General features: G+C 39.4%; 2 protein-coding genes across 2 annotated transcripts; both read left to right on the top strand.

Annotated features, from left to right (window-relative positions):
- The first annotated feature begins 100 nt into the window (after positions 1-100).
- On the top strand, positions 101-26,252 carry LOC118803460. The gene is made up of 5 exons (XM_036563947.1): positions 101-191; positions 21,654-21,721; positions 21,934-22,233; positions 23,804-24,112; positions 24,240-26,252. The coding sequence occupies exons 2-5, from the start codon at positions 21,661-21,663 to the stop codon at positions 24,368-24,370; spliced, it is 801 nt and encodes a 266-aa protein (XP_036419840.1). The 5' UTR covers positions 101-191; positions 21,654-21,660; the 3' UTR covers positions 24,371-26,252.
- A 20,686-nt stretch (positions 26,253-46,938) lies between these two features.
- On the top strand, positions 46,939-53,759 carry LOC118803441. Its single transcript, XM_036563926.1, has 5 exons — positions 46,939-46,996; positions 52,397-52,464; positions 52,793-53,089; positions 53,277-53,573; positions 53,716-53,759. Exons 2-5 carry the CDS (start codon positions 52,404-52,406, stop codon positions 53,757-53,759), a joined length of 699 nt encoding a protein of 232 aa, XP_036419819.1. The 5' UTR covers positions 46,939-46,996; positions 52,397-52,403.
- Positions 53,760-65,000: the final 11,241 nt, after the last annotated feature.

The following is a 65,000-nucleotide window of genomic DNA, read 5'->3' on the forward strand; positions in this document are numbered from 1 at the left end:
CATAAACACACACATATATATATATATATATATATGTATATATATATATATATATCTGTAGCCGGAATGACGTGGAGGACACACAAGAGGCGGCACCTCCTCCTCGTCACACACCGCCATTCTGGCTACAGCAGGGCGGAGGAGCGGAGCGGAGTTCAGAGTCTAGAGTTTAGAAACAGTCTCCTCTATTGGTGAGTGTGATTGATACAGACTGTACTGATCAATTATTCTGACTGAAACAGAACTTTAAACTCTGTAGCTCCTCAGGACATTTATTTCACTGTGTTTCTGCTGTGTTTCCGCTGTGTTTGTGCGCACTGTGAGGCAGAGAAGCCGGAAGCAGGTAAAGGCTGGGAATCCACTCCCGTTAAGTGAACAAGACTTAAATTTAAATTAAAACCTTTAATATGAAAATACGCACCATATTTACCCTCTTCTGTCCTCTCTCTCTCTCTCTCTCTCTCTCTCTCTCTCTCTCTCTCTCTCTCTCTCTCTCTCTCTCTCTCTCAGTTTAATTTGGTAAGCTGTGTTACTGAGATCATATCCGGTAAAAGTATGGCCAAAGCAAAATCACCAAGAAGGAACAATAACAAAGCGGAACATGCTGGCCCAACTTTGGGCCAATGTTCAAAAAGACAAACACCTACAGAATTTTAACACTGGTTTTATATTGTTCACAACAGTTATTCTAATAGTAAACAAATAATGGGAGACAGATGTGTGTTTATGTGTTCAGTGATCAGTATTAACCACTGTGAATTGGTGCAGAATTTGTTTTTAAAGCACACTGTGGTCGTAGACAGACATTCTGTACGATTCTACACAATAGAAAAACCATAGAATGGAAAAAGGTTAGTTAAAAGGGCGACTTATACATAAACACAGTCTAAAATAAATAAATAAAAACTAGTGCCACGGATAAATTTCAAAACAACTAATTTCTCACCATAAAATGATCATGTGAATATAGAAGCAGGACAACTGAAGTACTAAAAGGTTTTAAAACTGTAGTGATGCTATCCTGCCTCCATTTACTGCATCTGACCTGCAGCTTTACAAACTACAGTGCTGTAGTTGTACCATGTCCGTTTTACTGCGTTTGTACTGAAACTGCACTATTATAGCAGCATTAATACTGTATACTGCACTATTTTAATACACCAGCAATACTGCATATTTATTAATAGGAACAACACCTCAAACATATATTTGAACATAATGATATCTAAACTCACGTTAGTCATTTTAACATATTTTAACATATTTTTTGCATAATTTGTTGAGCTGTAAAGAAAGTCACTCAGAGTGGTTTGGTGTGAAATGGTTGATTGTAGAGACCCAGATGTTCTTTACAGTGGTGTTTATAGGAACAAGGTATTAACATGACAACAACACAAATATGGTCATTTTATTTATTACCCAAAACCACCAGTGAACCTACATTTCTTCTGAGTTTTATATGGAATGTTGATGGTAAAATAAAAGAAATCTGGAAAAAAAAGGTTTTCTTTGCGGATTATTCTGCCTCACAGCACCCCGCCACCATTAAAAACATGTTTTAGACCAAAAGCTTCTCAAAACTATCATATATAATTCCTCAGACATCAGGCAGTGAATTCATAACCATTTCATGTAGGAACTTTCTGTGAGGGAGCTTTTAGAGGTGGACGTCTGGTTCCTATCACCACCACTGTGTGCAATTCTGACTCGGTAAGTTTCTCCAGAACAGAGTGTTTCACACCAAACCACTCTGAATGACTCTGTTTACACCATAACCACCAGTGGAATTCTCCTTTAATACACTGCATAAAAGCACTACTCTGTTTAACAACCAGTTTCCCAGACTAACAGGTTTCTACAATAATATTACGAGACAGCCTTTAAGTTTAAATACCACAGGATTCACTGAAAAACTGCAAAATATAAAAAATGTATATCACATGCATATCTTACACGCTTTAAATGTCAGTTTATCAACTACAGCTGTCCCAAGTAGTATCAAACTCTGTATGTGAAAGTGAATACACTTATGTACACCATTACTGTATACACTCTGTAACAATCCCATAGAGATGCAAGTGGAAATGAGCTTTATTGTAGCGATAATCAGTTAAACAAAGCCTACATGTAAGGCTGGTTTCCTGGACAGGGATTAAGCCTAGTCATGGACCGTTCTTTCCTTTTAATGTACAATCTCCATTTAAAACCCTGTGTTATGCATAATCCTTGTCCAAGAAGCTGACCAACAAAGTTTATATGCTACACACTGCTAATATAATGAAACAGCTTGCAGAAGTTCATGATCATATGGCAAAAAAATCCTTGTGATGTGGTAAGGCGAGGCCTTCCCCATCACCAATGAGCACCATACCGTGGATTATAAAATACATGTGTGTGTATGAAAGTACTTACCTGTGTCTGCCTGCGAAAGGGGAAATAGCAAAAGGGGGACAGCAGGGAGACCTACTTACCTTATCCTTATCAGGAGGATCAATCAGATCACCTCCTCTCCTTCCCTTTAAGAGATGTAAGAGCACTGACAGCAGCACTGTAATATTTTCCTAACAGGGTAAGATCACTGCTTTTCTGCAGAACAAATTTTTTATTTTAATATAAAAACTGCAGAGTCTATTATTTAAAGGCTTGAATTACCCATTACTTACATTAAACATATTTACATCTATAATAATTATGAAGAACAAATTATTGTTATTATTTTCATTATTATTTAGAAGAATAAATTAATAAAATAAAATGTAAATGAATAATTAAAACTTTTAATAAATAACAGTAGATAAACTAAAAACATATATTTTGAATAGCACTATAATTCATCAAGTAACCTAAAATTATCAAGAAACAAATGTTTTCAGCAAACAGCAGAGTTGAGTTTTAATCACTTACAGGGTTCAGTGATGTGTGTCGTGTGTGCAGCCCCAGCATCAGACAACACAGCACTTGGTGCACAGCTGCTCTGCTTGCCAATAGCGCAACGCACACAAAATGACTGAATTAAGGAGTGTCTGCAGGCTTTGTATGGGCTTCATATTCAGAATGTGCTCTGTGTTATTGAAGACCAGTTCAGACAGATTACCTTATGCTGGGATCAGACTACAGGAGTTCAGCTCAATATGACATGATTTTGTTGCAGTTGACAAATTTGCAGCAACGGGCCGAATATGAGCGTCAGATATGATGAACGTAACTTGTCATCATATCCGACACTTAAAGTGTGACATAATCAAAGAGCCATGTGGCGTCTGGGACTCCCCACAACACCCCGATGAAAAGTCCAGCATGTCGAAAATGTTTGTATTTTTCTGCTTAATTTGACATCACCTACAACACATTCCTTCACATTAACCAATAGGAGGTCAGAGTGCTGTCTGGCGCGCAGATGAAAACACCGCGAAGAGAAAGATGGGAGCTGCTGTTGCAGTTATCAGGCAGAACAACGAAACAGAGGAAACATTCGTTCAGCTGTGCCTTCTGCCCTTCTGAAGTTTCCTCCAGGGGGCGCTACAACGAGTAGTAAAGAAGTTCACGAGTCCAAAAAGATAAATGTTAGACACAAACTCGGCAGCATCACACACAGCGCATCTGACGGACAGCTCCTTGACCCGCCTCCCCAACGACCTATTGACTGGCGCAAGAACGTGAACGATGACTGGTTTGTGTCAAACTTGTAGTGTTGCCAGTTTCCTGACCAAGACACGGCACAAATTTATAACACTATGTTTGCCTAATCTGACACAGTGACCATCGTGAAAGACATTGTGTCGTCTGATCTCAGCATTATTCTCTCCTGAATACATGACTTCTGGAAAAAAAGTGATGACTACATCTGTCAAAATCTTCATCTTCATCTTCTACTTTCCACCTGTATCTTCCTTTTTGTCTCTGCAGTTAGTGATATGCTGGCGATATACAGTAAGATTGAACTTAGTATGGCACACAAAAGAGCCCCAGATCTGTTTCCACTGAGAATTTGCTTTAGTCTTGCCCTCTTTCTGCTTTCTCTCTCATAAATACGGCTCCCTGCTCACCTTTTTAGATTGTTGTAAGAATATTATAAAATTATTTAACATATTTGTAAGCATTTTGCTAAGTTTTTATTAAGGGAATTCTTACTTTGTATTGGAAGAAATTTTGTTCATTCTAAGAAATAATGCTGGAAATAATCAAGATGGTCTGTTACTATAGTGACAATTTAGTGCAGAGTAATGCAGAAGTAAAGTAGTAAGTAAAATAATCCCACTGCAATTTGAGAAAAGTAACTGGTAACTTGAATAATGAATTCCTTGTTTAGTAATGACCCCAACACTGCAGCTATACTAAAATGAACGCCAGCATTATGTACAGCCTGCTCAGCCTGTGCTGCAGGGCCATAACTAGGATAAAAGATTTAATGAGGCCTGTTTTGCTGAAAAGTAACCATCATACAGTGAATAACACCAACTACACCTACTGTCATATTCAGTTTTAGGGATTTTTTAAATTAAATCATTGCTCCTTGTTTACCCATCCATAATTGTTACGCACTAATACTATACTAATTTACCCTCCAGTTACCCTGTTTATGTTTATTTAATTAATCATTTAACTATTTATTTACATCTTTATTTTCAGCTTTAAATACATGCTGACATCACTAAATCAGGTGACAGTTTCAAAACGACTTTAGTTCATTCTACCATTCATCTCCCTCTCTCTGCTTTTCTGTCTCTCTCTTGCTCCTCGTTTCTCACTGATTGCTGAAAAAGCACACATTAAACATACGTTATAAAAGTCCGTCTCTACCAAACCCGGCCTACATGAAGCACAGGGCACTCATACAATTAGAAAGACGAACTACAGCCCAATGTACCTGCTGATTTTGAATCATGTTAAATGATACTTCACCATCAAAATGCTAGTTTACAGTGAACTCTCATGCTGGATGTAGGATGTTATGCGTAGATAACAACACAACTTAAGTTCATCTAATCGCTAATATAGCCAACTAAACACAGAGCCTGTAGCCTAAACTGAGCAGCTACTGGAACTGAAGCACCTAGCAATGTTATGAGTGGCCCAAATAACAGAAAACAAAATATGGAGTTTGCATTTACAAGCATAATCTGTTAATTACTCTCATAAACTCTCACATTTTTATTCTAGTGTTGTTGTTATGTGTGCTGCATACCTGAACATCTCAAAAGGCCAAAGTCAAAGAGTCACAGCTCATCAGATGTAAACATAATAATCTTCTCTCCCCCTTTAACTAGGTAGGCCTGTGATACTGCGTCTGAGCCTCTGAGTGTGCTAAGCTAGCTGCTACACCACTATCAGAACAGCGCTGCTTCCACGTTAAATCTCATGACTGGAGATGAGGACACTTTTTTTGTCCTTATAGGCAGCGATAGTTACAGCCATGCTGTGCAGCTCTGTGTTCTGTCTGAAACAAAGTTAGCTTTGGGAGTGCAAAGACTTTTCTTTTCCTCATATTTTTGCGTTTCTCTGCTGCACTTGGATGATTTTTCTTATTTTCCATCTTGACACCCAGAAAATCACATTGAAGAACCTTTTCTCCATAATGTAGATTTTCATAGTAGTCTGCCTTTATGTATTTGTGTCGTCACATGACAGCATGGAATAGTCCATTACAGCTATTACTGGGGGGGAAGGGGGGGTGCATTGGAATGAATAACATTGAGAATTAATACATATTTCAGAACAGGTTATTTAACATCAACACACCAAGCATATCTAATGTATATCTTCATGGGGATTTTGGCTCATGGGGGTCCTAGGTGACTGCCTACCTGCACAGACCACCAGTGCATACAAAGTGCTTGGAAACTTAAGTAGAGTCTGAGTGAGTCTAAATGGGACTGCATGGCCAAACAAGTCTAACATGGCTGACAATAAATTAAAGCAATTAAAGTTACTAGTTAGTCATGCTAACAGGAAATGCTGTACTAATACGTAAAGACGTATAACGTGGTCTGACAGCCTCCCGCGTAATCTGACCCACTGCCTCTAACTTCTAAATGACTAGCTTTACAGAGTGACTTGCAGACTTTAGCATGTTTTTTTCTCCTCAATCAGTAAAGAATTTTCTCTGTTAAAATTATGAAAACCACTGTATTTTCTTAGTTTAATGTCGTTTCAGTGTATTATGGTCCTTTTCTATATAACAAGCTAATAGTACGCTAACATCTCAGTAGCTAGCTAAGCTAACTTTGCCATTCCAACAGTTACATTATGGTGCCTCAGGAGTCGGAACTGCTGCACCATTTAAGGTGGAACAGGAAAATTCAAACAAGAAGTTGGTGAATATCTGACTTCAGCTTCACATCACTGAAGAATCAGGGGTGGGTGATAATAAATAATTAAAGGGGCTGAACTTTACCCTCCTCTGCTGTCACTGCAGGCTGGCAGGGTCACCTACAGAGCAGTGCTAGTAGCTGTTAATGAAGTGATGCTCTTTTTATTTGAGGGTCCCATTTCAGAGGGAAGATTTCACTACCCTGTAACTCAGTTCCAAGGGGCAACACTCGAAGACAAGGGGTGAAAATAAGAAATGGGATCTTACAGGCCAAAGAACATTTGCTGGCCAGTCTCTCTATAAGACCCATACCTTTTCCAAACTACTATTAATAATAAGAATAAAAATAACAATTTACAGACAGTGATGAAGCTTAACTGTAATACAAGAAATTATGAGTAATTTAAAATGACGCAGATGATATTCAGTTACATTGCCCTGTCACTCAAGCCTGCTTCTGAGCATATCTGTGAACATGCAGCCTAATAATCTGTTAATAATCCGAGTAATAGCTCAATCAGAATATAACACGTCCATGTAAACACCTCAATCTGAATAGTCTAGTCTGATTGAGGCCATTCGGAAAACAGTTTCTATCCTATTGATCGAGGTGGGTAATCCTGTAAATAATCCGTTAAATAGAAGAATAATATCCGTGTAAACGCCTGTATCTGATTACATTCCCTATCAGAAAATTTAAGTCCGTTCTGATCATGTTCGTCGTGTCATAGTGAGAGTTTATACTGTTCAACATGGCGGAGCAGAAACTGGTCTGCAGAGGAGACGAAGTTTATGCTCTGATCTTTAAAAGACGGCGGTGGGACGGACGTCCAGTTTATGTGTCTCAGAACACGACGTCTTCCTCTCGGCCTTCTTTAATAAGGACATGTGAAGGACGTTTTCCTGAGTCTGACATCATTTTAAAGCAGTTAAAAACACAAGCACTGCTCACTGCTGCTCATCTCACTCTGACTGGACTCACGTGATGCTGGTTGTCATGGTAACGTCTACACTAAGTGGTTCTCTACGCATGCACATAATCTCCGATCGAATTACTTGTAGTGAGCATGTAAACAGAGATTTTCATCAGCTTGAATAGACTGAGAATAAACACCTCAGTCTGGAACGAATTCAGTGAGATTGGCGAATCTTTGCATGTAAACACAGACACTGTCAGTACATTAAGGGGCTCTGACTGTTAAGACTCGTATGCCTTAAAATAGTGTCCAAAACTATCAAAACAAGAAACATAAACCAAACAGGAATGTTTTGTTTATTATAAAACGTGACAAATATGCAGAATTCCTCTATGATTAGGCCACCGTTGTCGCACTATAATGTCATGTGGTTGCAGTGGAGTCAGTCCTACGGAAAATGCCAGCGTGTTTTGTTTGGTTTATACAATATATTTGTATGGTTTTGTACATGTGCACCATATTGAGGCCTGTATGTCTGAACAGTCAGGGTCCCTTTAAAAACACTCAGTATGGCAGTGTTTAAAATGCTGAATTAGAGAAGTTATATTCATAGTTTCAGTAGAATTTTTTAATTGTGGTGCTGCTTTATCTGTGCTGACTTATCAGATATCAGAAAAAAATAAACATGGTGACACATTGTGTATCGTGTCTGTAGATCAGTCATGCAGTCCTGCAGTTCTGCTCTCTGTATCCTGATCTTACTGATCTCTAAATTCACTACTGGTAAGAACTGCACTGACACTCCTTTATCATCTTATTAAAGATTTGACTTTAATCTTTGTTTTGTAACTAGATTTTCTGGGTAAACTGGACTGGGCTGCACTGGGTCTGTGTGAATTTATACTTAAGTTCGTGTGTAAAGTCTTTACTGAGTCCTCAGTTAAACTAATTAGTTTCAAACTGTCCTTTTACTAAATCTGGTTGCGCCACAGATCAATAAGTCGTGTCTTAACATGACAATAACATGATCAGAACCTATCAGTCAACCTGCTGCCATGGAAACACAGCAGCCGCTGCTCTGACTTTTTCAGTGGTAAAAATATCCAGTGTAGAAGAGAACGATGTGTACGAGTTAAACTGAATAAAGCTGATGATCTACAGCTGCTGTCTGATTATTCTTTAATATTTCACTGATAAACCAATATGCAGCTTTTTAAACGCCGGTTTCTGGATAACCGACCCAGCAGCAGATCAGTTTAGCCGTTTGGGCTGCTGAGTCTCACTGAGCTGGAGCTGTGGGTGTTCAGCTTCATGAGTTTAAACCAGGCTGATGATTAGAGCTGAGAGGAAGATCAGTGTATAGTGTTTACAGCTTTTAGCTTAGTTAGCCAAAAAAGTCCTGTTTTGGGTTTCTGGTTTCTGATGGTTTCCCCAACACTTACACCTGCTGAGGGGGTGTAAATGTTCAGTAGCTACTGAGCTCAGCGTTAAACTAGTTTGTGGTGCAGCTCGTTTTTATTTAGTAAAGCACAAACCTGAACTTACTAAACACATTACAACTAGCCTACGTTTGAACTTACGCACAGCTGGTGCAGCCGCCACTGGTACTGGACCTTCAGGAGGGATTTTAATGTCCCTGAACACATTTATCAGTTTGGTAATTTCTCTTGCAGTAAATGAATCAGGTGATACAGTGAAGGTGAATCTTCATGACTCTGCTACTCTGTCCTGCTCTGAGAGATGTTCTGGTTTGGTCAGATGGACTGTGTTCCATAAACCCACTGAGGTTCTGGCTGAGTGTGATCAGACTTCATGTAGATCAAAGGAGGGATATCAGATGATCCATGATCAGTACCTGAAGGGAGATTTTTCCCTCATCATCACTGAAGCTGATTTCAGTAAGAGAGGCTGGTACACATGTGACTGTGATGGTAAAGACATCTGTGATGTGAATCTTCAGATTCAGCGTAAGTGTCCATCTGTTTTCTTCACTGATTGTTACTGATAGAAACTCCAGTAGTTCAGGTTCTGTGTTTTATATCTGATTTGCATTTGATAAAGTTCCTGATTGTTTTTCTCCTCAGCCTTGAACAGTACAGTTCAGATAAAACCTGGTGACTCTCTGGTGCTGAAGTTGGACATATCAGATCCAGTGGAGGTGATTTATAACAGCACAGGAGCAGCTGGACCATCCAGTGGTCAGATCTGTACAGTGGATGGACCTTCACTACAGTGTAGACCTGAATACACACAGAGAGCATCACTCACAGCTGGACTTGAGCTGAGAGCAGTGACTCCATCTGAGAGTGGAGTTTATACTGTAATGGACAAGAAGAATAAAGAGGTCATTCATATCTACACAGTGATAATCGAAGGTATGATTTAGTGTGATTTTTACAGCTTGGCCACTGTTTTACTGAGAGGGTTCTGCTGGTGCTGGTATAAGAGAGGCAGCAGTAGTTATTAGTTAGGTGGAACTAAATTTAGGAAAGTAATGTTTGTTTTTGTCAGTAATTTACATTTCCAATCAGAAATCACTGTTCAGGAAAACGCTGGTCAGTGTTTCCTCTACAGTTTGTTCAGGCTGGGTGGTTGAACCTTTGAAGCTGTCAGTGAAATGCATGTGCTTTACAGCTCATACTGGGCCTAAGAACAGTTCACATGTGTTTCTATAGATGTATAAAATTAGTGTTAATCGTTCTTTAAACGAGCACTAAACACTGTTTGGATGGTTAAGTCTATCAGAAAGCCCAGATAGATCTGCTCTTGATTAGTAGGGCTTGGAGATTGCTTTAGGAAGCTGTTTGTTATGTCTGCAAGAATCCAGAAGGGGGAGCTCTTGATGGTGTTAACAGTTGATCAAACAGTAACATGAAACACTGCGACTGAGTTTCTGATCTTTGATTATCGTCTGTTCAGGGGTGCAACATCATATTTCAACTGGAAATTGTTAGGTGGTTTCTATGGTAACATCTGTCGTGGTTGCTAGGGTTTTTCTCGGATGTTGCTGGGTGGTTGCTACAGTATGCCAGGTGGTTGCTATGCTGTACCCAGTTGTTGCTGTGGTACCCAGGCGGTTGCTAGGGTGTTGTCAGGTGGTTGCTATGGTGTTCCAGGGTGTTGCTAGGTGGTTGCAGTGGTATCCCAGATGGTTGCTAGGGTATATCTAACTGGTTGCTCTGGTAACTGATGGCCACGTGTTGCTAGGTGGTTGCTGTGGTGTGCCAAGTGTTTGCTATGGTGTTGCTAAGTGGTTGCTATGATATCTTAGGTGGTTGCTATGATGTCTCAGGTGGTTTCGAGGATGTTACTAAACAGTTGTTATGGTAACTCACATGGATGCTAGGATGTTGCTAGTGTACTTGTATCATAGTGACATAAGAGGAGTGCACAAACTTTTTTCACATTGTTCATCAATTCATTCAGATGGGAAAAATTAATAAATCAACAATAAATGAATGAAAACTGTTTGATCAAAAAGCACATCATTCCCCATCAGACCAGTCATTCTCAAAACTGCAGGATGGATTAGAAAATCTTGTAGAAAATTGAGTGAAAGAAAATGATGAATATACAGTTGGATATCAGTAGTTTTTGTTTAGGGATAAATAAATCCTGTGATTAAAGCCGACTGTGACTAGACGATAGAGGACTAGAGCCGAATGCTACTTCTCTGGTATCATCCTCACTGTATCACACACTGATCTTATAGCAGTGATTGGATCTGAATTTGGTGCAGTTACATTTGAAAATTGACTGAGAACTTTTTCCTCAACAGAAATGAGAGAATAACATAATGTCTGTATATATACCTCATGTCTGTTCATCATCCAAGCTGGATGGCTTGTGAGTTTGACCAGATCTTGTAGTATGTTAGATTCTCTATGTAGCTCAGCCTCTCCAGTGCTTCATATTCATTAAACCATTTAAAGCATATCAGTCATTACAATGACATCACAGTGCAGGACTCAGTTTCATTTAGTGAAATATAACTTCAATAATACTCTCCCCATCATTATTATTAGTGTTTCAAAATGGGCATAATTCACAATGTTGTTCATTATTGCTTCATAGAGGAGATGCTAATCTATCCAGAGGACGATTCCGCCTCAGTGCTGTATCTGGTACGCTTTACACTTCAGCCTATAGAGATCCTCCTGTACTGATTACACTGGGACTCAGAATGAGCTGCAGTAGAGCTGGATTATTACAGACTGTGAACTGTGTTTGTATCAGGAATCTGACAGTGTGTATAAAGTGATCTGACATGTTCTGTGTTTTTGTTTTGTAGATGACCAGCCCTGCAGAGACCAGAGAGCCGCTGTGCCAGTGTGGCTGTCTGTCCTCTCCCTCACTGTGTGTGGGGTATTATTGTTGGTGATTGTGTGGATGTGGAGAAAAATTCAGCATCTCCAGCAAAACAGATGATGAGCCTGTGAGCCCCAGTCTCTGTCTCTCTTTTGCTCGCTCCCTTTTTCTTCTTTGTTTTGTTTCTTTTTTTTAGTTTTTTAAGCATCTATGGCTACATAGCCAGTTCTGTCTGAACGATGTGAAAGGCAGGGTAGTAGCAGCTCTGTTTGGCCTCCCCTTTCTGTTCAATCCAAAACTGAACGCCTGGTATAAAGTCTCTGACGCTGTTGTTGCTCCTGTTCAGTTAAAAGACAGAACAGAATCGCAGTTACAGCAGGATGATGCATATCAGGCTGATACGTGTTGGCTGGCTACATAAACGATCAACCAACAGAAAAAGATGAGTTAGTTCAGTTTCAGTTCAGATCAGTTTAATCGAGTCTACTTAAGATGAGGATTTATTTAAATTTTATTTGAAATCCACAACTGATTGACGGGCAGGGTTGGGGTAGTTACTGAAAAATGAGTAGTTAGCTACTTTCACAAGATTTGTAGCTGCTTCAATTTAGCTACTTTTCCAGAAAAAGTAGTGGCTACTTTTTAGCTACTTTTTGAAAAGTAGTGTTCCAGAAAGAAACATACAACTGAAAAGCTGTAAATATACAAAAAAAATCACTAAAAAGTGAGTTTAAGTGTAACCAACAGTTAAACTTACACAACCAAAGGTGATCTCCAACACAATTTAGACTAAATAACTAAATTAACTACTACAGCTATTAGGTACAAAAATGTGTAGTTCCTTATAAAAAGTAGCGCAATACTTAGCTCCTCCCCCATCCCTGTTGACGGGTTCATTTGCATTCGGTGTTGTAGACAAACACACCCCTCAAAGGGCGAACAACTCGCGAAGCTGAAATCGAAGGAAGTGGGGGCGAATTCTGCATCCCATGACCTTATTACAAAAACTATTATTAATCTCCATCAGATTATTAATCTCTGTTAGATTATTGATCTCTGTTAGATTATTAATCTCTATCAGATTATTAATCTCCATTACATTATTAATCTCCTTATTTATTAGTTCATGACTGGTGAAAGTTGAGATGTTGTATGTTATTACTTTGTAATGCTGACTGAACTGAACTGTCCAGAGGATGATTAATCGACTGAACTGCTAAATTATCTGACACTGTGATACAGTTGTGGTGTTTCTATCAGGTGATGATTCTGAAGGACAGTCAGATTGATAAATCCTCTCAATTCCACCTACTGAAATGTCTTAAGCTACATATATAAACTCACCACCTCCCGGTGAAATTCACCTTTCACATGAATAGTTTAGATTTATAGGTCGTCTGCAGTTCAGCGCCAATCTTTACCGTATTTATTTATGTAGAACGGATGATTTCTGGCCCATTTCTGATCAGTTTGTTCCATTAATCAGTTACAGTTTTCTGCCCTTCCAGTCACTGAGCTCCACAATCCAGTCCAGGTCTTCTAATGTCTCCTTTTTGTAGTGGAGGGGATCCTAAACAGCCTCCCGACACGACTAACCACTTCAGCTCACCTTGCTTTGCTGTGTTCTGTGTTTGTTTGCTCTATTATTCTTATTCATATTCTGACTGACTTACTGGCTTATTGAGAACATCGCTCTGTGTTATGACCCTGAGATTTAGCCCAGTCCCTCTTAATCTGGTTGCTTCTTGGCCCAGTCCCATTTCTTCTTTTTACCCCTACCCCTTGTTTTTGAGTGTCACCCTAACCCCTTGGAACTGAGTTACAAGGGGTAGTGGTTGAAATCTTACCCAACGAAAAGAGAAAAGCTTTATTATTCATTACCAGCGCTGCTCTGTAGGCGACCCTGCCATCTGCAGTGACAGCAGAGGAGGGTAAAGTTCAGCTCCTCACTGCTGGGCTTTAGTTACGTTTAGGACACCATATGCCTTCAAAGAGGGGGGCAATTATTTATTATCACCCACCCCTAATTCTTCAGTGATATGAAGCTGAAGTCAGATATTCACCAGATTCTTTTTTCCATTCCACCTTAAATGGTGCAGCACTTACATTCTGGTGCTTCAGGTATCAGAACTGCTGGACTATTTAAGGTGGGACGGGAAAGTTAGCTAGCTACCGAGACATTATTTTTTTCTAATGCTTGATATGAAAAAAACGACCATAATACACAAACGACATTAAACTAAGATAATAAGATGGTTATCGTAATTTTTTAAGAGGGAAAATTCTCACATTTGTGGGTTTCTTTGGTCTCTTGTTCTCCATCTTACGGGTTTTTCTTTTTTTCTCATAACTCTCTGTTTGGAGTCTCTGAAAAACCTCCGTTTGGAAAGTCATGTAGCCCCAACACTTCACCCCACACCTAGACGAGAACACGCAAAACAGAGGGCTAAGGGCTGAGTGGTAGGGGTGAGGGGTGAAATGGGACTGGGCCCTTGTATATTATTGTACATATGTAAATTTAAACTGGAACGAGAAGCGGCTTAGAAGGTGTGTGTGTGTGTGTGTGTGTGTGTGTGTGTGTGTGTGAATTTAGAGTCATGAAGGTCATATATGTAAAGCTCTTATGGAGAGGAATTCAGCATAATGCTGCACAGGCGTATTTCAGTTTATCACTTTCTTTCTTTCTTTTTTATTTTTTTTTTTGCACTCTGCCATTGTATCAGCATCACAGCAGAAGCAAGTCTTGCTGTAAAAAAGGTGTGTGAAGCTTGTTTACAGTGGAAAATGAAAATTTCATATATTCACAGTATTACATTGAGTGTATTTCCTGCTTTTTAACATATGAGAGAGATCAGTTTAATCAAAACTAAACTGTAAACAAAACTAGAAAAAGCAGCTGTAGTTCACACAGGCTTCCTGAAGACACAGTATACAGTATATTTATAGCACAAATATTGTGAAACACTCAGTTCAGAGTGGACGCCGATGTGCACATATCCAGAATGAAGGGATTTCACTGCAGAATGTTAAATTCAGCCAAATTATGAAGGAGTTCAGAGTGGATCATAAATCTTTAGTTAAAACTGGCCATTTAGAAAAATCAGCATAATTATATAAATATTTAAGTGACTGTACTGTAGTTTCAAATGACATCAAATCAGGGGAAAAAACTGACACATCCCTAATATGTACATTGTGTACATTCAAAACAACCAGCTGACAGTGGTCCTTCAGGAACTGTCCAGTAGAGGACAACAGAGAATCATCCATCCATCCATCCATCATCTAAACCGCTTATCCTTCTGGGTCGCGGTGGGGTGGTGGAGCCTATCCCAGCTGTCATTGGGCGGAAGGCAGCAGAGAATCAAACACACTGAAATAACTGTACAGTTTCAAAGCTTATAACGTTTCATTTTAATATAATTATTTAAATAAAATAATAAATATAATCATATTCCTGGGTTTGGGTTTCTTCAGTAGTCTAACTCAGTGCTGCTCAGGAATGTGGACGTTTTCATTTTTACAGTCTGCTCAGGATCATTCAGAGTGTTTATACTGTTTATACTGTGAATCTGGAAAGACGTGTTGGTCTCAGAAATGCTGACCCTCAAGTGGATTATTAGTGAGCATATTTACGCATTTTTCTATGCAAATCAGTCATATAAGGGAAAGCGCAGCCCAGTCTAATGCGTATCTGTACATATTTAGAAAGCAGCGCTCGTCTGGTTTAAAGAACTGAGTTGTTTGAGTTGAACAGAATTGTGCTGAATTGTGTTTCCACTGATTTAGCAGACATTTTAGTGACTGTTACAACTCGGCCCCCAGTCTGTTACGGGTAACCCTGATTACAATGGACGTACTAACACTGACACAGCTGTCTGCTTTCAACTGAATTGAACTGAAAACAAAGCTGTCTTTATTTGTAGCAGTGATGTGTACACTGACTGCTTATAACACTGCATTATAAACGATGTTCATTACAAAAATAATATGAATTTTGTTAAACAATACACTCCTGATCAAAATCTTAAGACCAGTTAAAAAATTGCAAGAATTTTCACTTTGCACTATTGGATCTTAAGAAGGTTCTAAGTAGAGCTTCACAATGGTAAAAGAAGAAATAGGAGCAAGAGACAAAAGATTTCGAGCAGCCAATTTATTAAAAACAACAAGTTAACTGAAATAGGCTGTTCACCAGCTGATCAAAAGTTTAAGACCACGGCCTTTAAAAGCCAAAATCTGCGCGAAATTTGGATTCCAATTCATTTTTTGTCAAGAATTCATACTGGCAAGACTTCCTAATGGCAGAAGCAAAAAAGCTCACTGACTTTGAACGTGGTAGGATTGCTGAGCTGCATAAGCAAGGCCTCTCACAACGTGCCATCGCTGCTGAGGTTGGACGTAGTTACGACAGTCATTTTGCATTTTTTAAAAGATCCTGAGGCTTATGGAACAAAAAAGTCAAGTGGCAGACCCAAAAAAATTTCACCGGCACTGAGGATCCGATTGGCTGTTCGTCAAGACACGGGCCGATCCTCGACCCAAATTAAGGCCATTACTGGTGCTAACTGCAGCTCAGTAACCATCAGACGGCATCTGCGAGGGAAGGGCTTCAGAAACAAAAAACGTCTTCAAAGGCCACGTCTCCTTCAACGCCACAAAATTGCCCGTTTGGACTTTGCAAGGGAGCACCAAACATGGGACACTGAAAGGTGGAAGAAAGTTTTATTCTCTGATGAGAAAAAAATTTACCTTAATGGTCCTGATGGCTTCCAACGTTATTGGCATGACAAGGAAATCCCACCTGAGATGTTTCCTACACGGCACAGTGGGGGGGCACCATCATGATTTGGGTTGCTTTTTCCTTCAATGGAACAGTGGAGCTTCAAGTTGTACAGGGGCGTCAAACAGCAGCTGGCTATGTGGAGATGTTGCAGCGGGCATCCCTGATGACGGACGGCCCTCGTCTGTGTGGTAATGACTGGGTTTTTCAACGGGACAATGCTGCAGTTCACAATGCCCGACTGACAAAGGAGTTCTTCCAGGAGAATAACGTCACTCTTTTGGACCATCCTGCGTGTTCCCCAGATCTAAATCCAATTGAGAACATTTGGGGATGAATGGCAAGGGAAGTTTACAAAAATGGACATCAGTTCCAGACAGTGGATGCCCTTCGTGAGGCCATCTTCAACACCTGGAGCAACATTCCCGCTAGCCTCCTGGAAACACTTGCATCAAGCATGCCTAAACGATTGTTTGAAGTGATCGACCACAATGCTGGACCAACTCACTACTGAGTCCTTTTTTTGACATTTCAATTTGACATGGTCTTAAACTTTTGATCAGCTGGTGAACAGCCTATTTCAGTTAACTTGTTGTTTTTAATAAATTGGCTGCTCGAAATCTTTTGTCTCTTGCTCCTATTTCTTCTTTTACCATGTGAAGCTCTACTTAGAACCTTCTTAAGATCCAATAGTGCAAAGTGAAAATTCTTGCAATTTTTTAACTGGTCTTAAGATTTTGATCAGGAGTGTATGTAATAATATATAATCTTGCTGTTTTTAAAGTGATTTATTGAAGAACAAGGCTGCGCTCTCTCTGTCCTGTATCTGTTTTGCACATAGAAAAGTTTTCTGCCATGTTTATACTGTAAAAAACTGCGCATGATAAAAGTGTCCCTGGGGTGGCCCAATATTTTTGTGATGATTTATGTACAAAATAAAGCCTTTCAGTTGAACCTGTTTTAAATGTGAAGTCTGCTGGTCTTTATTTCATACATTTCACTCTAAAACTGTTCACATGTGGACCTTACAGCGATACTCACCCGATAGCAGCACACAGAAAGGGAAACGTTGCCATAGTGACAGCAACATTTTAGCTGTATTGATTATTTGAGGTTAAAAGATCAGGAAGACGCTCTGTTCTCTTTTTTTTTGTTGTAGAATACTAAAAAACAGGAAAGCAAGACTTTAATTAAGAGTTCAATTCAGAGTGTCAGAAGAGGAAAAGCACTAAATCTCTACTGAGCTGCGTCCCATCAGGACAGGAGTCCAACACCTGAGATCTACAGCAGTCGGTCTCAGAGTCAGTCCTGGTGACCCAGCACTCTACATTTTTATGTTTTCTTACTCTAACGCATCTGTTTGTGCCCTGATCAGATGTTATAAGGCACACTAGAATAGCTTACATTTAGACATATACATTAATACTATCATAACATACGAGAACACAAACCTGTAACCATAGCAATAATACACATCCATCAGAATTCACAGATAAATATGTGTAAGATGACACAGCACAAAGTTAGTAGAGCTGCAAAACAAGATATACAAGACATCCATGAAGTAACTCAGCATGTATAACCAGGAGGGAAAGAAAGGAGACAGAATATGGCAAAACAATTAAGATTATAGTAAGATGACAAAAAACGTTTTAATAGAAAAAGCTGACTGGCTGAAAACGTCTAAAGGAAACAGCAGAGTCTCCTCACACTGCACCTCTGGTAGCCTGGGAAGTTTCAGTGTTCTGTGTAATAAACACTTTAATACAAATACAAATAGTTTAACACTGTACAGTGAGATTCAGTGTGTCCTGCCAAGCTACTGGAATAATAACATTTCAAACACTTAACAACACAAAAGAAACAAAAACCGAGCAAATGAGTGTCTCAGATGTTGATGTGTGTAGTTCCTGGGTGTGAAGTAGTGGTATATTTCTGTTCGGGATGAGGGTCCCTGGCTGTATTGCTGGGGTGATAAAAGTGCGGTCAGTCAACAGTGAAATGTAAACAAAGCTGCAGCAGTACAGGTACCCGGCGTGCAACTATAATGTGAACATATATGCTTTCTAAAATGGACAGTGGGCTACAAGCAGTGCTCGAAGTGGGCTGGTACTCAGTGTTGGCTTGGCTCCAGAAGGGCACAAAGAGGATGCATGAAACACGACGACACAATAGAGCCGATGTTACTGAACATCACTAAACTGGAACAAACAGAATAAACTGTGTTTTCTCCGCGTATTAAACTCTGCGCTCTGTGCCGCTCTTCAGCTGCATCGCTGATACGCATGCGCACACGTTGCTGGGTAACAGACAAAAGCAGCCGAGCAGGAAAGGAAACGAAACTGAAAGTTGACTCTCCGTTTAAAGGGACTGATAATGAGATAATATCTGAGTAATAATGAGACTGATTTCTTTATTTTGTCACCTGTCGCGCTCGGACGACACTATAAGTCACCGTTTACTGTATTTCCTGTGTTTATAACCGTTAGTAACGGAAGGTATTACACAGTTTAGCTCGACACTCAGCTGGGTGAGACCAGCAGGGGTTCTGATGAGACCTGAGCGCGAGTTTACAGGCAGAGCTCTACATTAAACTGTAGGTGGGATATTTTCATGGACTAAATCACACGAAGAAGAGGTCAGCTTCTTGTTCAGATTTCCCGTTCCACCTTAAATGGCGCAGCAGGTCCATTCTGGTATACATAATAATGTTACTGAGAGCTGTAATTTACTGTTCATATTACATTCTTCACAAATCTGTTAACAGAACACCATATAGAATTAATCTTTGGCCATTTTCTGCTGTATTTTTAGCCATTTTCATTATTATATGTGGCTGTGTGATATTAACTCGCTATAACATCATTGTTACTGTAATACGTACAGACATAATGCTTCAGGCTATATTTAATGTTATATTTTACAAAATATAATATAATATAATATAATATAATATAATATGCTCATGTCAGCACCAAAGCCAACCTGCTTTTTAATAGTCTGAGCTTACTGTTACATGTCTCTGGGCCAAAGTTGTGTCCTTTAAACAGCATTTCTGCAGATACCTTTTTCCACATTTCTACTTTCTTCAACATGGGAGATTAAAAGTCTTCAGCCATTTGTTACGTTAGATCAATGAGAAGCAATGTTGCTCATGTGTCCATGGTTTTGTATCTACATTAGACATTTAAAAACATTAGTCGTGGAAAATATATCAGTGCTTAAATTGTGTTAGGAAAGAGGAATGAACATTTGTTGGCGGTTGGGGGATGGAGATTGGTACTGGAGCAGAGGCAAGTGATGGTCAAGCAAGAGACAAATTGCAAATTGCTCCCCTCTGACCCTCACAGGACCCCCCACAGAGCAGGTATTGTTTGGGTGGTGGGTCATTCTCTGGTGGTGGTGTGTTAGTGTGTGTTGCGCTGGTCTGAGTGGATCAGACACAGCAGTGCTGCTGGATTTTTTAAACACCACTCACTGTGCACTCTATTAGATGTCTCAATATTATTAATAATAATAATATCCATGATCATTTCTATAATAATTTTAATAATAATATCAATAATATCATTAATAATAATCTCAAAAATAATCATATTTATTGTAATTTCATTGTAAAAATAATAGGAATAATTTACTAAATCTGTTTACTGTGCCACTCCACAGAATTCTGTGGATTAAGTATATGTGTCTGTTAGAGGAAGTGAAATCAGTCTAACTTACGTATTTGCACTGTCTGTTTACTGGAAAGAAAAAAAAAACACCCTTTAAACCGCAGTTAAGAGCCAGCAGACAGTTTCCCATCAAAGAAATCTGAGAGAAGACACTGAACCTGCACTACGACCTGTGATCAACAACAGAGTCCCATTTACTGAGGAAACTCACTGAAACTCATTTATCATCTGGACAGAGTGACCTGAACACTGACCTTCACTTCCTGCCAGCTTTGGTCACTGTGAGTTATTATTTACTCTTCATTTACTGCACTGATCTGATTCAGTAGAGCTGAAATGATGATGATAAAGTAGCTGAAATGTGGTTTAACGATAGCAGTACTGGTGGTGTCTGGTTTCCTAGTCAGAACTTTATGCTGACCTTCAGCTGTAAGATGATAATGTAGTAGTTTCACAGTGGCACAGAAGAGAAATTCTGTCCTCTGTGAATCCACAACATAGTAAAAACACTCTGAGCATCAAATTGTAAGTTCTGCGCACCGACATCAGCTCCATCGTTCATTTGATTATACGTTTTTAATGTTTCTCTAGCTCGAGCGCATGCAGCTATTGGAGTAGCTTTGAACAAACTCCAAGGGTAATGTGAGTCTTCTTTAATAATCTGTGGAAACAAGTTTACCTAGCCTTCTTGGGGCCCTAAGAATTTCCACATATCTCCATCCTCTTGGTTTGCTCTCACCCCTTATCCCCTGTCCTGCTGCTAATCATCAGGTTACCTCTGTGGCTCTTTCATTATATTGTTGGAATCTCTTACGTTTATAACCTTGCTACACAGATAATGGGACTTATGAGTTTTAACTTGTAGAAACATCCTCCTGTGAACTAAACATGTTTGATCACTCACTTACTTTAGTGAGACGTGAGACCACAATAGAAACCTGTACTAGTAGAACAACATGTAGCAACCTGCACCTTATTATCTCACCCCACCTCACTGTCAGAAAGCTTTTATATTCATTTTTCAGTGCCAGACGGTGTGCTATGAAAACTGTTGGACAGTAAATTCTCGGTGGATCTTTTCAAAGGAGCCACACCAAACAGGAGAGAATCAACAGGTGAGCCACATTTACTGCCTATTAGCAAAGATCTGCCCATCTGTTTGCTGATTTATCTTCGATAACCATACAGTATAGCCAATATAAAGGAGTACTTTATGGAAGATACACCTAGTACAGCTAATACAGAGCAGTATGTTACAGAAGATACTCACAACGCAGCCAATACAGAGCTGCAATGTGTGTATCTTCCATGACATACTGCTTTGTTTTGGCTGCAATGTGTGTATCTTCCATGACATACTGCTTTATATTGGCTGTACTGTATAGTTATGGAAGATAAATCCTTGTTGCAATTCTCACCACTTGTGTTTTTGGGTCTTGGTGTTTGCTTCAATAATTTATAAGGGCTCCCACTTCAGTAACTCTCCTGGTCAGTACTGATGGTGTGTGTAGGTCAGTTCTGTTCTCTCTTTCTCTCTTCTCTCTCTCCTCTCCTGGTCAGTACTGATGGTGTGTGTGTGTCTGTAGGTCAGTTCTGTTCTCTCTTTCTCTCTTCTCTCTCTCCTCTCCTGGTCAGTACTGATGGTGTGTGTGTGTCTGTAGGTCAGTCATGCAGTCCTGCAGTTCTGCTCTCTGTATCCTGATCTTACTGATCTCTACATTCACTGCTGGTAAGATCTGCACTGTCACTCCTTTATCATCTTATTAAAGACGTTATATTCCTTTTTGGCTTTTGACCAAGTTTTTAGGCATGTTGGATCTTAAGATTTGATCTTGTTGGTGACAGTAATAACGCACTCTTCAAAAAAAGAGAAACATAGTGAAGTTGGTCAGTTATTATTATATATTCCTTTTGATCCATTTGTCCTTTTCTCTCTTTCAGTGACTGAATCAGCTGTTCCTACAGTGAAGGTGAATCTTCATGACTGTGCTACTCTGTCCTGCTCTGAGAGATGCTCTGGTTTGGTCAGATGGACTGTGTTCAGTAAACCTGGAGATGTTCTGGCTGAGTGTGATCAGACTTCATGCAAATCAGTGAAGGAGGGATATCAGATGATCCACGATCAGTACCTGAAGGGAGATCTCTCTCTCATCATCACCGACGCTGATTTTATTAAGAGAAACAGGTACACGTGTGACTGTGATGGCAAAGACATCTGTGACGTACATCTTCAGATTGAGTGTAAGTGGTTATTTGTGGCCTTCACTGACCACACAGGACTCTAGAGCTTTACATATTTAAGAAAAGGTTCCCCAAACTGTTCCACAAAGCTAGAAGTGTACATTTGTCCAAAATGTCTTGGTGCTGAAGCATTAAGATTTCCCTTCACTGGAACTAAGGGTTCTAGACTAACCCCTGAAAAGCTGGCACAGTGCAGTCAGGCAAGAAACGTTCTCCTGGCATTCGCCAAACCCAGACTCGTCTATCAGACTGACAGATAGAGAAGCTGACTAGTTACTCCACAGAATACGTTTCACTGCTCCAGAGTCCAGTGGCGGCACTTTACACAACATCCGACGCCTGGCATTGTGTATTTTGATCTTAGGCTTGAGTGCAGCTGCTATGGAAACCCATTTCGTGAAGCTCCCAACATGCAGTTCTTTTGGTGATGTTGCTTCCAGAGGCAGTTTGGAACTCTTTTGTGATTGAACAGAGGATAGTCACTGTGCTCTTCAGCACCCAGATGCTTCCATTTCACAGTAATAGCACTTACAGTTGTCTGGGGCAGATCTAGTAGGACAGAAATTTCTCAAACTGACTTGTGATAGAGGCGGCATGCTATGACAGAGCCATGCTTAAAGTCACTGAGCTCATCAGTACGACCCTCTACTGCCAGTGTTTGTCTATGGAGACTGCAAGACTATGTGCTTAATTTATCTATCCACCTGTTAGTCATGGGTGTGGCTGAATCACCTGAACTCAATAATTAGGAGGGGTGGCCCAATACTTTTGCGTATATATACATACAGGGAGATTCACTCGAAAGAGGCCCCGAATATTCTGTAATAACAGCGTCCCTGCGTCGGACTGATGAGGTAGGCGCCAGACAGCCTTTCGAGACATTTAACCTCTGTTTGCTACTTCTGGATGTATATCCCAGTACCCCTTCATGTGTCTGGCAGAAAACACTCATCACTTCCAGCATCGAATGGAATGCAATCGATTACACATATGTGAAGCTATGTAGTGTATTTTATTGGTTCAGATTGCTTCATCCTAACGGGAGTTACAGCAGAATATTCTGGGCCTCTTTTGAGTGAATCTCCCTGTATATATATATATATATATATATATATATATGTATGTATGTATGTATGTGTGTGTGTGTGTGTGTGTGTGTGACGTGTGTGTGTGTGTGTGTGAGACGTGTAGGTGCAGGATATTCTCAGAAAAGAGCTACAACAAAAACACACCTGCAGGAAACGAAGTGATGAACATTAACAAACACAAACTTTACTAGGTTTAAAATCCTTAAACACCTTAAAGCTGAAAAAATTTCAGGATGTAGTCTTCAATCTAGCAGTCGTATCTATATTTGTCTCTGAGCTCACTGATGTTATGACACACAGAACAGGTGCCTATAAAATGTGTACTTCTTGCAAAGAAGTATCTGACTGATACAACCTGATACACAATCAACACAGCAGGCAAAATGATGATAGATGTGTCCAGTTTAGTGTCCAGTAATCAGGTGTGTACTTCAGTGGCTTAGGCTGTGAATAATGAAGCTCTTGTTTGTTCTTCTCCTCAGCCTTGAACACTACAGTTCAGATAAAGCCTGGTGAACACCTGGTCCTGGACTTGGATGTATCAGAAGAAGTGGAACTGCTTTATAACAGTACAGGTTCAGGTAGACCATCCAGTGGTCAGATGTGTACAGTGATAATACGGTCACTACAGTGTAAACCTGAATATGAACAGAGAGTTTTGGCTGCTCTTCATCTGAGAAATGTGACTCCATCTGATAGTGGAGTTTATACTGTAATGGACGCCAGGAATGAAGAGGTCATTCACACCTACACAGTGACCGTGGGGTCAGCAGGTGGAGGTGAATTAAAGGGTATGTTATTGCATGCTTTCTTTAGTTCAGTCAGAATTCACTGAGCAGGAATCTGCTGCTGGGCTTAATTGTGTTTTAGTTAAAAGTCAATATGTTACAAATATGTTTTTGGTTTATCTGGACACAGATAAAGGAGCTGCTGTTCCAGCCTGGGTGACTGTACTGGTGGTTGTACTTGTGGCTGTGATTGTGGGATTAGCGGTGAAGATTGTGCAGCTGAGGAGAAAAATTCGGGAGCTCCAGGCAAAGAATGCGTGAAGGATAAAAGGAAAGAGTTTAAATGAATGACCTCAGTAAACACAGTCCAGAAGAGGAGAGCCTGTCATTCTCCAACAATGACCAGAAGAAACTGATCAAACTCTTCCTTTATCTTTTCTTCTCTTTCATTCTTTCCTTCTCTTGCTCTGTGTTTATATCCATGCATGATGGTGGCTACTGAAATGTATCTGCTCTTCATCTGTAATGTTGAAATGTAACGTTTTATTTTATTACAGTTCTCTTATTCTCAGCTGAGGCTTCTATAGTTGTCTCATTCTCAGCTGAGGCTTCTATAGTTGTCTCATTCCCAGCTGAGGCTTCTATAGTTGTCTCATTCTCAGCTGAGGCTTCTATAGTTGTCTCATTCCCAGCTGAGGCTTCTATAGTTGTCTCATTCCCAGCTGAGGCTTCTATAGTTGTCTGATTCTCAGCTGAGGCTTCTATAGTTGTCTCATTCCCAGCTGAGGCTTCTATAGTTGTCTCATTCCCAGCTGAGGCTTCTATAGTTGTCTGATTCTCAGCTGAGGCTTCTATAGTTGTCTCATTCCCAGCTGAGGCTTCTATAGTTGTCTGATTCTCAGCTGAGGCTTCTATAGTTGTCTCATTCTCAGCTGAGGCTTCTATAGTTGTCTCATTCTCAGCTGAGGCTTCTATAGTTGTTTCATTCTCAGCTGAGGCTTCTATAGTTGTCCCATTCCCAGCTGAGGCTTCTATAGTTGTCTCATTCTCAGCTGAGGCTTCTATAGTTGTCTCATTCCCAGGTGAGGCTTCTATAGTTGTCTCATTCTCAGCTGAGGCTTCTTTATTCACCCACTTTACTGTCTAAAAGGTCTGAAGGCCCCTTTCATTACCACCAATTCAGCAACATACACTAGAACTCTCATTCTGAGGCTTGTGCACACTTTAACTCTCAGAACCTGGACATTATCAGGAGCCTTTCTCTGGTCATGGGCCTTGAGTCATCAGCTACTATTCCTGCTTTTCAATTCAAATAATTTCATATTTTAGTATATACATTTTTGTTTGCGACTGCGACCCAGAAGGATCAGCGGTTTAGATGATGTGTGTGTGTGTGTGTGTGTGTGTGTATTTGGGCAGCCACCTATTGCTTATCTATAGATGTTCAAACTGATAACAAATCACCTGCTGATTCTCAACCCTGTTGGAAGATCAAGGTCAGGGTGAGTTTTAGGTTTTGATTAGATGTTAGGATCAAGGTCAGGGTGAGTTTTAGGTTTTGATTAGATGTTAGGATCAAGAGAGCATTTCTAATGTCCAGAAGAAGACTGTCACCCCATCCAGTAATGACCAACGAAGATCATCACTAATCAATGTCTTGCTTTCTTTTATTATTTCTCTTTTGTTTTTTCATTCTTTTTGGGGGGACGTTCACTAAACAGAAATCATTTATACTTGTAAATGATGTAATATAGGTTTTAGAAATGATTTAATATCAGTGAATGTTGTTAATTGTGCCTTATTACAGATACCATGTGGTCAGTGTTGAAGGGCCAGGTGTAATTGTGTAATGGGGATACATGTTTGGCAACTTAAACTTCAGCGCTAGATTTGAAATGCTCTACTAAAAGGACACACCCCCTGTAAACCCGCCCCCAAATTCCAAACATCTGGAGTGCAATCAGTAACACAAGCACAACAAGCTACCCAGTGAAAAGCTACCGCTAGCTAACAGAGCTGTAAGAGCTAATGTTTATTTTTACTGCATTTAATGTGTTCAATCTGCAACATCTACACTCTTTTTTAACTAACAAGCCCAGGTTTTTGGGAATCTTTTCAGTCACACTAACTTATGTTATCAAGGGGTAATGTGAGCTGGATGTGAGTCCATTACAGGACCAGTGTGTATGTTTTTCTGTTTAAATAAAATCAGCTGAATTAATCATACAGTCTGTGTCAGTGTTTATAATTGTGTCTCTTTAAAGGGGAAGTCTACTTACTTTCAAAATTCTTGTGTAATTAAAGGATTAAAATGTAATCAGAGTGGTTCAGAGTGGTTTGGTGTGAAACGCTCTGTTCTAGAGAAACTTTCAGACTCAGAACTGTTCACAGTGGTGGTGATAGGAACCAGACGTCCACCTCTAAAAGCTCCCTCACAGAACATTATTACAGTAAATGGTTATGAATTCACTGCTGGTTGACTGAGACACTGTTTTATGGCAGTTTAGAGAAGGTTTTTGTCCTAAAATTAATTTTTAATCCATTCATAGTGCATGGATACATGCAGGGTGTTAAATTATGGGGAATTTTGAAAAATCAGTCGAATTCTCCTTTAAGTGCTCAAAGTTTTTTAAGTGTTTAATGTTTCTGTATTCTTTATGTGCCTATCTAATTTGGATTAGATCTAATAGGATTTTTCACAAATTCATATTACAGAAGCAAAACTGACCTTAATTTTATCCTACAGCATCTCATCTTATCTCTACTTAGCAAATCTTAACTTACTCGATTGAAGTCGACAATCAACTGTCATGTCTGTTGCCTAGCAACCAACCTTGTGCACACAGCTGAAATGCAAACGTAATCAAAATAAATAGGATAGTTAGCCAGAAAGCTAACATTAGCTAACGTTACTGAGGTAAAAAAGGTCAAACAGAACTAAAGTGTGCTAAACTGTAAGTTGTGAATATGAACTGAAACTAGTGCCTTTACCATCCACCATGCCAAAACTGTGTCACTGCACTTTAAATTCATGTACTGATACTAATATGGAAGTTTTAATTTTGCTGTAACTTTTAAATTAAGTTACAGTAAGTTCTGTGTTTATATATGTAATTGCATAAATTAGGATTGTGTCTAACTGTCTAAATGTCAGTAAGTGTGTTTACATGCACTCAATAATCCGATCATAATCTGATTTCTGCAGTTATCTGATTATTCAAATGGTCATGTAAACATCATACTCCGATCTAGAAATGCGATGAAGAAATCTGATAAAGAGGCTGGATTTCAGCTCAGTAATCAGATTTCTCAGTGCATGTAAACTATTACTCTGATTTCTTTCGGATTTCTCAGTCTGCGCATGTGCTAAAACACTTTCGGAGCGATGCTGAATCCGACTACATGGTTGACGAAATGAAGGATTGAAATGTTCTTCATCTTCTAGATGATGTCTGTTCATATTTTCAGGTAAAGTGGCACGACATTTAAAAAAAAAAGCTGTGGCATGAAGTTTGAGTTTTTTATGTTTACATTATGTTTACGTCGCGTCTTCTTCTGTGAGTTTATTGGCTGGTTGTAGAGCAGAAATCTGATTACTGTCTGACTCACACAGACCCAGAGTTTCCACATTATCTGATTACACATTACATTTTTGTAATGTTGCTGTGTCAGAAAAATAGATAGGTAAAGCTCATCAATATAGCAATAATCAGCTAAAATGTTAATGAAAGAAGAATACCACACTGCCTGTACTTCACCTCAGACTGTGTATAATCAGGACTCCACTCAGTGAAGTAGATCTCAGGGATTCTCTGTTGAAGTATTTTACAGTTTCAAACACCAGCTTTGATCCTGAAGAGGTGCTTTTATCTCAGCTGTACAATCAGAGAACAACACAGTAATAACAGCACATCACAACAAAGACACTCAGTTACTGCAGTTATTAATGTAAATAAAGTAATGTGCTCTGTCAGTGTAATAAATAAAAATATATTTTTTACAATCGTTTGTCTGAGTCTAAATTATGAGCAATCAGTTACAATTACAGATCAGACATTTTACAATTTCACACGGTTCCCAAAGGCACCCGGCACAGAACTCCTCTGTTCTGTCCCACCTCACCAGCTAAAAATGACAACACACACACACTTCTGGGTCACAGGGGGTGCTGGAGCCTATCCCAGCAGTCATTTGGCAGAAGGCAGGAAATACAAGCCATGTGTAAAAATGAGAGAGAGTGATTGCATACTGGGCATGTTTGCTAGGGAACTGGATCCAGAATACCAGACTGTCTGTTAATCTCACACCAACTTATGAGAATCAAATGAACATACTATTAAAAGCAGAGCTTATAATAAAAAGAAGCTTTAGTATCCTCACCCAGTGAACCTGGACCATGAGCAGACTGTGAGAACTGTCTTGCTGTTAACCTGCTTCCTTGCTAGATGTGTTTCTGTAGGCCACATGATCAAGCAGTCTGTTGAATCCAATAGTCAAGTCTAACACACAAAGTAGAGCTGTGTTACAATACTGGAATATAATGAAATTTACAGTGGCATATTTGTAGTGTAACCCTCAGAATATCAGCCCAAATGCACATCCAGAGGGTGATTCTACAGAGTTCGTGAGTCCTGAGGGCCAAACTCTAGATTATCAGAGGAATCTGATGTAAAGTCATGATATAATACTGTATTACATTTCTGAATAAGAACATTCACAGTGGCATTCCAATGCTGTTATCAACCGCATATCACATAACAGCTTGTATGCGCAAAGGCTCTCCACTTAGGAGATCAGTATTTCCTTAGTATTTCTCAAGCTGATATTATTAAACAGTCTGTTGAATCTGACACCAGTTTATGAAAATCAGACCAACAAAAACAGGGATTACAGTAAACATTACTGCATCTGTTATTTTATTCTCTCTAAATTATATGAAAAGACTAAGATAGAACTAATTGTCTTTTCTGAGTAATTAAACAAAATAGTCTGTTGATTCTGACATGATGCTATAAAACACAAATTAATACTCAATATAAACCTGAATTATAACATTTACTGTAGCATATTTTTCTTTGATCCTCTGAAAATAGCATATTAGCTGCAATGCACAGCCACAGGCCTATTTCCCTTTATGAGCCTTTCCTGTAGGCCTGACTCAAGATTACCAAATATCCTGTTCATTCTGACACCAACATATGAAAATAGATCCACATCATGGATTACATGAAATATAGAAACAGCAGAAAGAAATATAGAAACTGATTCCTGAGGCGCGGACACTGCCACTCACATAGCTGTGTACAGTTCAGTCTGCTGCTATTTGTACATACCGTGACTGTCTACAGCTTCTTTAGAAAATCTATACAAAGTAAAAGTGTAAACACTTATAAAGTGTAAAATGATTAATTAAAGCATTCGTCCATATCTCGCATTTTAATCAGAACTATTCGTATATGTGTCGATTATTGTACTGCATTTGCTTGTTTGGGTATTAGCTAGCATAGCAACAAACACAACAGGCTCCTTTTTCTCTCACCAGTTCTCTCACGAGTTTGGTGCCGCTCTGGTGAAATCACCACGCAGCCTCGTTAGGACTGACCCATTTGTGTGACCAATAGGCTACAAAGGAGGAATCTTCATAGGTCAGTCCTACTGAGGACCTGCACTACATCAGCTGCAGCCTCGGCTTTGGAACGCAGCTCGTATCAGACTCTATTCTTTGTTTTGTAGACCATTTCAGCAAGAGGCACTGCACACTGCTCTTCTTTTGTCCTTTTTGCTGAGAAACCTTTCAGGAATTAATATTAATCTGATGGTGCAAAATACTCACTCAACTGAAGAACATCACTGTAAGGGCAGATGGGAAGAACATACGGGAGTTATGTGTAAATGTGTAGTCTATCTCTTTAAAAAACATAACGAGTAAGGAATATATGCAGTGTGTGTGATTTGGACTGATGAAAATAACGTTTGTTCATTAGGAGATATAGTTTTTATCCAGTTTTTACAGTGTAGTCTAGGGGACTTTCAGCATTTCACAACAAGGTCTTTGGAACTTAATTAATAAAAGGAAATAAAGTTTCAAACTAGAATATGGAAAAGTTAAAGAAAGTTAGCATCTCGTCTCTTTTATCGTGCTGGTACTCGTCTTTAACACAAAATGGCTGTGCAACGGTGAAGAAAAGAATGTTCTGGAACATCTTCCACCGTCCTCTGAGCTGAGGCAAAGACCACCCACTGGCGCCACCCACTTGCGGTGGATTGCGGTGGAGGATGCAGAACAGACAGGTGACAGGAGGCCCAGGTGAGAGCAGAAGGAGAGAGAGCTCATCGTGGAGGTTCTCTTGTTTTCATAGACCGGACAGACTTTAAGTAGGTAACGGGTAAAGAGTGAGCTGGAAAGGGTAAAAATGGTCCACTTTTGAGGGACTTACACATCAATCTCAGCCCTTCCTTCCCCAGAGCAGACAGACTACACTGTTCTGTTGCCTGTTTGAACAGCTCATGTTCTCCGCTCAGTTGTGTTCTCATTACAGCCACAGCTATTTTTGTTCAGCTCTAATGGACAGCATGAAACACAAAGACTTTATTTTTTTAAATTTTTCTTTAACAAGAGACTCACTGTGCTTTCTGGAGAATGTAGTGGTGGCTAGAGACTGTTTTGGTCAGTCATGGTTCAAACCGTATACCAACACTTGATATTTGCTTTACTAATTGTCCAGAAAATATTGTCATTACTTGCTCAAACTTAAGAGGACAATGACTGAGTTACTTACTCTTCCAAATTTCAAAATAAGGGAATTTTCAATAGAGTCCAGTAAAAGAGTAAAAACCAAAACAAGTTTGTGATTAAGTTAATTAAATAAATGGAAGACAACTTCATTTCAAATTATTTATCAAAAAAGCTCAAGTGACATAAGATAAACAGCTATAATGGATGGAAAACTGTGAAAGTTTACACTCCGTAAAAGCTGCTTGAGGAATCTGAGCACACTACAGTCCTCACTCTCTTCTGCCCATAGGAGTGACCATAACGAGCTTCCAGTCCAGCTGAAGATCCTGCAGTCCAGCTCTTGTGGTTGAAGCTGTGGACTGCTGCTCCTGTTTCCGCACCTTCTTCATTCCATCTTCTCCTCTAGTGAACTTCTTGGACGAGCTGAGAAACGAGCTCCACTTGGCTTCTTAAGGTTCGTGTCCACCTGCACTTTTTCTCACCGCAGTTCGCCGAGCCGATCTCTCTGGTTGGTGCTTCTACATCATGATGGACATGAAGGAACTGTGCTGAACAATCTGACACGTTTTCTGTAGCACTGAAGCTTAAAATGAGACTAGGATACAGACTTATGCCTTGTCGAATTTGCAGAATGCCCCAGTGGTCCACACAAGCTAGAAAGTTAGCTTGCTCAATCTAGCTAGCTCCATTAGCAGGTAATGTTAACCTGCTTTAAATTTTGCCCTCCCCCTCGAAGCCTGTAAACTTTGTCCAGTTGAACGTCTTCCCTCCAGATCTTCAGTCTGCAGCTCTGTATAAAAGCAGATATTTCAGATGTTAAACTGCCGTGTATTGTAGAAAGAGAGAAAGAAGCGCTCACTCTTTCACCATCGGAGAGGCTTTATATGTCCAGGGTAGGATCCCCTCCCTGGGAAACTCTCACCCAATTGGCTGAACGCAATGCTGCATTAATTTGCATAGAGCTGAACTTAGCTGAACTTGCCACACCTCAAACCATCATGCGATGCAGCAGAGCCCTCCATTAAAATAAGTATGACTGCAAGGTCAAGTGTAAAGTGGTGACGTACTGTCCTGTGGCTGCCAGGAAAGGAAAGAGTAGACAAGCAAGTGAAACAGAACACTGAAATGTACTTTGGGAGGAGATAAAAAGAGGAAGAAAGAGAAAGAGAGAGAGAAGTTTCTACAACATCCATCAGCAAGTAGGATTCAATTACATGTTTTCCATTCTGATTAATATCATCAACCTCAGACAGCAGAACATGCTCTGTTACAGCGCGCGGCTCATGGGAATAAAGAAGGAGACCCTTTTCCATAATATCAGAGAAAAAGAAAACATAACACTGAAGAGACGTAACACATAAAGGGAAGTGGTGTAATTTCCACAGGATTGAGGTGTTTTTCTCTGTCTCTCTTTCACATTCCCTCCTTCCTTTTAAGGGGGAAAGTACGGCTGAATCTCAAATAGCCCCCCATTCACCACACTTTCTCCATACCAAATATGAAGGGTTTCTACTGTAACACTTCTAAATCACTGACGGCCCCGATGCTCTAACTGGACAATCTAATGGAATCGCATGTCAAGTTTAAGACTCTATAAAACTGTCCTTTCAAAATAGAAACGTCTATAAGTCCAAAACATCTTAGTTCACTACCATTCAGTCTCCATACCAGATATGATGTGATGTTACTGCACCATGTTTAAATGACTGTCATCCAGACTGCTCATCCCTGATGAGGTGTGCTTGTAACTAGGAAGTCATATCTTAGTTTTGAAAGGATCCATAATGTGATTTATTGTAATCCTCTTGGCAGAGAGAACATCTGAACAGTATGTGCTTCTAAACCTCTTTGGGCTTCGTTTTCTTGCACAGTAGATAATTAAATTCTGTTTTCTTATTTTTTATTTTAGTTGTTGTTATTATCAACCCCATTTATTTCAGCCATAACAACTTACTTTGAAATACTGCACTACACAATACATTTTTCACTGCAGTAAAATCTCTTCTTTTCTTTCATCCGATGAACATTCCAGAAGATAAGTATGTTCTTCAGCAGTTCTTCAGCTATTTTTAATTTCCTTGACTTTAACACTTTAAATAAATAAAATATTTTGGATTTATGGACTACTTATTGGAAAGAGCATTTTTATTCCTTCCTGGACTCAGAAATGTGAATAACTTTATTGTACATAACCTTTGAAAAATGTGCTGAATTTGACTTATAATTCTATAATTATATAAGCCTGGAATTTTAAGGGGTTCAAGGGGGAAAATGTCAGCATTAGTTCTCTTTCTGCTCTGTACAGGAGCTGTACTGAAGGCGCAGGGTGATGTGGATGATGAGTGTCATGCAATTAAATATGTTTCTAATATAAAACATTTATTTTGAACATATTTATGTTTTCTGTTGGTGAGTTTCCTGCAGGCTGTGTTGAGTCTCCACCTTCTGCTCAGCCATGCAGCTCTTCAGCTTCTGGGTCCTAACAGTCCTGACTGCAGTCCTATCAGGTGAGAGTCCTCACTGCTCACACTGCACACTTTCATTAAACAGCCTCACTGACTTACTGAGACTGGACTCAGCTTCACTGGAGCTGCTTCCACATCTTCATCTTTAGAGAGTAAATATATGGAACATAGACTGAGATTAAAGGCTATTAAGCTAGAAACACTTCCACTGTATCTACACTCACTGACCGTGATGCACAGTTTGTCTATAACTGTAAACACTTGTTCTTCTTCAGCAGGTCAGCAGACACTGGCTAACTTCATCAAAACCACATGGAAGGATCTGAATGACCCGGCTACTCTGTACTGTTCAGAGCCCTGTTCAGGGGTGGAAACCTGGGAGAAGAGTGGAGTGAAAGTGGCCGAATGTGGAGTTAAAGAAGAGTCGGAGTTCAGCTGTGAGAGACACCTGGACCAGAGTAGCCTCACCGTTCCTCAGGTTAATTACACCACCAGAGGATTTTATCACACCAAATGTAGCGGAGAAGTGATCTGCTTCCAGAACCTCCAGCCCAACCGTGAGTGTTTTACAGCATGATAATCACATTTTTCGCATAATTACTTTCAGTGGTGGTGATTGGAACCAGACATCCACCTCTAAAGGCTCCCTGACAGAAAATTACTACATGAAATGGTTATGGATATCTGATGTCTGAGACACTGTTTTAAAACAGTTTTGTTTTACAATACATTTTGGTTCTAAAATATAAAATGTATTTTGAAATTCATTCAGAGTGGACAGATTTATGCAGGGCACTGTGAAGCAAAATAGTCCCCAAAGAAAAACCTGGTTCCTATCACCACCACTGTAGAAGATGAGTTTCCCTGCTTTAGTATGATTGGATCGTGTATATGAGTGTCATCAGGAATGTTCTGACACAGGAATTGTAGGATAATATGTTGTAGCTTTTCCTTATCTGTTCTTTTTATTAGGGTGTTAAAGATACATTATGTAAAATTGTACCTTAAAATAACTGCTCCAAAATCATTTTGATGTTACACTGACTTATAACAGTGAGTATGGGGTCTCTGTTATTGCCACTCCAGGCCAGAATTCCTTCTGTAGCACTATGTAACTTTAGAGGAGCAGCAGGAGAACCTCTCGCGATAACTGCTTAACGATTTTTGGTACCATGTCATACACCAACAACTGAGTCTTCAGCAGCTATAAGAAGAAGCTTAGTATTCCCAGATTGAACATCACGGCAGAGGCTGCGAAGAGACCAAAGAAGATGTTGTCAGAGAAATTGAGGAAGAGAAAAAGAGAGAGTGACCAAAAAAGAGGCTGGATTCATCCATGCCGATGTTATTTATGAAAGATTGTGGCGCAGACTGTAACATTATTCCTGTCTCATGGAGTTTTGTAGTTTTTTCAGAATTCCAAAAGTCATCTGCTGTCATCATCCTGTTTCAGGCTAGCATGCAAAGATGGGTCAGATCCTCTGTCCTTCAGCTCATCAGCAAATGCACATGTCCATGAGGGGGGCTCACAGTGCTATGAGTATTTTTACGACAGTGGTGTAAAAGTGAAACTGTAGGGGGAGTTACCATTTCTCACATAGTGCTGTATTAATAACTACAATAGGCTTTGTCCTTTTGTTTTAACTTTGATGTAAGCACAGTGTAATCTTTGAAGCCCTCATTCATGGTTCCCTAGGGAAGGCCTTCTGCGTGTGGAAGACTGTAACATTATGAGACCAACCTGATTTAAACTTTAATTTGAATTACTACAACTAGATCAATCACGATTAGATGGAATCTATTAGTGATTCTCATTACTATAGTTTACCATATCAAGCCTACACTAAACAGGTGTACAGTTACAGACTGTACCTCATCTGTTTCTGCACAGTTTATCAGCCCCAGGAACTCATCAGAAACGCTGTCATCCAGGTATTATTTGGGTGTTGGGCCATTCTCAGTGACCCTGGTATGGTAGTGTTACAAAGATCTCTGCTTGTCTCTCCTGCAGCTCACAGCTCTTCTGTTGAAGTACCAGCTGGAGATCCCCTCATCTTGGACCTGTTCACGTTCCATCCAGTGACTCTAACGTTCTCCCGGACTGATGGAGGATCTGTAACCCCTGTCCAGATGTGCACTGTGGATGGACGCTCCGTGCTCTGTAATGCGGGGTATGAAGACAGAGTGTCAGTGTGTGGTAACTCCATGGTGCTAAGAGACGTGGTGTCTGCTGACTGTGGAGTCTACACGGTGTGAGAGGTCAACGATGGAGCGGCTCTCATACGGACAGTGTCGGTCACTGTTAAAGGTAAGTGTGGTTTTACAGATATTCTAGGGCTGAAACTTTAGATTATTTCATGCCATCCCATAACGCCTTGCTCCACAAGTTGTTTCGGTCACAGTAGCATAAGTTCCACTCAACATATGCCATTAGATTTTGACTGTGTCTGAGTAGTTGAGGTTTTCCCTGATTTTTCCCTGATTTTGCTCTCAGCTCTGCCAATACACTTTGTGAGACTATGAACTACAGATCAGGCAAAATCAAGGAAAGTTGATAGAACATGAAATTTCATTCAGCTTTCTAAACCGGCTGTTCTCTAACTGATCCTTATGGACCCCCATACTGTCCATATTTTTGCTCCAGCTCAACTCAGAACACACAAGCATAGTCCAATGTTAGGTACATACTAACCTTAAAAGACTGGCTATTCCTTTATGTCCACTACCTTGAAAACAAAGTGGACTTCTTCAGATGAAGTGGACTAGGTTAGATTTGAAATGTTCACTGTCCTAGTAAACATGAGCATTTTGCTTGCACTGCAGTGCTCTATTAAAAAAACGGACAAATTCTAACCTTCTACCTTTCAGCTGGAGAACAGTGAGTTTGTAAGGGGACAGTTGTCTGATATCAAACTGTTAAACTCACTAAATGAAAGTGTTGGTAAATTAAATGTATTGGCTGATGATTATCTGCACTTTTCCAAGCTACTTTCCTTTTTATTCATGGCCACGGATGGCTGTGGCGTCACTGGAGATCAACCTTATCTCCTGATGATGAGGCCAGCGCTTTGTTTTCATAATCTAATAACTGGTAGAGAGGAACTTTGGATATGAGCATTAAATATAAGTTATAACATCAGCCCAGAAATGCAGTATCAGTGCATCATTAATCTCATTTAATCACATTTAAATCCTTAAACCTTTTTAAATCTGTGGTTCTGAACTGTCAGCTGTGCAGCTCTGTGTTCCTGTATGTCACAGATCTTCTAGAATGATGTATTTTCTGATATTGTTCAGGAAGGGTGAGAGCTGATAGAGAGGCTTCCAGAGAGGAAACACAGCTGATCTCTCTGATCCTCACTGGCTCTAAAAACGGTACGACTGTTAGAACCAAATGCGTCACCACACTCCTGCATACTGAATATTAATAGATCTTTAATATTGACTTTATGTCAATAACATAACAACTTGCAGCTATTGATTACCTTTCGAATAATTTTTAATACTGTCTAACTAACTGTGTGCTTTTAAATAAAACCTTATAGAAGAACTAATAAGAATAATATTAATATTATTAATAAGAAGAATAATATTAATAGTTTTTATATTAAAAAAACTGTTATTACACACATCTATAACCTAATAATAGCTCCATTAGTTTACAGTGAAGTCTCTGTAGTTACTGAATAATAAGGCTTTGTGAATCAATCTTCAGGGTTTAAATCAAATCCTATAAGGGGTCCGGTGCAGGAGAGCTGAGGAAACGCTAATCTTGAACTATGCACTAATCTTTCTCTCAGAAATAATTTCTAATAAATAATAAAAACTGAGAGCATGCTGTCTAGCTGACTAAAGCATACATGGACATTTATCAGAGAGAGCCTTGAATTCTTAAGGTTGATGTTAATAATAATCTGCAATATTTATTATATCACCAGTAGAGCTGTTATAAATCTCTCCTATTCTTGTTCTGACTGTCGGTGAAACTACACGTAGGTTTAGACAAAAATATTCTGATTCAGAAGACCTTGCGTACACACATCTGCCTGAAGCTTCTGCTTTACAAATCACAGCCTTCACTCTCAACACTGATGTGTTAAAACAACAATTCTGTTTTCAACCACACATCAGCGTGTCCAGTTCAGGACATCAGATAATGCATTACTTTTGTCTCAGAGTGTGCTAAAACAGAAAATGAGACACATAAGGTGTGAAAAAGGAATGCCGGTAAGCGTGTAACTTAAGCAGTAAGTGAGTGAGCCTTGTATCCCACTACATTACTGCCCACGAATATCTATTAATGGTCAATGCAAATGACGTCATGGATAAACAAATGTGGTGTGTTCTGTTCATTGTTGAGTGTTGAGTGAGGAGAACAGTGGTTATTACATATGAACTTGTAATTATACCTAAATGTCAAAACTTAGGGGCCATTGTTCCAGACCAGGACTATTTACACCAAGTCCGATTTTTCAAACAAAAATGCGGAGATCAAGTTTAGAAAATAAACACGCTGAGTCCAAAACAGATGGACTGCGTAGATTTTTTAAATTGGAGCCTGCTCAGTTTTCTGCATTGTATGTGTAGCGCCCCTGCACCGGGTCATGGTAAATATATGAACTTGGCCACATGTCCTGTTAGGGCACCCTGGGTTCCATTAATGTGGTTTAGTAGCTCTGAACTAATTTACTGCTTACTCATGGATTGGTTCTATCTTAATGACTGTAAAAAGTATACCTTGACAGTGCCTCCAATAAAATAGGTGGACAGGAACTATGTTAGTACCCACCTCTGATGAGATACACAGCACTTAGAATACTCAAATGTAGGATGTATTGGTGTTGGATTTAATAAACCCCAAAAAGACAATATAACTACTCTCAAGAAAATGAGCGGGTAAATTCACATAGAATTAGTATTAATAAAACAAATGTAAGCGATGTGGCAAGTGAACTAGAAGGCTCTCATTCACTGCTCTTGTTTGGAGCACATGAGATGTTGTTGCCACTCATCTGTAATAAAATGTGCAGTTATGGTGACATAAGATCCAGTGGCAGTGGGTGCCCATGCAACATGTTACAGCTGTCCTACCTGTTTAATTCAGTGATTTTTCAGTTCTGGTCTCGTTGTAGAGAGTGGGGGGATTGCTGTGTCAGTAAAATACACTATATTGCCAAAAGTGTTCACTCACCCATCCAAATCATTGACTTCAGGTGTTCCAATCACTTCCATGGCCACAGGTGTATAAAACCAAGCACCTAGGCCTGCAGACTGCTTCTACAGACATTAGTGAAAGAATGGGTCGCTCTCAGGAGCTCAGTGAACTCCAGCGTGGTACCGTGATAGGATGCCACCTGTGCAACAAGTCCAGTCGTGAAATTTCCTCCTACTAAATATTCCACAGTCAACTGTCAGTGGGATTATAACAAAGTGGAAGCATTTGGGAACGACAGCAACTCAGCCACAAAGTGGTCGGCCACGTAAAATGACAGAGTGGGGTCAGCGGATGCTGAGGCGCATAGTGCACAGAGGTCGCCAACTTTCTGCAGAGTCAATCTCTACAGACGTCCAAGCTTCATGTGGCCTTCAGATTAGTTCAAGAACAGCGTAGAGAGCTTCATGGATGGGTTTCCATGGCTGAGCAGCTGCATCTAAGCCTTACATCACCAAGCGCAATGCAAAGCATCGAATGCAGTGGTGTAAAGCGCCGCCACTGGACTCTAGAGCAGTGGAGACGTGTTCTCTGGAGTGACAAATCACACTTCTCCATCTGGCAATCCGATGGACGAGTCTGGGTTTGGCGGTTGCCAGGAGACGGTACTTGTCTGACTGCATTGTGCCAAGTGTAAAGTTTGGTGGAGGGGGGATTATGGTGGGGGGTTGTTTTTCAGGAGTTGGGCTCGGCCCCTTAGTTCCAGTGAAAGGAACTCTTAATGCTTCAGCAGATCAAGAGATTTTGGACAATTTCATGATCCCAACTTTGTGGGAACAGTTTGGGGACGGCCCCTTCCTGTCCCAACATGACTGTGCACCAGTGCACAAAGCAGCTCCATAAAGACATGGATGAGCGAGTTTGGTGTGGAAGAACTTGACTGGCCTGCACTCAGATACCTCAACCCGATAGAACACCTTTGGGATGAATTAGAGCAGAGACTGAGTCAGGCCTTCTCATCCAACATCAGTGTCTGTAGTTCTTCAGTGTCTGACCTCAGAAATGCGCTTCTGGAAGAATGGTCAAAAAATTCTCATAAACACTCCTAACCCTTGTGGAAAGCCTTCCCAGAAGGGTTGAAGCTGTCATAGCTGCAAAGGGTGGGCCGACATCATATTAAACCCTATGGATTAAGAATGGGATGTCACTCAAGTTCACAAGCGTGTGAAGGCAGACGACCGAATACTTTTGGCAATATAGTGTATATGCTGCTGTCAGAAAAAAACCTTGTATCTCCAAAATAATAACTTTACAGAAGAAAGAAAAAACATACTTTACTTTTAATGCAAGTCAGTGTAACTAGACATCTTTTTATGTCATGTTTCTTTTGGTTCGTTTATCATGAAATTTACATACAACGTAAAAGGCAATAGGCATTTTCAGATTATGCCAAAAACTGAAAAATGACAAAAATAGAGATTCAAGGTTTTGTTCAGACAGCAGCGAAATATACACTATATTGCCAGAAGTATTTGCTCGTCTGCCTTCACACACACATGAACTTCAGTGCCATCCCATTCTTAATCCATAGGGTTTAATATAATGTCGGCCCACCCTTTGCAGCTATAACAGCTTCAACTCTTTTGGGAAGGCTTTCCACAAGGGTTAGGAATGTGTTTATGGGAATTTTTGACCATTCTTCCAGAAGCGCATTTGTGAGGTCAGACACTGATGTTGGATGAGAATCTGAAATGTGACTCAGTTACAGGTACATTTATCACAGTGCTGTGTAGTGTGTGTAGTGTGTATAGTGTAGCGTATTGTGTATGTGTGTGTAGTGTATGTAGTGTGTGTAGTGTGTATAGTGTAGTGTATTGTTTATATGTGTGGAGTGTGTAGTGTAATGTGTGTAGTGTGGTGTGTGTAGTGTAGTGTGTATGTGTAGCATGTCTGTATATGTAGTGTGTGTATATGTAGTGTGTGCAGTGTAGTGTAGTGTGTGTATGTGTAGTATGTGCGCAGTGTAGTTTGCGTGTTTGTGTTATCTGACTGTGTAGGTCTAAGTGTGAAGGAGTGAAATGATAAACACAGTAAAATCTGATTTTAATAACTCAGAACAGAATATAATAAACATGTAGCTCTAAAATATAAGCTAGCCAGTGGTCAGTCATGTTGATCAAAACTCAAAACTATAATGCACATGAATATTATATAAAAATGTACAGATTAAAACAAACAACATGTATTAATTTTGTAGTTGAGGAACTGTGTATGTGTGTGAGTGTGTGTAGTGTATTGTGTGTGTGTGTGTGTGTGTGTGCATGTATATGTGTAGTGTGTGTGTAGTGTGTGTGTGTGTAGTGTAGTGTGTGTAGTGTAGTGTGTGTGTGTGTGTGTGTGCGTGTATATGTGTAGTGTGTGTGTAGTGTAGTGTGTGTAGTGTGTGTGTAGTGTAGTGTGTGTGTAGTGTAGTGTGTGTGTGTGTAGTGTAGTGTGTGTAGTGTATTGTGTGTGTGTGTGTGTGTGTGTGTGTGTGTGTGTGTGTGTGTTTACATTAATACACAGTAACTGAACATCAGCTACAAACTCCATTCAGACGTTCCACAGTACGGTGAGTTCAAACTGATTTACCCATCAGTCTCTGTTAGAGTCGAACGTCTCGCTCTTTAACCCAGAGTTGGTCCCTCTGTTACAGTAACAGCTGCCACTCTTACAGATGTGGGAACATCACTGTGTGGATTCACTGTTCAGCTAAAAGAGCATCACATCACATACTGTCATTTTTCATCAGCGCATTAGAAAAGAAATGCTGAGATAGCAGAACATTTATTTATTTATTTATTTGTTTGTTTGTTTGTTGGAAACAAAAACATTCCTAAACACTTTTGTCATTTCTACTGCTGTTCCAAAAAGACACAGTGCTGGCACAATTAATATTCTTAGAGGAAGACATAAATAAATGAAACCAAAGGTGAAGATGAGTATAACATGCTGTGTATTTGTTACTGAGGCCTGTGATAATAAAAGTACAGAAAACTGAGTCGACTATGAGCCTGTATCTCTAACTGAAACGAACTGAGGATTACACCTTCAGTTCCCAATCAGATTTTTATGGCTTTCTGCCAAAGACAGAGAATTTCTTCAGGACATTCAGGAAATCCAGAGAAACCTCAGCATGATTTAGTGATGAGTATTGGTGTCCACATCATGAGTAACCTGAGGAAAAGAGCAAAAACAGAAGAAAGAAAGAAATATCATTGTTTTATGTTCTACATGAGCTTATCAATACATTTCAAATGAAAGATTAATGTTGCATTTTCACCACAGAGATCCTCTGTAACTCAGGTGGTCTCTGAGAAACACCTGAGCAAAGATTTCGGTGGGCTTAATAAGCACACTTACCCTGTTTGTTTCATGTTGTTTTTATTTGTTAATTTATTCATGTAGTTTATTTTTAGTTTAACCTGATTTTAGTTTCATCTGATTAACTTTTTTCTTTTTCAATCCTTTTAATCTGTAAATTATCAACTGCTTTGAAAATTAGTCACTCTCAATGTGTAATGAGAATAAAGGTTGATTGACCAAAACAAGATCAAACAAAAACAACACACACACACACACACACACACACACACACACCTACACACACACACACCTACACACACACACACACACACACCTACACACACACACACACACACACACACACACACACACACACACACACACCTACACACACACACACACACACACACACACACACACACACACACACACTCATATATACCATTTTCACATACAGAGATCAAAATGTTAATCTTCCTTCAGTTCCCTTCAGAACTCAGTAACAGCCTGTTTTATTTCCACCTCATCCTCTGGTTTTAATCTAGCAGAAGCTACAAGCCGACTCATGTCATTCACTGTGTCTTTCCTGTGTGTGAGTGTGGAGGAAAGAAGAATGAGCGGTTTTGAGATGAGGTGTGTGATGTGACCACAGTTTCCCTTTTTCAGTCAGTACCTGTACTAACATAACCACAGCTCATCTCCAGCTTCACTGAATATTCTGAAAGACTAATCAAGACTGCAGTGATAAACACCTCCTCCAGTTTAGTGCAGAACCTCAGTAAAGTACTACAGCATTATATTAGAACAGGCCATGGAGTCCTCAGAGCATTATGGAGGAGGTATGTTTGTAGGTATAGGTATTAAATATTAATGTCTGAGCTGAAAATGGGCTTCAGCTATGATCATCTTTCTAAACCTCAGTTAAACCGTGTCTTTATCAGGCAGATGTTTGATTTTAAATGACACAGAAATTGGGTTTAGTTTAATCCACAGGTGTGTTTTAAACTGCAGCTTCTGAGGACAAAGTGATGGAGTTTAAGACTCTCTTTCAGGTTTAAACTGGGGTTAAACTCTGAACCTCAGCTAAGCTAATGCCCCAATCAGAGCCTATCATGGACATCACCAGTACATTAATACACACTCCCCAGCTGCATGTCTGGTTTAAAAAGAGATCATAACTAGTCCTGTTTAATGGATTTAGTCCAGTGTAATATCTGAAATGTTTCATAGGTTTTCATAGTGTTTATTAAATGTGGCTCCATTTTGTCTGATCTATCTTATCAGATGTCAGTAAACATAAACATGGTGACGTGGTGAATCATGAAATCTTCTCTAAGTGTTGTGATGTTGCGTTTGTGCCGTATCTCCCAGCTCTGTATGAAATCATTCAGGTCAGAGTTCAGGGAGATGAGAGGGTTAAACACAACAACCTGCTGTTCCTGTTATTTTGGTTCAGCAGGAGAACATGACCATGGCTGAGTCTCAGAGGGCTCCTTAGTCCCTGAGTAGGACTCACGGGTTCTACACCCAACCAGTGCACTGTGTGTTAGACAGGATGTGGTGCAGCTCTGCCTGAATGTACGTTAGCTTGTAGCTAATGTGGCCTTGTAGCAAACTCTCCACAAAGCCATAATTCTGAAGATATAAATGTACACATCCACATACCGTCCTAGTGTACACTCTGCTGCACGAGTTGGTGATGTCATAGTGTTTGGAGACTTTATCTTCATCTGGGAGAGTAAAGGTTTTGATAAACTGCTGTTAGCTTCAGCTGCAGCTGTTAGCAAACACAGCGGATCCCTCAGTGTGATTGGGTTCTAGCAGCTCTGCCTGCTTTAGAACCTGGAAAACTGGGAAACATCAGTAAAGTTCATTACGTACTTGTGTACATTCAACATTAAAAACACTAAACATTTTACTGTTACTGTCAATGTTTTGACCATTATGTTTCAATTTACTGTAACTTAATACTTCATCAGATGTGCTCTAATATTAATAAATCATGAACACCAGCCATGCATATCACTATAAAACAGTGTTTAAAGCTGTATATATGCAGTTTTATTCTCTCTCCTAGTTTAATTCTTAGGCCCAGTCCCATTTCACGCCTCACCCCCACCACTTAGCCCTTAACCCTCTGTTTTGAGCGTTCTCATCTAGGGGTAGGGTGTCCCAATTCTTGTTGAGATAGAGGGGTAGGGTGAAGTGTTGGGCATCATGACCCTCAAAACAGAGGTTTTTCAGAAACTCCAAACAGAGAGTTATGAGAAAAAAAGAAAAACTGGCAAGACGGAGAACAAGAGACCAAAGAAACCCACAAATGTGAGAATTTTCTCCACTACAAAGTATGAAAACCACTGTATTATCTTAGTTTAATGTCATTTCAGTGTATTATAGTCGTTTTCTTCATAACAAGCATAAGAAATCTCTAATAGTATGCTAATGTCTCGGTAGCTAGCTAACTTTCCCGTTCCACCTTAAATAGTCCAGCAGTTCTGATACCTGAAGCACCAGAATGTAACTGCTGCACCATTTAAGGTGGAACGGGAAAATTCAAACGAGAATCTGGTGAATATCTGACTTCAGCTTCATATCACTGAAGAATTAGGGGTGGGTGATAATAAATAATTGCCCCCCTCTTTGAAGGCATATGATGCCCTAAATGTAACTAAAGCCCAGCAGTGAGGAGCTGAACTTTACCCTCCTCTGCTGTCACTGCAGACTGGCAGGGTCGCCTACAGAGCAGCGCTGGTAGCTGTTAATGAAGTGATGCTCTTTTTATTTGAGGGTCCCATTTCAGAGGGAAGATTTCAACCACTACCCTGTAACTCAGTTCCAAGGGGTTCGTTTGACATTCAAAAACAAGGGGTAGGGGTAAAAAGAAGAAATGGCATTGGGCCCTAGTCTCTAGCTTCTTTCTATGGGTGAAATCAGTCAGATTATAGCTTTTTCCATCTCTTATTAACCAGAGAGGCTTATTCTGATCATATCAGTGTCTGTTTATGTACAGTTGTGGCCGTTTGCTGTTTTGGGTGAAAACTCAGCAGATCAAACTTTCAAAAGATACAGATAAACTATTATGAATCTTTAATAAAGGAAACACAGCAACCTTATAATCATAAAGCTTTAGGTTATGATCTTATCAGTCTAATGAAACACTTTAGAATGAGATTAATCTGAGTCTAACTGACCTTCCACTGTCTCTGCTGACCATCAGGCCTCTGTAAACAAAGCAGATCAGGTCCATCAGCTAATCAGAGTCTGCATTAGGCCAATCACAGCACAAGATTAATTTATTTTGTGTTTTAAACTGGTTTACACTGTTATATCAGCATCTCACTGAAGATAATTCAGTGAGCTGAGCTAAGAACCCTGTAAAAACAAATGGGGTTTTTAAAAAGTCCAGTGTCCAGTCTGTCTTAAAGTATATATAAATAATATTTACAGGACATAAAACACAGATTTCTGTTCTGTTAACTTATTATTCGAAATTCAATTGACTCAAAATTTTATACCAGCCCGAAGACTGAGTGACTAAGTTAAATCAGCTATGATCTGTGTGCTGCTTTCTCTTCCACACATTTGTAAAATACATATCAGAGTCTTATACGGTCAGTTATGCTATTATTGTATTCTTCTAAACCACAGCCACACCCACTATGAGGTTGAGAGTCCTGTGAAACTCCTCAGCTAAGTGCTCATATACAGATCTGCCCCACTTATCGGAAGGCGTCAAAGGGCATCAACAGCACAAACACAAAGTTCAACCACAAAACCCCACCGAGGCAGGCAGTAGAGAGCAGAAGTGTGTGGTATGTAAAAATCTCCCTCTCTCTGTTCCATTTCTCACTACAGAGCGCAGAACAGAAACACCATCTGCACAAGAAGTGAATCAGGAGCTTCATGAAATGAGTCTCTGTGTCTGATCAGCTGCACTGAAGAATCAGATCAGTAAACACAATGATCTCAGTTAACTAATAGGGATTCAATATACTATCTGCTGATACTCTGATCTCCAATATGTGTATATAATCTATATATTGATAGTTCTCTATAGACTCTACAGCGTTATAATAAAGTATCTGCTGATACTCTGATCTCCAATATGTGTATATAATCTATATATTGATAGTTCTCTATAGACTCTACAGCGTTATAATAAAGTATCTGCTGATACTCTGATCTCCAATATGTATATATAATCTATATATTGATAGTTCTCTATAGACTCTACAGTGTCAGCGTTATAATAAAGGATCTGCTGATACTCTGATCTCCAATATGTGTATATAATCTATATATTAATAGTTCTCTATAGACTCTACAGTGTCAGTGTTATAATAATGTATCTGCTGATACTCTGATCTCCAATATGTGTATATAATCTATATATTGATAGTTCTCTATAGACTCTACAGGGTTATAATAAAGTATCTGCTGATACTCTGATCTCCAGTATGTGTATATAATCTATATATTGATAGTTCTCTATAGACTCTACAGGGTTATAATAAAGTATCTGCTGATACTCTGATCTCCAATATGTATATATAATCTATATATTGATAGTTCTCTATAGACTTTACAGTGTCAGTGTTATAATAAAGTATCTGCTGATCCTCTGATCTCCAGTATGTGTATATAATCTATATATTGATAGTTCTCTATAGACTCTACAGCGTTATAATAAAGTATCTGCTGATACTCTGATCTCCAATATGTGTATATAATCTATATATTGATAGTTCTCTATAGACTCTACAGCGTTATAATAAAGTATCTGCTGATACTCTGATCTCCAATATGTGTATATAATCTATATATTGATAGTTCTCTATAGACTCTACAGTGTTATAATAATGTATCTGCCGATACTCTGATCTCCAATATGTATATATAATCTATATATTGATAGTTCTCTATAGACTCTACAGTGTTAAGCTACTTTCACTCTGAATGCCGTTTGCACTGCGCGCGCTGCTCATGTGGCAGAGAGGCGCTTCACTGCGCTCCCAGTTTGCGCTGCGCTCGTTGTTTTGGGGGGAAAGTGGGCAGCGCGCTCTCTAGCTTTCTAAACGCGTCCTGCTCTCCTATTGGCCGAGACTCGGCAGAAACATGTGATCTGTCTATGATGCTGCGTGTTTGAAAGCGCAGCGGTGAATCTGTCGGGTTCAGTGTGAAAGCAGCTTCGGTCACTGTAGCAGGACAAGAGGAGAGGAGAGGAGAGGACAGGAGCAGAGAGGAGAGCGGTGAGTATGACTGATGAAGACTTTATTGATCGATTAGGATTAGGATTTTATCATAACATCATCTTAATTAAACGGACTCTTCCTCTGAGTGGAGCTTATACTGAACTAATCAGCAGATACTTTTTCAATATATAGATTATATACACATATTGGAGATCAGAGTATCAGCAGATACTTTATTATAACACTGTAGAGTCTATAGAGAACTATCAATATATAGTTTATATACACATATTGGAGATCAGAGTATCAGCAGATACTTTATTATAACACTGACACTGTAGAGTCTATAGAGAACTATCAATATATAGATTATATATACATATTGGAGATCAGAGTATCAGCAGATACTTTATTATAACGCTGTAGAGTCTATAGAGAACTATCAATATATAGATTATATATACATATTGGAGATCAGAGTATCAGCAGATACTTTATTATATTATATTATTATTATTATTATATTATTTATTATAATGTCACTGTTTACAAGACTTCAACTAGAAGATTATTTCCCATCATGCACCTGGTGGAAATTTAGAAGCAGATAAACCTTTTCCTTCCACTCTGTAGTGGTACAGATGGGAAGACATGCTGGCTGGGCGTGTAAAGATCTGGGGCTCAGTTCACTGTAGAGCTGTTTACTCTGACAGATCATCACCCAGAGTCTTTAACTAACCTGTAAAATGTGCAGCTACTTCTTTAATTTGATATAAAGATTTACACATCAACAGAACTTGCAGCCATTCAGTATTGTTGATTAGGTGTCATGAACTAAACCAAAAACACACAAACATAATAAAAACACTGTAACAGTAAACAAAAACAGGAAATCATTGCTGATTCTTCAGTAAAGCCGTTCTTAAAGTCCTCTGCGCATTTAATCACATCACTGTTCCACTCAGAGAACCTGAGATACTAAAACAGCCAGTTTACATTTTCATTAATAAAAACAGATTATTGTTTTAAAGTGGAGCAGATTTGTCTTTTTACAGAGATTTCAGGCTCTCTCTCCCTCTCTCTCTCCCTCTCTCTCTCTCTCTCTCTCTCTCTCTCCCTCTCTCTCTCCCTCTCTCTCTCTCTCTCTCTCTCTCTCCCCCCCTCTCTCTCTCTCCCTCTCCCTCTCTCCCTCTCTCTCTCTTGCCCGCTCGCTCTCTCGCGTGCCCATGGCACGTCACCATTCGCATGGGCCAAGACTTAAAACTTATGATAATATTAAACTCGGTTGATTTTGACGCAGCGTCAAGACAAGAAAAAGACTGACTTAAGACTGCTGTCCTGACCACCTCACACCAACCAATCGAGACGACGCGAGCGCGACGCAACTCCAGCAGGACTCTCATGATTTCATTCCGACACTGTAAATTTGTCTGCGACAGTGAAATCACCTGAAAAGTTGTTTGGTGTGAAGCTGGCATTAGTTCAGTAAAGCAGTGCTGACTGAAGATGAGCTGCATGCAGTTTGGATGAAAAAACAACACATAGAGCAGTGCAGGTCAGTATTGCTGTGGATTAGAGCTGTGGCTGTGGCTGTGCAGTAGAGTTTGAGGACCTGCCCTGAGTGAGCGCATGCAGTTTGGTGGCTGTCGGTCAAAGAAAATAATGGAGTATACTGAACTAACAGAGTGACCAGAGGAGAGAATATCAACCGGATAAAGACCATAAACACACACAGACTCTGTAAGATAAAGACTCTGACATCCACAGAGTTTATAAAGAGACCAGAGGAGAGAACATTAACCAGATAAAGACCATAAACACACACAGACTCTGTAAGATAAAGACTCTGACATCCACAGAGTTTATAAAGCTCTGCCCATCAATCAGAACATGCTCGTGCAGAGTGTGCAGAACTCCCACAACTAAACGCCTCTTTGATGTGAATTAAAACTGTCATAGCAACATGCAAAATGCACAAAATTTCATTTTCACCCCCACCTCCTCTCTTTCCATCTCTTTCTCTCTCTCCCTCTCTCTCTCTCTCTCTCTCTCTCTCTCTCTGTCTCTCTCTCTCTGTCTCTCTTTCTTTTCACTAATGTCATTTCTCTAAATATGAGTTATAATAATGTATGTTATTATTGGTGTATTAGTAGAAGAGCTCAGTTAAAGAGTGTGTAATCCTGCTGTTCTGCAGAGCTGAGCTACAGCTGACCACAGACCACAGATCACAGGGGCTTTACACAGAGGAAGTGTGTGAATCAGGACTCTCCTGTAGCTCTGAGCTGAGAGCTCCTTCAACCGAGGCGTTACAGATCAGTCCAGCCTGAAGAGACAGAAACAGATTATATATCTGTCTCATTCCACACTCACAGTTTTAAGAGTTGAGATCTAGAGATGTAGATCTGATCATCATCAGGAGGCTGATCTCGTGGTTCTAATGTGCTGTAAATCAGCATTAAAAGTGTTACTGATGGGAATAAGGTCCTGTGTTTCTCATACAAGTAGTGAAATGAGCTCACACAGACTTCACAGACCGTTCTGTGATTCATCTGTTTCATCTTTCGTTTATCTGTAAGTTCAAACTCACGTCATGTACAGTCAGAGAAAAGCTGCTGTGCCGGTATATTTTTTGTGCAGGTACTGTCCCAGTGACAAGACTGGTACTGCCCCAGTGACCAGACTGGTACTGGCCCAGTGACAGTGTCTTACTTTCTTTTCTGAGAGAGTGAGAGAGAGTAAATCTGACAGTAACAGTTTAACAGTGTGAATAAAACAGTTAACTTTCAGCTAAACCAACCAAAACTACTATCACGACCATCTATAATACTGTAGCACGGCATGTGCTCCCCCGGGCTCAAGGAGGACGCTGGAGGCAGGGTTTAGGGCTGCAGCAGCCATATTTATTTAACCACACAAAATAAACAAACTCTAAAACCTAACCAAAGGTACGCTGGCCACTCTTCAGTGGCGTCAGTCAGTCTTTTTACTCAATCCTTCTTCTAAGCTTTTCAGCTCTTCCTCCATCTTTAGTTGCTGCTGCTTGTCCCTCCAGCTTCTCTCTCTGTTCCCTCTCAGCTCTTTTAAAAGGCTGAGTGAGCACCTGAGCCGAGAGGGAACGAGAGCTCGCTGCTCTGCCTCCTTGTCACTGCCCCTAGCTGGCAGCTCAGCCGCCCAGGTCGAACGTGAAGTGTAATGGAGCGGCCTCGCTGCGTAACAGGGGGCGGGGCCCAGGCAGCGGAGCTCGGAATAAAAATAGAAATAACAATAATTAGCAAAACAACACTATTATTATATTCTTCCTCCTCTTCTTCTTTGTCCGCTAGCTCACACTGCAGTTTTCTAGATTTCTAGATAGTTTTGTTAATTCTTGATTTTTTTTTGCATAAGATAAAAAAGTTGTACGCCTAGCTGCTGTACTTCTGCTCCACATTTACTATCTCAGAGACCCCCAAGCATGAATTCAGTGTTGTTCTGACCTGCACTCATCTGTTTGACTCTTTTTTTCTCATTCCTCGTTTCTCCTATAGACTCCCATTCATGCTGCTCCCCCACAGAAGCCCCATTATTTTCTTTGACCGACAGCCACCAAACTGCATGCACTCCCTCAGGGCAGGTCCTCAAACTCTACTGCACAGCCACAGCCACAGCTCTAATCCACAGCAATACTGACCTGCACTGCTCTATGTGTTGTTTTTTCATCCCTCATTCCTCCCATAGAGCCCCATTAATTTTTGCCCCAACACAAAATCGATTGTTCCTTTGCCCGACACTCGCCAAACTGCATGCAGCTCATCTTCAGTCAGCACTGCTTTACTGAACTAATGCCAGCCTCACACCAAATGACTTTTCAGGTGATTTCACTGTCGCAGACAAATTTACAGTGTCGGAATGAAATCATGAGAGTCCTGCTGGAGTTGCGTCGCACTCGCGTCGTCTCGATTGGTTGGTGTGAGGTGGTCAGGACAGCAGTCTTAAGTCAGTCTTTTTCTGAAAGACTGACTTATGCCTGAAATCTCTGTAAAAAGACAAATCTGCTCCACTTTAAAACAATAATCTGTTTTTATTAATGAAAATGTAAACTGGCTGTTTTAGTATCTCAGGTTCTCTGAGTGGAACAGTGATGTGATTAAATGCGCAGAGGACTTTAAGAACGGCTTTACTGAAGAATCAGCAATGATTTCCTGTTTTTGTTTACTGTTACAGTGTTTTTATTTTGTTTGTGTGTTTTTGGTTTAGTTCATGACACCTAATCAACAATACTGAATGGCTGCAAGTTCTGTTGATGTGTAAATTTTTATATCAAATTAAAGAAGTAGCTGCACATTTTACAGGTTAGTTAAAGACTCTGGGTGATGATCTGTCAGAGTAAACAGCTCTACAGTGAACTGAGCCCCAGATCTTTACACGCCCAGCCAGCTTATTTTCCCATCTGTACCACTACAGAGTGGAAGGAAAAGGTTTATCTGCTTCTGAATTTCCACCAGGTGCATGATGGGAAATAATCTTCTAGTTGCAGTCTTGTAAACAGTGACCCTGCAAGATTCACAGTCTTTGCTAAATCACAGTCTGTGACTAAAAGCCGTGACACTGTCTTTAGGTGTGAGAGGGAGTCAGTCTATTAGAAGTCTTCTCAGAGTCTTCTAGTGTGGTTATCATAAACAGAAGGAGCTGAAAAGCAGACAGTGATGAGCTGTTTCAGTTCTGACTGTAATATGATTAAGATATTAGTATGTCACCATGTCGAGGTCCCCTTTTCTCTTATCAGTGTCTGCGCACTGCACCACTGTTGTTACTGCCAAACGGAAACCGGTTATGTTTAGTGTTTAATCTCAACATGACAGAGAAAATCAGATAAAACAGAAAATAAGACTTCAGCCTGAATCCTCCTTCATCTCTACTACACCAGCACACTGGATTATTCTGACTGCTGAGAGTGGGCGGGGCTAAAGAGCTGGAGGAACGCCATTGGTCACATCATATTTTACTATCCTGAATGCTGCTTGTTTATTAGTGATTTTCACTGGACTGCTTTTATTACTGCCACCTAAACGTAGCTGATGAACTCATTCAGAGCCGGTAGCCTGCAGGACAGTGTTGTTTATTGATTACAGCGTGTGGTCAAATCTGACCATTACAGTGTGGTCAAATCTGACCATTTAAACTTCACAGACAGTTTGGTTCTTCATCAGTTTCTTCTTTGGTGTGTCTGTGTGATCAGATGTAGGAGTGTGTGTGTAGGTCAGTTCTGTTCTCTCTTTCTCTCTTCTCTCTCTCCTCTCCTGGTCAGTACTGATGGTGTGTGTCTGTAGGTCAGTTCTGTTCTCTCTTTCTCTCTTCTCTCTCTCCTCTCCTGGTCAGTACTGATGGTGTGTGTCTGTAGGTCAGTTCTGTTCTCTCTTTCTCTCTTCTCTCTCTCCTCTCCTGGTCAGTACTGATGGTGTGTGTGTGTGTCTGTAGGTCAGTCATGCAGTCCTGCAGTTCTGCTCTCTGTATCCTGATCCTACTGATCTCTACATTCACTACTGGTAAGAACTGAACTGACACTCCATCATCTTATTAAAGACTTTACTGTATTTTACTTTCACTTTGGTAAATAGGAATGATATTATTATATGGATTATTATATTATATAACACTGTTTTATATTTTATATTATATTGGTAATATTGTATTATCCATAATATATAATATACTTCACTTACCTTCATTTTAAACTAGTTCTTATAAATGCTGCATTTTAAATCTTCTGTTTGATGGTGACAGTTAAAATCTGCTCTTCTATCAGCAGGAACTTGTGTTGAAGTTGGACGGTTATTGTTTTATCCTCATTTTCATCCCTTTGGTCTCTTTCAGAGATATTGTCAGCTGTTGCTCCAGTGAAGGTGAATCTTCATGACTCTGCTACTCTGCCCTGCTCTGAGAGATGCTCTGGTTTGGTCAGATGGTCTGTGTTCCATAAACCCACTGATGTCCTGGCTGAGTGTGATCAGACTTCATGTAGATCAAAGGAGGGATATCAGATGATCCATGATCAGTACCTGAAGGGGAATCTCTCTCTCACCATCACTGATGCTGATTTCAGTAAGAGAGACTGGTACACGTGTCAGTGTGATGATAAAGACATCTGTGATGTGCGTCTTCAGATTGAGCGTAAGTGTCCATCTGTTTTCTGCAGTGTCATAGGTCACAGCACAAACTCTACCACTGTACTGTGCAGTGTCTTAGTGTCATGTGTGGTGCACCAGACATTATTACACACACACACACACACACACAGTGGTGCACAGGGACTGATTTTAATGAAGCTCCTTTTTGTGTTTTTTTTTTCTTTTCTCAGCACTGAGTACTTCAGTTCGGATAAAGGCTGGCGAATCTCTGGTCCTGGATTTGGACATTCCAGAGGAAGTGGAGGTGTATTATAAAAGTACAGGTGCAGCTGGACCATCCAGTGGTCAGATCTGTACAGTGGATGGACGGTCACTACAGTGTAAACCGGAATATAAACAAAGAGCATCCACTCTTCTTCAGCTGAGAGCAGTGACTCCATCTGATAGTGGAGTTTATACAGTAATGGACAAAAGGAATGAGAAGGTCATTCACATCTACACAGTGACCGTGGAGTCAGCAGGTGGAGGTGAATAAAAGGGTATGTTATTACAAACAATCTCTGTTTATCCAATCAGAATTCACTGGGCAGGAATCTCGTGCTGCTGAGCTTTAATAATGGTGTTCAGTTAAAACTCACTGTATTACAATCCTGTGTGTGTGTTTTGTAGATGACCATCCAGATCTGGACACAGATAAAGGAGCTGCTGTGTAAAACAGTGTGAGCACACAGTCAGTAGTGGGGAACCACTGACCTAAAATACCAGAAAAATCACAACAATATAAAAAAAAACCAACAACTTTATTTTAATAAAATTATTTTTAATATAACGTGTGCTTGTCTTAATTTTATTAATGTCAGTCTGACTTTGAAATGATTGATAGTGTGAAGATATATAAGGCAGAGTGAGTGTTGATGCTCTAGAGGTGTAAAGAGCTGAAGTTTCAGTGAACAGAACATCAGCAGTGAAAATCCCCAGACTGATCGTTCATTCCTGGAATGAGCTCTGTTCTGTGCAGAGTGGAAAATCCCCAGATGACCTTCATGTTTATGATCATTTACATGATGCTACTTTGAAACCTCTGAAATCAGTCATAATCGATGTGAGTCTCTACAAGGAAAAAATGAATAAATACCCAAAGTTCTTCACAGAGAGCTAAAATTAGAAATAACAGTAAACTTACAAATGTAAAAGCTGAAAAATCTGGTAAAATAAGATAAACATAAGAAACATACACAATAAAATAAACAATAATCAAAAGGTTAAAAGGGGAAATATAAATAATAAAAATAGTTTGAAAAAGTGTCATTAATATAAACAGAAATTGACAATTGTGGTAGTAAAAATTAGTAAAAATAAGAGACTCATGAAGTTTGTTTAGAAATTGTGTAAAAAAGTTTGTTCTTGAAATGATGTAATCTGGGTGTCTAATCTCAGCTGGTATATTGATATATTTTTAGTGCATATAAACAGAAATCTGCCTCAGCTGATCTGCTCTGCTCTGCTCAAACACACCTGAGTTAACTCATCTGTTATTTGCCAGGTTTAGTGAGTGTGTTTGAGTAGGAACCTGAGCCCGGCCACCAGGAATTCGCAGAGAAACACTAACCCCAGGGGAGGGTCCTGGTAACCCTGTACCAAGCAGGGTACATAATATGTTGTGTCAGTTGCTCATAGAAGATTTTCGATTGTGCTAGTCTGGGTACTTAAAATAGGCCTTTAAATATCATAGCAAAAACAAAATGACTGTATCTGGAGCTTTTCTACTGAATTAGACTAAACTGCAGTCCCAGAGTAAAAACTATTCAAAATACAATGATGTTTCAGATCTAACAGGATTGTGTTCTGATCTATTTAAACCAAAGGCATTAAAATAGATAGTAAAAAGCTAAATATATACACAATCATCATTTATAGGGTACTTCCTATTAGGAGGTATCTGTTCCAAACCATAATCCTATTTTAAAGATATTACTAGAGTCCTTTAAATTGTTTCCTAAAGTAAAGTTTAGATTTATTATGAGTTTAATTTTAATTATAAAAAATGCCCATAGTGTCATGTCACTAGTCCTCATGGCCACATGGTGAGATCCCATTGTTTGAAGTAAGGTCAATCAGTGAAAATCAACATTAAGAATTGTCACTACAGAAAGACAGATTTTCTGCAGTAAACTGTTGCGTTTCAGTAAGACAATTTTAGTGCATAACTGTTCAAAACAACAGTCTAGGAACATCACATCTCTCATACATCTTACTGGTTCTGAGTACTCTCTACTGCCAGAGAAATGAACCTGAACGCAAAAAATAATGTAATATTTTTTTTTATTTATTTACAGCTGCACTATGTAAGACGTGTTTGTTAAATTTGAAAGAATTCACATTACTGAGTAAAGAGGAAAAAAAAATCTGCCAAAATATGGTGTTCTTGTGCCGCTGCGAGTCACCTTGTAAAGCTTGAAATAATCATGCAGAAGTCAGGTCAGATTTGGAGAGCCAGTGTTCTAACGATCTGTCTATCCCATCGAGTGGAGGATTTTCCACCTTAAATGCCCTTAATTTTCCCATTTCACCTTAAATGCTGAGCGCCTCAGTGGCCTGACATAATGTGTCTGCTGCCCCATATAAGGTGGAACGGGGACAACTGACCAAGAAGCTGTTGTATAAGAAGTTAACTTAGTGTAATTTATCAGAACATCACACCTACAGTTTCATGTAGAGCTCTACCGATACAGACAGTAACTCATTCCCACAAGATAGCACGATTTATCACAACACCAGCAAGATAAAAGGGACAGCGACAGAGCTTGAGCTGAGACCAGAATCAACATTAGCTTGGCTCTCTTGTGAAAAAGCCTGTAGTTTAATATGATAGTAGTCTATGTAAACCATACACAGGAAGCTCCAATTATAGTTTAACTTTATACTCAACGTTTTACCCAAATCTACATTTAGATACTTTAAAAGGGATTCTTCACTTTGCTGGGCTAATTTGGCTCTGATCATCTGCTTTATGTAAATTATTAACTGTCCCTGCTGAAACAGGACCATCAGAAAGCATTAGGATTGAAACCTTATGGTTTTGCTTTCTAATTGGAATTGGATTGATGGTTTCCAATAGAGACCACTAGTTTCCTGTAAAACATCTTTAGATGCATTTAGAATCAGCTACTGGTCACTGTTGAACAATTACACTGTAAAAAGTGGCTGTTAGATCAACCTGAAACATGACTTCATGTGGTAACAAGAAAATTAACTAGTTTTATTCAACCCACATAAATATGAGTGAACGATTCTTTCAATCAAAGTCATTTTCAGGTTGAGTAAAACTAGTTCAATTACTTTATACCACATGAGGTATAAAGGTATTTTAGGTAGATCTGACAGCCACTTTTTACAGTGTTTCAACAGGACGTCAGGATACAAATATCAGGATTGCTCTGTAATGTGTTATTTAGGGCAATGGATTTCATTTGTTTTTATCAATTATTAAATTAATTTAATATAAAAATAATTATTTTTACTCATCAATTCATTTAATTTAAAAAACAGAACATTCCATTTATTGTGATACAAAGATGAATTTGCATCATCTTGTTGTTTTCTGCACAATGACCACCAGACAGGTCAGTGTTCTCATTCTGTTTTCTCAATTTACACACAAAACACTGATTAGGCTGCCTGAGTAAAGCTGGATGGGCAACATGTGTCCAGCTAACCGCTCCTGAAAGCTGCTTATTTATGGCTAAATTCACAATCCTATTACCTTTTTAACCTTTAATTTTAGATGGAAATTAAATGCAAATAGCTTGAAACTAAGATTTTGATAATTATTTCGATTAAAACTATTTTTAACTTTCCCTTCTGCTCTAGATTTTAGAATAAAATTGTGATATTTCGAGAATAAATTGTAATATTTCGATAATAAAGGCGTGAAGTTACAAGAATAAACTGACAATATTTGGAGGATAAAGTGAAACGGTGAAAAAGTCTGATTACTCGAAGCTGCAGCGTCACCGAAAAAGACAGAAATACCGCAAGAATAAAGCGGTGGTGCGAGCGGAGTCGGTGATAAAGGCCGCTTCCTAGCTGTCCTGTTATATCAAAGATACGACTGAAAAACGCCAGATGGCGCCAGAGAGTCTTAAATGAACAGGGGTGAGTGGAGCTAAACGGCTAAAAACGAAGAACGTTTCATTTGTGCAGCGCGTTCCTTTAAATTTAGAAAGTAGAAATATGTATTCCATTAAAAATCAGATCTGGGGTATTAAAACTGGCCTGATACCGAATTCTGGTTGGTGAGCAGATCAGCGAGTGAATATTTCACATTACATGTCTTCAGAAATCCTGACAGCATTTCATTGTTTATGAAGATTATCAAAATAAAACAGTTAAATTTCTGAATCTTTATCTAATCTTTAATTTCCTGGGTCACATTTATGAATAATCTGAACAGTGACTTCCACCAGTTTAGTGCAAAAGACCAAATTCTTTATAAGCACCAAATTAGTCTTTCTAAAAACGACTACAAACAGTACTAATTTTCTCATGGGTGAAATGTTTGGTGTGTACACTGAATAACACTGGTAGATGAAGAGAGGAAGAATCTTAAAAAGCAGAATTTCCACATCATCAGGAATTGCACTAAAAACTCTAACATTATTTTGTGGTACTTAGAAAATATATATTTTCTTCATAAAACTTCCATTAAAAAACAATATCCTGTTATTGCGCTGTTATCAGACACTGCTGTGTCTGATCCACTCACACCAGCGCGACACACACTAACATACCACCACCACATCAGTGTTACTGCAGTGCTGAGAATGACCCACCACCCAAATAGTACCTGCTCTGTGAGGGTCCATGGGGGTCCTGACCACTGAAGAACAGGGTAAAAGGGGGCTAACAAAGTATCAGAGAAACAGATGGACTACAGTCTGTAACTGTAGAACTACGAAGTGCACCTATATGGTCAGTGGAGCTGATACAATGGACAATGAGTGTAGAAACAAGGAGGTGGACTTAATGAAATAGCTGGACATTGTAAATTCACTGGGTAATATCTATGAATCATTTTAAAGAGGAGCTGCTGAAAGCTGAGTGTGTTTTCATTTATCAGTTATAAACTCTCCACTGACGGTGTGATCTGTTATGTCTAAACCGTAAAAATGATTACCTGCTTCAGAGACAAGCTGGAAAGTGAAGTTGGTTTCAAATGTATGTTTCCAGTTTTGTTTCTCATGGAGGAAAAAACACCCCTGAAAGATGAAACAACTCTGCCAGCTGACCGGAATAACAAAACATCTTCCATACTGAGGCTTTACAGACAAACACAGACATCTCTGCATTACACGTTTACCCAAGCACACCCGCATTTTACCCAATCATTTAACTGTTATTTAAATCTTCATATTTTTATAGAATCTATTCCTGTCATCCGTATTTATGCTGTTTTATCATTTAGCATATTTTGTTAGCTGATAATTGCTGCAATAAGAAAAAAATACTTGAATGTTTTGTCAACAAATACAAAAATAAACCTTTATTTTACCCAGAATAGTTTGAAATTAGTATTGTTAGCAAACTCTTACACAATCACAATTGTTTCAAATAGTTTTATGGAGAAAAAAAAAAAAACATATTTTCTTGATACCTGTATAGAATATATTAGTATATATTAGGAAAAATTTGCTCCTTTGTAATGAACTGTTGGAAATCTCTTTTCTGGTCTGGTGCTGGTTGGGCTGGTCACCCAGTATGATCAGTAATGACTGTTTTGTTTTGCTAATTTTGAGTAAGGATGACTAGGAAACACAGCTTTGAACAGTTACACACACAAACCCATCATATTTTTCATTAAAATATTAAAAACTTTACTTAACTGTCGAAAATATGTGTTTTGGTGGTGACAGTTCTTAATGTTCCACTGATTTTCAGACCTCGGGACACTCCAAAACAATGGATAGTGACATGAAAATGTGAGGCAGCATTTTTGTTAAAAATTAAACTCATGATAAATCTAAATCTTCTGACTTTAAAGACATCTAAAAATATCTTATAATACATTAAGAGGAAGTATTATTTTGAGAACTATACATTTAGGGGTTAGGGTTTGGGACAGACTCCTCCCAATAGAAAGAACCTATAAACGATGATTTTGTGTATATTTTACTTTTTTAAATACAGGAGCACAGTTTGATCTAATTCAGTAGAATATTCCGTATACAATCATTTGTATTTGATAACTATTGTTATTACAAGTGTATTTTAGGCACTTTCCAAGTCAATAGCGTAAGAATTGTTAATGAATCCTCTGATATTTACTGTAGTTCTTCTTCAGGTCAGCTCGGTTCATGACCCAGACTGATGATCATTTAATAATAAAAACAACCTAAGAAGCAAACAGAACTTCTGTATTTAGATTCAGAGTCATCATGTTTTAGGTAGAGCTTGTTACACTGTGTTTGATCTACACTCATCCTGACCGTCTTCATGATCAACATCTCACACCACTCTGGCTCCTAACAAGGACGGTTATTGTTCTCATTTTCAGACTGACGCTTGATGCTGGAATCATTTAATCATTTAAAGATCAGACTCTGTAGGTTCACTGGTGTTTCTGGATAGTAAATAAAATGTCTATATCTGTGTGGTAGTCATGGCGACCCCTGGTTCCTATCACCACCACTGTAAAGACATCTGAACCATTTCACACCAAACCGCTCTGACTGACACTTCTAAGACAGGTGTACTGTGTACAGCACTGATAGTCATTTTCAGAGTAAAATAACTCCACTAAACAGATGATCCACGTCTCCTCTTACAGAACACCGGCTTTGGGAGGAACACGTTAATAATGTTTTATACAGATCACTGTCTAACTGCTAGTAAATGTAACCTTTTGACCTCCCTCAGCTTTGCATTCTGGCAGGGTGGCCTTCCCTTCAAACTGCACTCACAGGAATGACGTGGATTTAATGGACTGTTTTGATGTGATATGAGCTGCTGTTCTCAGTCTGCTCACTTTCTGTGATGTATCCAAAACTTTTAATCTGCATTTTTAATATCTGAACAAGAACACAGAGCTGCATCTCTCCCAGTGAACAGCAGAGAAACAGTGACTTTACTACATTAAAATAGAGAAATGTAGCTCAACTTGGATTCATCACTGAACATCACTGTCACAGTAAACACGCTGCTGGGGTTTTTCTTCTTCTGTGTGAGTTTATCCTCCCTGACACCATCATAGACTGGCTGGGTCTGTAAACTCTGCACTTAATCTGCACTACAGGCCTGAGTCAAGCGCCGGTACCCTACATATTTACTTATTTAATTCCTTAAGACCCACCTTTTACTTGTGTTTGTTTACTTTTCCATCATTTATATCATCTCATTTTTATCTTTTGGCTCTCTGTGAAGCATTGTGGGCTTTTCACTGCTGATGTTCTGTTCATTGAAACTTCATCTCTTTACACCTCTAGAGCATCAACACTCACTCTGCCTTATTTATCTTCACACTATCAATCATTTCAAAGTCAGACTGACATTAATAAAATTAAGAGAGGCACACCTTATATTAAAAAAACAAATTTATTAAAATAAAGTATTTTTTATGAAATATAAATTACCAAAAATATTGTGATTGGAGGACCTGGAGGGGCATGTTAAGGAGTGGATTAGCTGGATCAGGTGTGTTGGGAGCAGGACAAACACTATGATGTGTGAGGCAGGGGGTCCTCCAGGACCGGGGCTGGGATCCACCATTTTAGTGCACTGATGACGGAATGATGTTTCTGTGCCTCACATTTTCACACTTTATCTGTTCATTTCAGCTCTGATTCTTTAATTCTTCGTCTGGAGCTAATTTTCTCTCCTCAGCCGCACAATCACCACCACTAACACCACAATCACAGCTACAAGTACAGCCACCAGTACAATCAGTACAGTCACCCACACAAGAACAGCAGCTCCTCTATCTGTGTCCAGATCTGGATGGTCACCTACAAAACACACACAGGTTTGTAATACAGTGAGTTTAACTGAACACCATCATTAAAGCTCAGCAGCAGATTCCTGATCAGTGAATTCTGATTGAACTGAAGAAAGCAGGTTACATACCTTTCACTTCATCACTTCCACCTGCTGACCCCACGGTCACTGTGTAGATGTGAATGACCTCTTCATTCCTTTTGTCCATTACAGTATAAACTCCACTATCAGATGGAGTCATTCGTCTCAGCTGAAGAGCAGTCGACACTCTTTGCTTATATTCAGGTTTACACTGTAGTGACCGTCCATCCACTGCACAGATCTGACCACTGGATGGCCCAGCTGACTCTTTACTGACATAAATAAACTCCACTTCCTCCGGAATGTCCAAATCCAGGACCAGAGAGTCACCGGGGCTGTATCTGAACTGAAGAATTTAATGCTGAAGAAAAAATTTGAAAAAGAGCTTCATTAACCTCAGTGTACCACTGTGTGTGTGTGTGTGTGTGTCCAGAACAGGAGCACAACATTTTGTCTGCTGCTTTACATCAGCTTTTCATTGGTTTAGCGTTGTTCGCCACTAGCTGTGAAACTGTGCACAGTGCAGCAGCAGAGATTGACTGTGCTGTGAGCAGTGAGACTGCACAGTGCAGTGGCAGAGATTGTGCTGTGAGCAGTAATAGTGCACAGCGTCTTACTGCACAGTGTGTGTGTCTGTTTTATTAGCTGCTGGTTGTAGCTTTGTTACAATTGTAAAGCACTGTTTGGTTTGAGAAAGTTGCTTAATACGCTAAACTATTATTATACTTTGAAATCTATAGTAAGCAAAGCTGATCTCTGAGGCCAGAACTTCATCAGCTCTGTACAAACCTGAAGCACTGCATCTCAACCACTGCGGTTCTATCAGTAATGCACAGAGAAGAAAACAGGTGGACACTTACGCTCAATCATTAGTTTCACATCACAGACGTCGTTGCCGTCACAGTCACATATGTGCCTCCCTCTCTTACTGAAATCAGCGTTAGTGATGATGAGAGAGAGATCTGCCTGCAGGTACTGATCATGGATCATCTGATATCCCTCCTTTGATCTACATGAAGTCTGATCACACTCAGCCAGAACATCAGTGGGTTTACTGAACACAGTCCATCTGACCAAACCAGAGCATCTTTCAGAGCAGGACAGAGTAGCAGAGTCATGAAGCTTCACCTTCACTGGAAGATCAGCTGACATTAGCTCTGAAAGAGAAATGAAGACTAAAGGATAAAAGGGTATATACAGTAAATAAGTAATTACTGACCAATGTCATTTTGTGTGTATAAAGTAGATTTTTAAATGTCACCATCAAACAGAAGATTTAAAATTTAACATGTTTAAAAAATTGAAGTGAAGGCAAGTGAAGTGAGGGTAAAATATCTCTGAAGGTGAACATTTTTGAAGATAAAATATTTATAATATTTTGCAACAGTGAGCCAATATTAGGACACTACAATATATAGCACCAACAATACAATATTACTGTACTATCTACAGTAATCAATTTACAAAAGTAAAGGTAAATAAAAGTCTTTACTGAGATGACAAAGGAGTAACAGAACAGTTCTTACCAGTCGCGAATGTAGAGATCAGTAAGATCAGGATACAGAGAGCAGAACTGCAGGACTGCATGACTGACCTACAGAGAAATCAACCCATAATCAGTACTGAGCAGTGAGAACAGGAGAGACAGTGAGATAATCAGTACAAACACAGAGGAACAGAATACACAGGTCAGGCAGGTCGCTATAAAAGAAGTCAGAGAAATGCCACTCAGACAGGTTATTTTTGACATAAAAGACATCAAAACATAGGAAATGTGTTTGATTTAGCAACAAAAATCACAAATGGAGCTCGATATGTTTGATTGCTCCATACAGCTCTGTTGTGATTTTTGATTTTGTTACATTTAAATAATGGCATCATTAATACACAGAAGCTGATGTATGACAGGGTGAGGCAGAGCTGCCATACTTACCACACTTAAACATGTCTGTTTCCACGACAAGCAGTGTTGATGTTCTGTTTCTCTTAGACTGTTTATTTCTGTGTGCTGCATCTACAACGTACACTGACACTACTGTTTTACGGAGATTTAGTATTGAAGACTGGATCTCTTTACATAAACCAAACAATGCCTGTAGATTCTAAAATAAATGAAACTTTTAAATGACAAAGAAGGAATAAAATAACAACAGAGCAAGTTTTCACGAACTGGAACCTGTCAGATGAGTTGACTTGAGCCTACTTTTATCAGTTATTGAAATTATATGTGTTGTTCTGGTTCAATAAACAAGATAATACCAATCTGTACCAATTGTGAGTTTTCACAAATCAGATAATGCCTAAAACAAGTGAAATTGCATTGTTATTGAAAACAGGATTTGAGTCAAAACCTAAAATGATTCAGCTTTTTAGCGCCAAAACTTATTAATGAAAGACTAATAAACAAAAATATAGTTCTGGAATATTTCACAAATCAGTAAAGTTAATATATGTCTGCTGTTATCTCTATACACGATCAGTTACATGCATTAATGTGCTATATTTGCCCCAAAAGCTGAACTACTGCATTATTATACATGAAAGTGTGAGTAGAACTGCATAAATCACTCAAATATTCCAAACTGTGTTTGTGAAAGTTTTCACAAATCCAGCTCTGTTGAATCAAACACATTTCCATACTTTTTGATGTGTTTCAGGCCAAAGAAAACTTGCTAAAGTAAAAATGAAATGCCTAGATTTCACCTGCTTTCACTTTCCTTACTCAGGCACAGGCACAGTCAGCACTGTGAGACTTTACACTCATCAGCCTGGGCAATCTGAACCTGCTGTCATTCATCTGAGTGGTTAACCTCTGAAGATATGAGCTTCAGAAAATAAATCACTGACGTGTAGTATTAGTAGGTTTCAGAATGGGTGATGATGTCATCTAAATTCACAAATCTGAACTCACAGAGTGCACCGCTATCTGCAAGTGTGAGTTACTGCATTATGGAATTAGCTGATAGAAATCTGAGTCGCTAACCACAAGATAACTTTACTGTGGTTACTTATTTACTTTTTAGACTGCAAACCAGCCTCCCTACCTAACATCACTGACTAGTTTAACTCAAATTAGTGATATGTCTAACTTAAACTCAAAATTTAAGCAGTTTCTCCTCCCACATTTTTGACGTAGTACCACAAAACTTTGCAGGATCGTAGATCCCATACCCCAATAGTGGTGCTTCCATAGGAAATGAATGACAGGATGTTCAGCACATTCAGATCTAACTGCCACAAGTGATGGCACAATGCACATCTCTCACACAGACACTCATATACAGTACACACAGTCTCACATGCTTTCATCTCAATGCACAGCAATAACAGTAAAAATAATAGATTTAAGGTGACACTGGATTTAAGGTAACAGTGGCTTTAAGGGGGCATTGGATTTAAGGAAGCAGTGAATTCAAGGTAGCAATAGTACAAAGGGCATGTACTTATTTTACATGGACACTGGTTTAAACAAATGTACCAACTATTCCATGTTCTATTTAAAGACATATGACACTGTGCTTTTGATTTATAGTTCTGACTCCGCCTACAAAATAAACAATACTATAAAACAAAAGCACAGTGTAATATGTATTTAAATGGAACATGGAATAGTAGTAGCATTTGTTTATATCCATGTGCCTGTACAGTAAGTACAACATTGTACTGGATTATTTTGAGCACAAACATTAGTATTATTCTTATTATTGGTATGATAGATGATCCTGATAGTAGTTTTTGTTGGTAACTGATTTTATTCACATTGTTAAATTGTTACTCTCAAATTTACTCACTCACACTCTCTCAAAAATAAAGGTACTAAACGGTCACTGGGGCAGTTCCCCTCTTGTCACTGGGGCAGTTCCCCTCTTGTCACTGGGGTGGTT

The sequence above is a fragment of the Colossoma macropomum genome, unplaced genomic scaffold (assembly GCF_904425465.1).
Source record: "Colossoma macropomum unplaced genomic scaffold, Colossoma_macropomum, whole genome shotgun sequence".
NCBI classification, from domain to species: domain Eukaryota; kingdom Metazoa; phylum Chordata; class Actinopteri; order Characiformes; family Serrasalmidae; genus Colossoma; species Colossoma macropomum.

Excerpts from the sequence above, each read along its gene's own strand:
- LOC118803441 (XM_036563926.1), top strand. The coding sequence starts at position 52,404 with ATGCAGTCCTGCAGTTCTGCTCTCTGTATCCTGATCCTACTGATCTCT. Across the intron at positions 52,465-52,792 it reads GATCTCTACATTCACTACTG|AGATATTGTCAGCTGTTGCT; the intron begins GTAAGAACTGAA and ends GGTCTCTTTCAG. Across the intron at positions 53,090-53,276 it reads TGTGCGTCTTCAGATTGAGC|CACTGAGTACTTCAGTTCGG; the intron begins GTAAGTGTCCAT and ends TTCTTTTCTCAG.
- LOC118803460 (XM_036563947.1), top strand. The coding sequence starts at position 21,661 with ATGCAGTCCTGCAGTTCTGCTCTCTGTATCCTGATCTTACTGATCTCT. Across the intron at positions 21,722-21,933 it reads GATCTCTACATTCACTGCTG|TGACTGAATCAGCTGTTCCT; the intron begins GTAAGATCTGCA and ends TCTCTCTTTCAG. Across the intron at positions 24,113-24,239 it reads AGGTGGAGGTGAATTAAAGG|ATAAAGGAGCTGCTGTTCCA; the intron begins GTATGTTATTGC and ends ATCTGGACACAG.